The 59719-nt window shown below is 41.7% G+C and overlaps 2 protein-coding genes across 5 annotated transcripts; one reads left to right on the top strand and one right to left on the bottom strand.

Moving 5' to 3' along the window:
• Window positions 1-2331: 2331 nt before the first annotated feature.
• On the bottom strand, window positions 2332-8824 carry LOC121626260. Its single transcript, XM_041964651.1, has 10 exons — window positions 8515-8824; window positions 7601-7897; window positions 6310-6606; window positions 5460-5567; window positions 5299-5352; window positions 3909-3944; window positions 3775-3813; window positions 3646-3678; window positions 3495-3542; window positions 2332-2710 (listed from the first exon to the last, which is right to left on the bottom strand). The coding sequence occupies exons 1-10, from the start codon at window positions 8600-8602 to the stop codon at window positions 2649-2651; spliced, it is 1062 nt and encodes a 353-aa protein (XP_041820585.1). The 5' UTR covers window positions 8603-8824; the 3' UTR covers window positions 2332-2648.
• Window positions 8807-58027, top strand: klhl5 (kelch-like family member 5). Of its 4 annotated transcripts, XM_041964609.1 has the most exons (15): window positions 8896-8929; window positions 19592-19617; window positions 30446-31174; window positions 35545-35733; window positions 41463-41599; window positions 43012-43208; window positions 44551-44763; window positions 48824-49010; window positions 49693-49917; window positions 50601-50676; window positions 51090-51176; window positions 52458-52532; window positions 52810-52947; window positions 53734-53905; window positions 55649-58027. In XM_041964609.1, the coding sequence occupies exons 3-15, from the start codon at window positions 30567-30569 to the stop codon at window positions 55703-55705; spliced, it is 2361 nt and encodes a 786-aa protein (XP_041820543.1). In that variant the 5' UTR covers window positions 8896-8929; window positions 19592-19617; window positions 30446-30566; the 3' UTR covers window positions 55706-58027. The 4 variants fall into 4 exon arrangements, with proteins under 4 accessions (XP_041820561.1, XP_041820543.1, XP_041820571.1 ...); XM_041964627.1 differs by lacking the exons at window positions 19592-19617; window positions 30446-31174 and having other exon boundaries at window positions 8807-8929; XM_041964637.1 differs by lacking the exons at window positions 8896-8929; window positions 19592-19617; window positions 30446-31174 and adding an exon at window positions 27929-28107.
• The last annotated feature ends 1692 nt before the right edge of the window (window positions 58028-59719 follow it).

The raw sequence follows: 59719 nt of genomic DNA, 5'->3' as shown, positions 1-59719 counted from the left end.
CTATTTTTATTTACATTTTACACAGCATCACAACTTTTTTGAATCGGGTTGTAGATTATGAAATCTACATTAAGTGCCATAGCAACAGGAAGATGTTTATACATAATATAATCTCAAAGATAACCATTTAACAAGTACTTTCATGTAGAAGTGATCCACATGCAGGGTGTATGAGCGTATCTTCTACGTTGTGTCTCTGAGTGTTGTTTTGACTCGGTTTAGCAGTCGAAATTTTGCTTCAAAGGAACCAATGGTGTTGAGAGCTGATTCGAGCTCAGCTGTGACTCTTATTCTGTCTGAGAAGATGTTTCTCTGTGGTCTACAAAAGCTGAACCAAAAACAGAAAATTACTGATTGTGTTGAAGGGACTCTACATTAATGTATATTAAGCTTTCTTTGCACTCCTTATGGTCCATTGTTATTTCAACAGAAAGAGCATCGACTAACACTAGTGAAGCGTCTGCTCCACTGACATGTTTTAATTTGGTTTGAGAGAAAATGCAAAATGTCAGTATTAGTGATTATACACAACACTTTTTGCTAGTTTTTTATGTTAAATTATATGAAGCAACACTACCTTATATTTCACTCTTACCTAGTTCGATTTAAAAAGAAAAATCTGATCTTCATGCTTTAAATTAGAATATATTTAGTTCTCCTTCTCCCTGCTTGTGTACATTGAAGATGTAATGTAGCTTAATTCATCTCTAATCATCTCTTGCTGTGCTGCTACACTTAAAGGACCAGTGTGCAGGGTTTAGTAGCATCTAGTGGGGACATTGCAGATTGCAACCAACTGAATACCCCTCCACACACCCTTTCCTTCTAAGCATGTAGGTGATGCAAAAGCCCATCTCTAGAGCCAGTGTTTGGTTTGTCCATTCTGGGCTACTGTAGAAACATGGTGATGTAACAGGGTGGACACCATTGATAGGATCTGCTCCTCTGTAGACATAAAGAGCTCATTCTAAACCTAATTTTTGGTGATTATACACTGATGAAAACATTCACCTGAATATTATATTTTATTTCTGCAAATAGATCACATGAAATCCTACACACTGGACCTTTCAAAGGTATAGTTAGACATTGTGGGAGATTTGCTGAATCCCTTTCATGCCAAGAGTTAGATGAGAAGACTGATATCACTCTCATTTGTAATGAATATGAAGGTACAGCCGGCAGCCGCTTAACTTAGCTCAGCACAGAGACTAGAAACAGGGGAAACAGCTGGCCTGGCTTTTTCCAAAGAAAATATGAGTTTGTCATCATGGCCGTCACCATCTTGGTTTTTGGAGCCAGAGGTGACCAGATTTGGACAAGAGGGTGGAGCTGTGGAGGATATCGCTATGACTCTATACTGATTGGATCTGACTTAGAACCTGTGTACATGCCGTGGTAGCTGCTTGTCATCATTAAGTAGCCCGCCCTAAAGCTTAGCCTGCTTTATCATCTCCTTTACTCTAAATGGGAGCATAATTTACAAAATGAGCATCATGCTGTATTGAAGAAGACTTGAAACTAGCAATTGAGACCATAAATTCATGAGGAATATGTTTACTTCTTTATATGATTGGAATTCATTTTTCAACCAGTGGAGTTGCACCCTGCTGGCTATAAGAAAGAATGCATGCATAATATATACCTGTAATGTGTTGATGAGCGACCTTTACAGGTGCTGTTAGGTGGATTTTGTTACCTTTGAACACAACCAGGCTAGCTGTCTACCCATTTCCAGTCTTAATGCTAAGCTAAGCTAACCAGCTGCTGGTGTCAGCTACATATTTAAGACACAGATACATTAAATAGCGTCTTCTCATCGAACTCATGGAAAGAAAGAAAATGAGAGACATTTCCCAAAATGTTGAACTATTTCTTCTATGACAAAATGATGTATCATGCCCTCTGTCAGACTCTCATCAAGGTGAAGAAGGCATTAGCCAAAACTTGAAGGTGTTTTTTTTGGTCTTTTGTCTTGCCCTCCTGAAGAAAGGCTTTTAATGCTGCTTTGCCAGGATCTAAATTTATACACGTCTTGCTCACCAAAGGAATACATCTCAATCATTTCCCATTGGTTCCCATTTCTTCCCCTTTTCTTCAACCACCTGTGGAGTTTCAGCAGCAATCCCAAGGTGCTCTCAGTGCATCTGTTTTTTTAACATCCAGTGTTAAATTGGCTCTTCCGGGCTGCAGTTACATACTGTAGATCTCCGGAAGAGATCAAGCACTCTCTTCCCCTTCTTTACATCTGCTTCTTCTCTCTTAGAGATACACTGACACAGGCAAGAGACATATTTAGCGCCCTCTCAGCTATAGCCATCTGGGGTAAGGCTGGTTATCAGCCGTGCTTCTGCCTTAGACTACAAAATGATTTGTAATGCGAAATGAAAAATGTTTGTTAGCCAACTCATTTATTAAGGTTTGGAGACTTTGCTAATATATTAAGATCCCCTCTCTTCTAATAACATGCCCTATGACTGTTTGAGGATGAGATGTTGAAAATAAACAATATAAACAATTTATCGGACTTCATGTGTCTCAGATGTTTTTATTTTCACCTTAAAGGTGGCTGGTAATTGAAATAGTCATTTTTGTTTTCCTCTGCTGCACTTTGAGCCCATTTCTGTCCTCCTCTGGCTGCTCATCTGTCACCAGGCCTGCTCCTCTGGGAGGGAGGAGGTGGAGGGGTGGCTGCGATGATGCAGATTTGCTAAATATAGACAAGATAGAAAAAGGGAAAAAAAATTAAATAAACAGACTGGAGTTCAATGACAGTGAGGATAGTCAGAGTGGGGTGATGTTCACTCTTAGCAGAGATACATTGGATTGCCTGTTACAGTAAATTCATTCAGGTTTGAGAGGATGGAAGCATTGTATGAACAGTATCAGTTGTAGAAAGTACATTCACTCAGTACTGCACCAAAGTACATATTATTTTCTTTTAGTTTTAATTTCTACAGCGTTATACTTCTACTCCACTACATTTATTTGACAGTGTTAGTTACTGGTTACTTTGCAGGTTCAGATTATCCATACAAAATACAATCAACGCATGGATTCTGAGGCATTTTTATAGATGAAGATGCCCAGGAGAACATGTAATGCACTTAAAGTTGTCCCCACCTTGACCTGCTGCAACATGAAGCTGATCCATGCACAGTGATGCATCAATAATTACAGTATAATCCAGCAATCTAATGCATATTCTGAAATGTACCAGTGTGCAAAATGAGTACTTTTACTTTTTGGTAATTTGGTAAATATGCTGATGCAAGTATTTAGTATTTTTACTGAAGTAAAAATTTCAACCTGTGTCACAGAGTATTTCTATTTTGTGGAATTGCTACTTTTACTTAAGTAAAAGTTGTGAGTGCTTCTTTGTGCACTGTTCATTTTTATCATAATGGTCGTCGATGGAAACAAATTTAAGAACAAAAGTGAAAACTAAAAGTAGCCTCTTTCAGCTTCTATGACTGTTCTAATGGTGAGTTTACCTGTATAACACTGGTCGACATTTCCATCCAGCAGAGTTTCTACATCATCTGAAAAATGTTCGTGAAGACTATCAGCACACAAAGTCACAGAGAGAACTGTATGAGCATGTGATCTGATTCTGTTCAAGAGTCTGGGTGTATGATTCCCTACCGTGACTATCAACTTCTTGAATGGGTGAGAGTTCTGTTCATTAAGAAAAAAAAGTGGTCAAAGGACTGAAGAAACAGATTAAATTAAATGATTTTCATCCAAACTCTGTGCATGCATTTAGGCACTGACCTGGCCAAGACCTGGACCCATTGGACTGGAGGATCATCCCTATTGGACAGTAAGAAGCCATTAGAATTTAAACTTAGAGAATAAAAAGAAATCATGTCAAAAAGAAGATTGCAGTAGAGTTTATGAAGTGTTACCTTTGGAAACAATGATCTCTGTGTGCTTCTCACCATCTAGTTGAAGTGGAAACATACAGCAGATCAGGCCTTTTTATGATTATTCATTCATCAAGAAATGAGTAAACTGTAAAAAGGAAATTTGATTTTATTGTACAGTCATGATTCCAAAGAAGCTGGGATGTTGTGCAAAGGTAAACAGAAACAGAATGTGATGATTTGCAAAACACTGAAAAATCATATTTAACTGAAAATAGCACAAAGACAACATATAAAATGTTGAAACTGAGAAATTTCATTGTTTTTGAAAATTACATCCTCATTTAGAATTTGATGCCAGCAACAAAAAAGTTGGGACAGTGGCAACAAAAGACTGGAAAAGCTGTGAAATGCTAAAAGAAAACAGCTGGTGGAACACCTCACAATGAATCAGGTTAACTAGGAAAAGGTGAGTAACATGACTGGGTATAAAAGGAGCCTCCCAGAGAGGCTGAGTCTTTCTGAAGTAAAGTTGTGGACGGCTTCACCACTCTGTGACACACAACAGTGCAACAATTTCAAAATAATGTTTCTCAAAGTAAAAATTGGGCGATTTCATTGTCTACTGTTCATAAAGTACAAAAAACATTGTCTGCAAACACAGTTAGTGCACATGACATGGATAACCTGCATATTTGTAAAAGCTCCACTGATACTGAATGATATATTCAGGTTTTGGAGCAACATATGCTGCCAAGCAGACAACGTCTTTTTCTGGGAATGCTTTGCTTAGTTCAGCAAGTCAATGCCAAACCACATTCTGCATGTATTCCAACAGCACGGCTCTGTTGTAAAAGAGTCCAGCTGCTAAACTGACCTGTCTGCAGTCCCGACCTGTCACCCATTGAAAATGCTTGGCGCATTATGAAATGTAAAATATGACAAAGGAGACCCTGAACTGAGCAGCTGAACTAGTACATCAAGCAGGAATGGAAAAATATTCCACTTTGCAAATGACAGCAGTTTGTCTCCTCAGTTCACAAACACAGTGTTGTTAAAAGAAGAGGTGATGCAACAGAGTGGTAAACACGACCCTGGCATCAAATTCTAAATGAGGATATAATTTTCAAAAACAATGAAATTTCTCAGTTTCACCATTTCATGTGTGAAACCGTGTGCTATTTTCAATTAAATATGGGCTTTCAGTGTTTTGCAAATCATCCCATTCTGTTTCTAATTACGTTTTACAGAGCATCCAACTTTTTTGGGAAATGGGGTTGTACTTAGTGGTGTTGGATTGAGCACTGCCATTGAACCCTGTGCATTTTAACTCTTTTCTTGACATTGAGACATTGAGAGAGAGAAGTGTGTATCTGGCTTTACCACCCAAACACAACAGAACACAAAACAGAAGACATTATTCTAAATTTACCGTTCAGCTGGTGGCCAGTGAAGTCATAACCAACAGGGTGCACCTTGGGCTTTTCTGATGGGAATAAGAGACTTTTTTGAGTTAACTTCAAAAGCTGAAACAGTGTGTGTGTGTGTGTGTGTGTGTGTGTGTGTGTGTGTGTGTGTGTGTGTGTGTCTTACTGCACAACCGTCCCCAGTAGACTTGTCCAAGCACAGTTGTGACTACAGTCAGCAGCACCACACACAAAAGAACCAGCCAGAGCACCCTGAACATACACCGCCACTCATCTGGAGGACAGAGACAGATTTAGGTACGACACACATTTGAGATGCTGGAAACAGCAAATGTTTTATGTTAATGCTTGACTTCACCAATGAATTGATTGCATATTAAACTAGTTCATATCTAAAAAGAAGAGATACAGACATGTGGATATAAAGACAGAAATGAGGAGAAATAGGGGGAGAAATAATAGCAGGAGGTAAAGATACAGCAACAAACACAAGCAGAAAAGGAACAGAAAGAGAGGGGATGGAAAAGGTTGGTGGAAATTGGGCAAAAAAATTAAAGTTCAATGGATTTCCAGCTTTCAACACACACACTCACACACACACACACACAGAAACACTGGAAAATATGACTTAGTCGTAGCTTTAAGCTTGGGGGAGTGTTGGAGAGCTGAATACAGAGACAAAAAGCCAAAATCAATGCAGCCTTGGAGATACAGTAGATTAAGATGAACTGTAACTCTCAGATCATACAGTGCAGAGAGAGGAAGGAAAAAAAAGTCACAGAGCCGAGGCTGCAGTCAAGAGAAGAAGAACTGAGGGAAATTCGCTTTATTAAAAAAAATGACCCCACTGTGAACTGAGAGAGAAGAGCGGTTTGAATGAGATTTAACCTCAAATGAGAACTGATTGGACAGTTTCTTCGTCTCTTATTGCCTCCTCTCCCCTCTGACCTTAAAGTAAAGCCACACCGACCATGCGGGGAACAAAAGAAGCACCGCTCTCTCATCCTGACACCAACCTTTTGGGATCTGTTTCCATGGCAGCTTCTCCTTTGCTGTTGCACTCAAAACTGTTTGATTGGGGAGCCAAAGGAGACAGTGGTGTTGATTGGCTGACTCCGTGGTGGACAGGGCGGGGAGACAGCAGTAAAATGCCTTCATCTGTCCTTCATCATCCTTCTTCTTGCCCTCCTCTTCCTCCTCAGGTGGGTGGAGGTGTAAGGAGCTGTGGTTACTGTGACTGTACAAGGTGAGGTTCAGGGTCTCTGCATCTCTGAGCTGAAGCTCCACTGAAACCTCGAAATGTACCTTTAAAGCTGCAAACAGATGGATAGATTAAATACTAATGTTCGAACACAACAACAAGACAAGCGTTTACAGCGCTAGCTACAGTTGCTTAGAAAGTTAGCAAGTAGACCTTTGAAGCAAGTCTTTTAGGCTTAGGAAGGTAATGAAGTAGTATTTTTCATCGGGTTGTTCATGTTTATATTAACTGTGCGAACAGGTAAGTACACATAAGGCCAAGTATCTAAGATGCAGTTCTAGTAGTCACGTTAGCATGCTGATGTTAGCGTTAGCTCTAAGCACCACTCTAGCATGGCTGTAGATGGCTGAAAACCCTGAAATGATCATGATAATTGCAACTGCAAATTGTATTTAGGCACATTAAAATGAGTGCTTAGCAGTGAATGTTAATGTCAGCATGTAATGCTAACAAGCTGATGTTACCATCTTAATTTGGTGTGTTAGTTGTGTATGTTAATATTTGCTAATTAGCTCAAGGGATGTTGTTCGGCAACATTGTAATCCAGTATAGAATCCACTTACTGACTCTTATTTGGTTTATCTATTAACATTTATATCTTAAATAACTAAAGGCTAAAATAACTACCACTCAAAGCTTTATATTAATCGCCCTTTGTTAGCTGAGAAACACTACTGACGGGGGCAGCTTAATTAACCTGTAGCTATAACCTGAACATTGAAATAAACAGAATAACATATGTTATTAAATGCACAGCCTCCTGTACTTCAGCTTCTTCGTCCAAATAATGAAGGTCTTCATTTAGGTCTTCAAAGGCCTTCCAAACTATTAACTTGACCAGATCAAAATGTTGACATGATCGGACAGGATCACCAAAGTCATAATGATTCATCCTCTGTGGACCATAAATATCTGAATACATTTTCATAGCAATCCATCCAATAGTTGTTGACATATTTCAGTCTATTAAACCGACTGACATCCTTAGAGTCACATCGCTAGCATGGCTAAAAGCAGCAGAAGCTTATCTTTAAAAACTGCAATACCTGAAGATGAGATGTTCCTGTGTAATTCTGTCATGTCCATATCTGTTTCACAGATGAACCAGCTCTTTTCTGGGTCTTCACTGTCTCTCCTGGAGTCTGATCCCGGATCTGTCATGTTGCTGTGGTCCTTTTGCGTGCAGGCCTGCTCCCACTTTTCACGTTCTGCAGTCTGTGACGGGTCGCACATGTCCTTCCTCCTAATTTCAGCATCCCCGATCTTCCCATCTCCTCCAGACTTCACCTGATTCCCTCGCTCACACGGTCGGTAGGGCAGACAGAGGAAGTTAACTTTTGATGCTGAAAGGAGAGAGAGAGTGAACAACAGAAAATTCAAAGTGATTTCTCAGCAGGAGCAGGCTTAGAGTGGAAAAAAAGCAAAATGTTCCAAAGTCAGAAATCAGAGCAAGATCTCAAAATGGAGGCTGTTGCCTCCAGTTTATATCTGACAGACAAAGACAGACAGGAGAGACACAGACAAAGAGTGACGCCATTGAAGGCAACACGTGCACCAGTACAAAGCCTAAAGCAAGCTGCTCCCAAAAATTGAAGCTTTCAAGGCAACACAATACAGAAGCATTTTCAAAGCAGCTGTCAGTCAGTGTTGTATAGAGCTATATTTGGGAGTGACTTTTAACTCAGAAAGACAGAAAGAGAGAGAGGTGAATCAGAGTGAGTCTACATGAAGAGGAAGAAACAGGACAAAGTGACTCAACAACATAAAGTTTACTTCTATCAAAGGGTGTCCTTTGATATAAAGTTTGAACAAAACTGAGCCAAAGCACAGCCACAGTTCTTCCTTTTTAATGCTTCAAAAGGTTGTGAACTGATAGTGAACATCTGAAAAAACACACACAGAACGACACACACTCACAGAGTGGATAAACCTCCATCTAAACCAAAGCTGGATGACCCACCTCTGTACAATGTGAAGAATTCTGGGATGCAGACGATGAAGGCGAGGATCACGAGGATGAGAAGCTTAGTGAGTGCTGCTCTTGTCATGTTTGCGCCATAAGATCACACACACCGTCACATACACACAGTTCTTCAGGCTGACACAGGCATGACTTGTGGCGTGTGGTATCCGCTTCCTTTTCTTGAAACAAACCCATTCATTCACGCCCTGTCTCTGGCCGTCGGACCAGCCTTCGGTAGGGGCTACGATGCCCTTACCGTGTTTCTCATGATTCTCGCAGGGGCAGGCAGCAACTAAACACGACACGTGCACAATACAAAGCAACTTCACTTCCTATTACACTTCCTGTCATGTCCTCAGAACGAGTGAGAAATGGAGAGTTGCAGAAGCGACAGAGTTTGCATCCGTAGAGAGTAAGTAGAAATGTGTGTCTCTGTGGGTGTGGTGTTACGATGCCAACTCTCCTCTCTAAAGAACAGAAAAATAGACTTTGTTAGACTTTTGAATTGAGAAACAACACAGAGGCAGCTGATCAGTCATGTGCCGTACTTGTATGTATTTGTACAGATCAGCTTATGGTGGTCAGAGACAGAAACAAGCGTTAAGAAGAGAGAAACCAGGATCAACCATGGTGGACTGTACCCACTGTTTCAGTGTATATATACTGTTTATATATATATATGTGTGTGTGTGTGTGTGTGTGTTTGTGTAGGTCATGATTATGAGAACACTTTCATAATTTAATTAAAAAATGCAAAGTTATGATTACTTCGTAATAATTATTTAGATCATAAACATCAGATACTACATTATAATTGCGTGATACTAAGTCAGAATGATGACTTACTATCAGATAATTATTAGCCATTATGTCATTTTTAAGAAGGTTTTTCATAATTCTGATGTATTAAATCATAGATCAGATAGTAAATCACAATTATTAGATCCTTACACATAACTAATTTTTTTATTTTTTAGAGCTGATAGGTGTTTCTATTACTGCTGCAGAGGAAATTACCTTTCTATTTATTTTTCTATTGTTTTCATTTTATTTTATTCTACTTGATCTCTGTTGGGTGTTTAGTGTGGCTCAGATTTTATGGTTGGGTTTCTGAGAGCCACTTATCTTGGCATGCCTGGGACAGGAGCAGACACACACACACACACACACACACACACACACACACACACACACACACACACACGGGATCAGACAAACACACATACTCAAACACACAAACACAGTGATGAGCATGGCTGGCAGGTGGAGCCTTATCTCCACTCCGCAGTGGCTTGCTTCTCTCAGGGCTCAGTCGGCAGCTTAGAACCAGATGGAAGCAGCCAAAACTAAGAAAAAAATCACTTTCGGCCCTTTTATGTTCAATCGAAGCTGCTTGACACTTGAAGCATTTCCAAATATTTTGTGTGTATGGCTGAAATGTGTTTACCACCATACTACCTGGGATTGCTGACAGAGTTGTGCCATATACAGTAGCTGTGTGTGTGTGTGTGTGTGTGTGTGTGTGTGTGTGTGTGTGTGTGTGTGTGATATTTCCATGTGCAAGACACTACCTTCTCACCTAATGTGGCTCAGTGGAAGCTGTTCAGAATTCGGATCTTGTATACAAAAACACTCTCATCAATAATGTTAATAAAAACTGTACAACCAGTACATTTCAAATTAATCAATTCCCATTAATTGCTCGAGAGTCTTCAGTGAGTTTACAGCAAGTCAGCTCAACAATGTGAAATATAAGCAGGAAAAGGCCTACAAAACAGAGACAGCCTGTAAAGAGGCAAGCAAAATATTCAACGTACAGTATAAGGTGAATAAAGTACATTTTTCAAGCAAAAGCCTCATAGAATGATTTATATCAATGTGTATCTTTAAATTTTGGACTGTTGATTGAGCAACTTCAGGTCTAGGTCATTTTGATGGAGAGTCCTTTCGCTGTATTTGACATTTCATGTACTAAATTATTAAACATTTAATTGGGAAAATAATCAGATCAGAAGAAAATCATCTTTAGCTGCAGCCCTAGTTGCCTGAAAACTTCAGTTTAAATATATAAAAAGATACAAAAGCAGGAGTTTTACCCCTCTTCCATCTATTTAATGCTCAGTATGTTATCTCACAACTCCACACAGACGACACAAGCTGAGAGTTAGAAGATAACAGAGGGGGGTGAAACACTGATCAAAACACGTTTTATTGGCTCTAGTGGCAGAGTGAAATTGAGCGTTCCACATTTTTTTAGTTGAGCAGCTGGAAACACCTCCAGGATCCTCAAGTCTCTTTGAAACCTAGTTAGAAAACCACAGGTAAGGACTTGCTCTGCTTTACGGTCGTGTGTGCGATTAGTAAACTGCTGCGATTCTGTGTTCACTGACAAACCAGCATAAAGATGAAAATAAAACCTTGTATTTCCTCATAGCGTGAGCAGAACGTTTAACCTGCCAAAGATCTATCACAACTGTTGTTGATCGGGTGGAAAGTCCAGCAGATGGAAGATGTAAATCTGAGATCTGACTGAAGATGCCTGGAGAGAGTTGAGCCCTCAGCGGATCTGACAGGTGTTCAAATGCTCTGGACTCAGGATGTTATACCCTTCTCCACCACTTTACTGCTTTTCCAGCAGGAGTGCCAAAGTGTAGGGATGTGAGTAGGTTTGCCAGAGTCTGCTGCTCCACTCAGAGCAAGGCATCTTGACAAGTGGCCAGATTACTCATGAATTCAGTATGGATAATGACCCACACCGAAGAGATTTTGGTTACCCCCCCATCCTTCATCTAGCACCACCATCAAGATCAAAATTCACACTTGAATCACACTTTTTATTCATTTTGGCCTATTTGGCTTCTTGCAGAGATTGAGGAAAGAAGGTTGCTGTAATTTTCATATCTGTACGCTAAATGAAGCTCGAGGCCGGAGACGATTATCTTGAGAAATAACCCTGCACAGAAAACCAACAAATTGCTTTCACACTTCTGTATGGAGTAAATACAAAACATTAACAATTACTGGGCTTTAGAGGAGCTGGGAGGCAGATTTTGTCACGTTTGGACAGAGCCAGTCAAACGGATTCCCCTTGCTTTCAGTATTTACTATATGCTAAGCTAGGCCAGCTGTCTCCTTGCCCCAAGCTTCATGTTTAACAGACTTACCAGCATGAGTGAGAGAGTGAGTCTCATCTAACTCCTGGCATGAAAGTAAATAGGGGTGTTTTCCAAACTGTCAAACTATTCCTTTAAATTTTCTTGCATACAGATTTTCTTTCCATGCCCCCTCCCGGTGCTGAATCCTAATGTTTTGCTAGCCCAGTGACCTTTCCTCCAGTGTTACTACACTTACATTTTCATTGTGCACAAGAGAAATAAAAATTCATAGCAGATTGCCATTAAATTAAAGCTCCCAAGATAAATCTTTTGATTTTAATGACCCTAAAGTTCTCACTCTGGCACTGTCCTCAGGACAAGCTTAATGTTTTTAGTTCTTTTGCAAGAATGACATTATTTTTTTCATTTAGTCCAAAACTTTTATGGGCTGCAACAAACTCTGCAGCCTCCAAAGATCACTGGCAGAATTTTAGATGTTTAGTCTCGTTTATAGCACATTCCCAGTTGTGGCGTGCATTCAGAACATTTCCACCATTTGACTCAAACAGGTGATTTGTTCAGAATTAAGCGGTTCTGTAGCACACTCAGCTAACAGTACACATCAGTCACTTTCAATGCTGCAGTCACCAGCATGTGCTCCAGTAATTTGCTGAATATGAGGAACATGAACTATGCAGGGTCACCTCGGACAGATATCACTCGAGAGACACTGTGGGGTGTTTTTGGAGCTCTGCGTTACTGCAGAATCTGATGTTGAGAGTTTAGAGATTGAATGTAACAGCATGATGAGATTAGGGATTTAGGTACAAGAGAGGATATTCAACAGGAGGCTACGCTTCGCAGGCGCAGCGCAGGTTGTGGTTGTATTTCAGGCATTAGATGTTGTACATTTGATCCCTTCTCATCACATCCTCGCCGGGATGTCTGAACTTAATCCCTGGATCTGCTTTAAATGCTTTACACAATGATGTTCTCGGATAGGCTAAGGCATCAATAGCTACAATGACTTGAAATTCTCTTTCATTCTTTTTTCACCTTTACTGTGTGGAGACATCGACAGAGAAAAAGAGGTCAAGCAGGTTGCTTTTGTATTTTTAATGCGGTTCATGTTTTTTGTGTGTGATCGAAGCATCATGTTTTGTCTGCTGGTTCAGTAGAAAAGCTTTTAGAGCAAAGAACCAGGCAGGAAGCTCAAACCACACTTCAGTTTAAAGGCCATCCTGTTTTTGTTTTTTTGAGGGGGGGTTGTAGTCTAGTGCTGAGTGACTGGTTACAGATGCTAAGGGGTCTTTTTGCCCACAGCTGTGAAACTTTCCAATAAGTGTGATACTGGCTTGTTTTCCGAGATATGGGTTATATTTATGACATAACTGTAATGGTTTTAGTTCATATTTATTTTTTGCCCCCATTTTCAGCCACACGTGTTATGGTCCACCTTTTACAGTGTAGTGATCAGCTGTAATGCATTTTGTGGCTTGGCCTCTCCTGGACTACACTGAATATGTGTTAGTTTCTGTGTTAGTGTTACTGCTTTTGCATCATCTCTTTCATCCGTTGTCTGCTGTGACCGAGTATAAACCCACCGCGATGTCACCCACTGTTTTTGGACCACCGTTTTGAAGCCTCAAGTTTGGCATCATAGTCTGGCTCATATTTTTGGAGCCAGAGATGACCACATTAGTACAAGATAACCATTGCAGTGACATTTTATACATTTATATTGCAGAAAAGATGAAACTTTCCAACTTTAGTAATTCCTCTAATTTGTCATCTAGTGCCATCATTGGGCCAAACTTCTAATTCGTCCAATACTTTGGTTTATTAAACACTTAAAAAAACGATATTCAGCCTCACTTTGTGTTTAGGCCTAATTAGCAAATATTAGCATGCTTACACGCTTAACTAAGATGGTGAACATAATAACATTTCCTGCTCAGCATGGTTGCATGGTTAATTTTGATCATGCTGACTTTAGCATTTGGTTCACAGAGCTGCTGGCATGGCTGTAGGCTGCTAAAAAAAAAAACCCTGACATGATCATGCAGGTTGAGTCAGGCCAGGCTGAGAGCTTGGAAGTTCATTCTTGACATTTGGGAACCTTATAAATACTAAATAATACAAACTCAAAGATCCACTTACTGGCTGGAACGGCCTCTTATCCTCAAGCTCATCACAGCTTTCCTCAGTGAATAGAGCTGGCTTAGTATCATCATGTGATATGGTTGTGTACAGGAGTGAGATCGTAGCGCCTGTCTCTGCTCAGATGTCTTAAGTGGGTTGTGAATGCCTCTGAGGTCTTTCTCTGGACATCAATCTCCTGTTGGATGACTTTGACCTTTTGCCAGTCGATGCTGTGACAGCCGACATTCTGTTTTCTGTGTTCATTTAGTCTCTCTTTCAGGGTCCTTGCAATTTCAGTTTCCGGCAGTTGTGGCATGTCACAAACCACTCCAGTTTTCCACTTGGAGCTCTTTCTGGACCTCTTGTCTGTGTTGGCAAAGGATTCGAAGCCAAACGCCAGCATAAACAGATATTAGACCATTTGTAAAGCCTTATCTCACATGAAATGGTTTTTATGGACCATTATAGCAGGGGTTTAAAACTGAATTGCATCACACATGTAAAGATTTTTCCAATTTAGCGACATATAAAACCTTCGTAGTTTGATTTGCAGCAATGTTTGGATACAAGTGAGCCTTTATTTTTGCCTTTTGATTTTCTATGACATACATGTACAATAAGAAAGAAAATACTTTAAGTAGTAATTGATATTTTTATAATAACAATGTCTTAAACGAGAATGTGAAAGGGGTCGCCCGTGGTGATGAACCTCCAGAGATTTATCTCCTGAATGTGCAGCTTCTCTTAACTTCACGAAGCTCATTGTTTAGTTGCCGCTTCACTTTCTTGGTTGCCTCATACTGCTCTCATAGTGTTGATTTATCCCATAACAGGCTTCTGTTTCCAGTGAAAAACCCCTAAAAACCCCACTGTACACTACCTGCTCAGCACCAACCTGCAGAAAGACACAGTTCACAACTAGCCGGTGCATATAGTGGAGCATTTAGTAGCTAAAGAGACAGAAATTTCCTTCAGAAGTTGGAGGAGACCAAACACAGAGCTACGTCAGTGAATATCGGATTTAAAATACATCCATTGGCCAGAAACGTACAGCTCCAAATGAATGATAAATGAATAATGTTGCTGCATAAGTGGATGTGTAAATTGTTTGCTAACAAGGTGATGAAACATATGTCAGTGTTGTGCTCACAATATGTTTCCGCTGTGCCTAACTGGCCTTTCTCAACCTTTCGGTTTAAATCAAATGCTGTGCTTATTGACAGTGACTATGTCGATGGTATTTTGTAATGATAAGCAGTGTGAAAGCAAGTTAAAGGAGAGACAAATAGGGGAGAAAAAGTGGGAAGTGAGGTGCGAGGTGTGAGCATGTTTTTCCACTAAAAACAGACCTGGAGGAGGAGGAGGAGGAGGGAGAGCATGGTGATTTAGTGCTGTGTCAGCAGTAAGGCGTCGTCTGGCTCTCCAGAGACGAGGCCACTGTGAAGCTTTATGACTTTTTATGGAGAAATTACGATGTTTCACAAAGAGATTATCATTATGAGCGAACATTTAGAGGCGATGAAGGTTTCCAGACTTATCTTCCTCGTGGCTCTAATATGTCTGTCTGTCTGTCTCACTGTCTGTCCTTAATGCTGTGCTTTATATTAGTCATATGTGATCTGAATACAGTTTGTCCTTGATGCTTTCCTTGCTTCCCCACCGTTCTGTTTGGCAAAGAAATACAAAGTGTTCTCTTACACTGTCTCAGAGTTTCAAGGTTGTAGTTTCAGTCGGGGGGGTGGGGGGCGGGGCGGTAATACTTCAAACAGTAGCACACACGAAAGTGGGCTAAAGTGAGGTGAATTTATTGGAAGCTCAGAGCCATCATGGTGTTGCATCTCTTTTGTATCCCTTTATGTTTCACCTTCTCTCTTTTCTCCTCTGCTGTAACCTTTACTTGGTGAGAAAATGCCACGTCAATAGAAGCTTTTTAACATGAGGAAAAATCAATGCACTCCGATTGCACCCTTTTTCAAACCTGCCTTCTGAACAAATGCATGGTCCTGCACAGGAGGTGGTTGCTGGGTAAAAATGTTCTTTTCTTCAGGAGAATTTCAGTAGTTTTACACACTTTGCATTGCTATGGAAATGAAAATCCACAGGCTGTTTAAGGCTCTCAAACCCCTGTTTATGTTGACATGACTTAACACAAACACTTCATACATTAAAGCGCTTTATTGGTCGCAACTCACGGCATCAACTTTTATTGTCCGGAAAGGGAAAGCAGACTTGTGGCAGGGTTGCAGTAAAAATGTAACATAAAAACAATAAAAACACACACACATACACATTTGCATAAAAGCTCAATAAAATGCTTGATAAATAGATACATCATACACCCATGCTCAAACATCTTTGTTGACACTCAAGAGTGATATTTTGTAATATTTTTATTTCATCCAACAGTTTGGAGAAAAATGCAGCCCCTTTATTCTAAACATGCAAAAGTCAGAAGTGCTATATTTGTTGCATATGTATTTATTCAGAGGACTTAATTTTTTATGAAAAACACTTAATGATACTCTTATATTAAAACTGAATAAATGACTATTTATAATGTGATTGTTGTGGCTCATAATAACAAGCCCACTGAGAATTACCACCCAACTCAGCAGCTCCCCTCAGCTCTACACTGCTCTCCACTTGGCTCTCAGCTCATTGTTTTGGTTCTTACAGCTCAAGAGATCAAATTAGAGCGACAGAACAGAGACTACAGATTTTTAGATTCATCAATTGGACACAAACATGACTTTGAAATAATCCTAATGTTGCTACATGTCTGCTGGACATATAAATAGGCAACTGTTGAAAATTTAAGAAAAAAGATATGAGACTGAACACATGCAATGTGAATGAAACTTTCTTTCATTGTCTCGTCCGTTAACATTTCTGCCTGAATCTCATCAGATGGATTTTCATCGGCAACGGTAGTTGTTCAACAGTAGCTCTCATGATCCCAAAGTCATCAAACTACGTCTGTTTTGTTGTTTTCATTGTTTTGACTGAGAGACCTCTAGTGGCCAAAATTACATACTGTGTGTTTAAGTGGCTCATTGAGTTGAGATTATTTTGTCACACAGTTTGTACTTTTCCCGGCCCGTTCTCATTCCCAGAGCATCATTTACCACCAGTTTGTCACGCTCCTCTGGGTTTACAGATACAGACAGTAAAGGGTACCATGTGCATCCAGGCTTTCAACTAACTCAGCTGTAAGCCCAACTGCGGTATTATCAGAAGCTCAGAGCAACTCATCCGGCCATCCAACGCGTTCTCATCCTGGCAATGCACAAAGCCTTCCTGCCAGAAAGCCTTTCTCACACGTGCTTAATGTTGGTTAAATAAGGGAAAAGATCATTCACCTTTGTTTTCTCTTGGGACAAGAATCCTGACACTGAAGTCATGCGTTTGTTTGACCCCACGTTCCTCCAGTTGCAGACTTTCTTGCTCTTTATACTACGTGGCCTTGCTCCGGGCATCTAATATGGTTTACAGTGGAGTTTACTGAAAGCAAAGTTCCCTTTAGCATGAGATGCCGAAGTGCATTTCAAAGCAGTGAGAGGCGATGAGACCAGGCTCAAACAAACATGTCAGTATTTTGCACTTCAGAGTATTTTGTTAGCGTCATAGAGTGACTTCTGCTAAAATAAAAGCACTACAGTCTGAAAGGAGTCATTGTTGGTGGGTTAAGTGGGTGAAGATGATCTACTGCTGTTGGTCCTGGGGAGGAATTTACAGGCTTGTATGCAGTGTTTGTGCTACGATGACCCTGCTATGTATAGAGCTATAGAGCTCGATAAAAGATCTCTCTCCCTTTCCCTCCCTGGTTTTTTAAAGTGTGCAGTGTTTCCAGGCCTGACTATTCTTGTCACATCATGTAGCACAGCTTGTACAATAAGAAGAAAATTAGCCTTCTATGTACCGTTATAATGGAAAGCAGCACACACAAACATTAGACACACGCATACACGCTTTCTCATGCATGAGAGGTAATTTTATTTTAGGATAATGTTATTCATGAGTTTTCCAGATAGAGGAGCGAGCAGATGTTTCGGGAGAATGCCGGCTGGTAGACTTGACATTCCGGTGACAATGGCTTTCCTTGCATGTTTGTTGAAATTCTGTGTTGTGCTTGAGATAAAGGACACATCCTATCATTCACAGGAAGCAGCTTCATTCTGCGTTGCTTATTATAATGGGTTTTGGCATGCATAAATTTACTCATACATCAATGAGAACATCCAAGCCATTATGGTTTGATTAACATTTTATCACTGATCTCCCGACTCTCTTTTGAAACACATGCATCCTAAATTTCATTCTCATTCATTCTCTCACTCTCTCAATAAACCAGATGCACGCTAAAAGCTCCCTTGTGCTGAAATAGGAAGTACTGAGGGCCAGTTATGAGTTGATAAGCTGCAGTGTCAGCGTCCTCTAAATGCCCCCCCTCCAGTAATTATCTACCGACAAGGCCTCCTGCCTGTTCCTCCTCTCCTTCTTATCATTAACACGCCCTCAACCCACTAATTCTTATTCAAAACCTGTTTCATCCTGCCATGTTCCTTTTATCCTGCACTTAGTCACAAGCTCACTTTTGGATGTTCGAAGGCAGATGGCTCACAGCTTTAGAGGTTTTTAATTGAAAGTCCCCTATAAGCAGAGGAATTTCTTAAAATTGCGTGTTACGAACCACCGCTAAATGCTCTTAATAGGAACATTTGAACAGGACTGTCTGCTGCCATTTGCTTCGTCTATCTCCTCAGTGTATGGTCTGATTCAAATAAATAGTCAGCCATCAAAGTGGGATGACACACAATTGTTCTCGTAATAGTTCACGCAATAACCAGTCATTGCACTTATGCTTTTGAATGTCCTTAGAAAACAAACCTTATCTGGTTTGCTGCTGCTTAGCATGCAGACATGCTACATTCACAGCCTCACACATGTAAACAAACCGGTGTGTTCAAGTTAACAGGCAGCTGTTTAAATCGTGCCAAGCTGCCGTGGTAGATCGCTGTACAGTTAGCTGCAACAGGCTCATTTCTGAGTCTTATTTCAAGTTTATGAGGGAACTGTAGATTCCCATGGCTTGTCCTAATATCCATTGTTGTGCTGGATGGGAATGAAGCAAGTGGGAAGTAAACATGACCCAGTATTGTCAAAATAGGCACAATTATGTGAGTAAGACAGTTTGAAAAACACCACTTTTTTTACCTTTAACTGATTTCCCATGCTTTCCAGGAGTTATTTTGCTTGATTTAATTGGTCGGTGCTGCTTCTTTGGATGTGATTGCAAAAACAATGATCTGTAATCTGAACTGTCTAGAAGTATTTTAGAGACAGTTTGGCCTTAGATAATGAATTTTCAGGTCTACATTTGGCTGTGCAGGTGTAACAGCACTGACAGCAGTAACAGGACGAGACGTAATGGAGGACACACTCGTCTCTGATGCTGAAAGTGTGAAGGGGAGGGCCACCTCATGCTTGCTGCGTCTTTTCTCGTCCATCTCTACCTTTGTCTTTTCTTCAGAACGGCCAAAATAAAACACTGAGGCATCACTTCCAGACACTCACCCTAAGTGAGGAATTGATCTCAAATTGATCAGGTGTCGGCTGGCTGACTAACTACTTTAAGACTGTGACTTGTGGACCGTGATAGTTTCGAGATTGGTTGAACATTCAGGTTCAGAAGCAGCCAGCCAATTATACTACGTCTTTAACCGCCACTGTCATATTCATTGATCGCCTTTTCATTTTCTTCTTTCACCTCTATAATTTGGTTTCTCTCTCTGTTCATTCCTGCTCTCTTCCCTCTGTGTCTCTCTGTTGTCTCATAGGTTTATGGATCAATGATCGGTAGGGGGTAAGGTGACCTTCCGCGGACCCACCAATCCAAGAGCTCGCTGCATAAGGCGCTGCCTCATCCAAAGCTTGAAAATGCTTCTCAGGCACTATCTATTTCTTTCACACCAGGAACAGAATGGGCCAGAGAACACAGTAGAATCTGTGTGTGCGTGCGTGTGTGTGTGTGTGTGTGTGTGTGTGTGTGGGGGGGGGGGGTAAATTGGGGATAAATTGTGGCATTATACCAGCTGATTGAGGATGACTTGTCAAATTGGGGAAAAATTTGGGCTTAATGCATTCATTATGGTTAAGGATAGCGCATACCTACAGGGAATTAATGTAAATAAATAGTGACATCAATCTGTTATGGTGGCTGAGGGAGCTCAACACAACAGAAAGCTGCATTAATTCATATTGATTGACTATGCATGGTTAAAAAGGTGTTTCTCAATGATGAACCCACAGAAAATTATCTCCCAACTTTGCAGGTCGCCTCAGCTCTACAGCTTTGTAACGTCTTTCAGCTCATTGCTTTGTTTTTACTTGCTTTGACTTCAAGCTTTACGATTTATAATTGTGCATTAAGGGGTTATGGCTTAGCTGTGGAGCCTATGCGCTCACCTGCCAAATCTATGCCTTAGCTAACATATCCCTCCTCATAAATGTAACAATTCATCAGAGCTATGGGGGCTGAAGAGGATGGTAAGAACTGTGAATGACTGCATGTGTTGTCTGCTACAAGTTTCTGACAGCAGTAGATGTTGTTGACAGTGAGGACAAAGGCTTAATAATCTGCTGCTTTTAGTCATCTGCACTGCAAACCTCTCGCTCACTGCGTTCTCTGCAACGTAACCACAGTCTTTGCACCACAGTAGATTCTTTTTCAAACTGGCAATAGACAAGTTTTTTGCTTTAACGTACCATTACGAAGTAAATGCTGATTGCACAATATAATGGCTATAGAATAATGACACTGTCTGCATTTATATTGGTTCCCTACAAGCCTCGCTTTCATTATGCAATTCTGACTGCCACCGGGGTTTGATCGTCCGAGAAAAAGTAGACTTGATTTGCAACACAAAGTCAGACTGATTGGATTGAACTACTTGCTCACATAAAAATTATCATACAGAAAATATGTTATCACCATTTAACTTAAAACAATTTCACTTCAGTGGGCATGTTTCTTTGTTCTCTCTTATTTCCAAAGTGGTGTTGGATTGTTTCTTCATGGAATTTGTTAACCACTGTAGTGTATCCTGTGTTTTTGGTAGTTGCTGAGCTCTGAGGAAAAAGGAAAGAGATCAGCTTCTCTTTGTGACAGTGGCTCCAACAATAATACTTGGGAGGGTGACAAACCTTATAATGTTATTTTCCAAGGCAAAATAGCATTATAAGGTATGTCACTGTGGCTCCAGTTCCAATCCACTGTCACTCTGTATCACAAAGTGAATGAAATACGTGGGGAATGTAGATGTACAATACTATGCGCCTAGCGTGTTGGTGGTGATATTAATTAGTGAAACCTGTCATTGTCACCAATTGTTCAACTATAAAACCTTACACACACTTGTACACCTTAGGTACCTACACCTACCTCAGCAGTTTTGGTTCACTCTGCTGCTCTCATCTTCAGCGAATTTTTCAGCGAATGACCTCTAAAAATCAGCTGTACATTATCTGTCAAGTGAACAAACAGCAGGAAACGCAAAAGCCACAAAAGACTCAGATATTTTCCCCAGGAGTTGGTGGAGACCAAAACAGGGCTTAAAGGAGAGTGAATGTTGGATTTACATTCATCATTTGCCAAGAAACACAAGTCTTAATCAACGCTTGATGTGTAAATAGACAACAGTTTGTGAACAAGTTCAATACAAGAACTTTTAAAGGTGATCAGATGTCAGTGTTGTGTTTATAGCTTCTTCTGCAGCTCCAAACTGGCCCAAAAAATCAATTAATGCAGGTTTAAGTTGCAGTGCGTTGAGCTCTCCCTGCCACAGTACAAAATGACTTCCTAAACAAGATATGCTGGCACAGTCTCTGACCTCAAATCATCAAATTATAAATATTTCACTTTGTTTGGAGAAACTCTCACATGTAGCTGAAAAAAAAAAAAATCCCAATAAGATCTTACAACCCAAACACTGGTTTGGTACAGAGCCCTGCTGTGTGTCTTTAAATTTAACCATTAAAATTCTTGTTCCTTTCCTATTTTTTTAAATGGATGCCTCAGTTTCGCTTTTCCTGACATTTGACAGTGAATGTTTCAAGGCTTTTAGACCAGCGTATCGCCTCAAACAATTTATCACAGTATCAAGGGACTGTCAGTAGCAACATAGCAGCTTCTCTCTCTCTCTCTCTCTCTCTCTCTCTCTCTCTCTCTCTCTTTCATTTCTAGAGGAGTGATTGGCTTGTGGCTGCAGGTCAGAGTAAATTATTAAGGCCTGCTCTGTATTTGGCCATAAATGCTCCCTCTCTGTCTCTCTCTCTCTCTCTCTCCCTCTCTCTCTTGCTCTTTCCATCTCTCTCTCCCTCATGTTTTCTGCTTCCTGTCCTCCCTTAGCACTCAGCCCATTTAGGAAGAGAGCGAACAGGATAAGAAGGCACTGCAGCACGGGGGGAAAAAGCAGAAAGGGAAAATAGCACAGAGACAAATGTGGTTTGTAGAGATGGACAGAAATGGAGAGAGGATGTCAGCAGGGAAATGGGAAAAAAGAGCTATGGAACATTAAAGAGGAAGAGGGAGGACTGACAGAGGTAGAGTGCTGATGAATTGCACAGCAGGCCATCTTCCACCTGCAACCTGCCCTCAAGGAGACCTGAGTGCATCACGCAAGAGCAAACACACACACCTGCTTTTTACCTAAGAATAGAGACTATGTGCTGTGTGTGCTCGCGTGTGTATGTACACAGTATGTGAATGTGCTTGCAAACTAAACCAAAGAGGGACCAGATGAGTGCTGCTGCTATTAGTGAGCTGTTAAACTGCCAAATGGGCGAGGGCGGAGAAAAGGGAGAGAGAGAGGAGGGGAGACGGTTACTGAAAGAGAAAGAGAGCAGAAAGGAAAAATAGAGTTGTTTTCATTTCCATCAATAATTCAGGATGTGTATTATCTCCTGTTGTGTGTAGCTGCAGACTTCATGCCTCAGCGATTTTAATAGCAGCAAATGACCCTGCACGTGCACGTGTGCACACACAAACAGGAGGATTAGTGGCCGTTTGTGTCATTTTGCACACAGACATTTAATCTATGTAAAGATGGAATACTTGCTGTGAGAAATTCTGACTACAGAAAAGAAGTGGGCTGGTTATTAGTGTACTTTTTTAATCTGTTGCTGTTTGCTTTGAATGTATCAACCAGCACCAACTTAACATAATCTTAAACTGCACCAAAATAATTGCACTCTTAATCTTCTGACTCGCTTCTCCTGTATATGCCTTTGGTCTTCAAAGCTGCTTTAATTAATATTTTTTATAAACATGAACAAAAAAATCTGTTAAATCAGGTTTAAGGTTGTGTTTTATAAAGTATTATACAAATAAAAAAAAACATGCTCTATGCTTCATTTTAGATGGGCAGTAATTGCGACAAGGATGTATATTCTTCAGCACTATAACATCCATTCAGTGTCATATTTTTTATTTTGGGTATCAGTGAGAACCATCAGAGCGTGGGTTTCGTGCTGCATGGATATCACTGGATGGATGCTGCTGCTGGAGGGCGCTGTGTGATTTGTCAGGGGTCATATAATCTCATAACATCTGCTCATAAACTGGTTTGTCCTGCGGCGGCAGAGTTTAATGTCAGAGTTGAACAGGTACACACACCAAGGCCAAATGTCGGGCCCTGTCAGGTCGATGGCAGATCGATTGCTGCCTCTACTCCAAAAAGATGTAAATGTGGGTGCATGTTTGGGCAGGAACTGATATAAAAAGGAGCTTGATTAGACTGGATGACAGCCAGAAACCATTGCTTTTCAGCTGCGACTGCTCCCATCATCATCATCATCATCATCATCCTCCTCCTCGTGCTCTGGGGTTGCTAAACAGATGCACAGCTCAACAAATGTGGTTAGATTTGGCAGTTTGCGCCCTCCATTCTCCCTCATATCAAGCAATTAGAGGAACCAGAGCTAGCAAGCCAGACCTTAGCCATTATGTTGTGTGTGTGTATGTGTACCCAGGTGATGTGTTTTAAAGCAAAAAGGGAGAAACAACTTCCTCTTCCCACGGCAATAGACATGGATCAAAGTAATTGGACAGTTTGGTTCACACTCCAAAGCCCTGTGCGCATATGCGAGTGTGTGTTTGTTTTGTGTGTATTCTCTGCCTTGCAGACCTGATAGTAAAATGCTTCCACACAGCACATGTCTTCTTAACTACACACACACACGCACACACGCGCACACACACACAGACACACACACACAGACACACACACACACTCCATAACATACTTTTCTCTCTACATTTGTGTTTAATAAAACATGGCAGTAAAAGTGTGTCAAAGTCTTGCTCAGTGCAGAGGGAGCAGGAGGGAAGGTTTCGGCTCCAATATAAGATCAGATAGAACGTGTGCATGTGCCTCCCCCTGTCAGTGCAAGGCGTAGATGTAATTGTGGGCAGTTTGGGTGTTTTGATCCTTGCCCGCTGTGTTGCTCTCTCAGATCACAGGCTTTCTTTTTCCTTCTCTCTGCCTCCGTCTCTGTCTGTCTGTCTTTTTCGCCTTTTCCTCCCACTTCTCTGCACTCTAAACCATCTTCTAGTCGCGCACACAAGACACACCTGATTAACACTTCCTCATACAATAGATCCATCACTCGAAGGGGGGAGGATAGCAAAGAAATGAGAGAACAAGGGTAATGGATAGGAGAGAAGTGGAGAAAGACATTGCTAAATGGACAGCCGAGGTTATTACAGGAGGTGATCAAAGGAAGAATAGAAAAAAAAGGAGACATTAAAGAAATGGACGAGCTCCTCCACTGATCACGAGCTGAGGCATCGTTCGCTGCGACTGATGCAAGATTGAATCCCGCTCACAAACTTTACTGCATGTTGTTTTGTGTGATAAAACACAAATGTGATGGAAAAAATAGAAAAAGAGAGGCTGAGGAAGGAGCGGTGAAGTGAGGAATCTAAAATTTGCTGATAGACTGATGTTGAGTTTCTTTTATTCTTTCATCTCTCCTATTAGTTACTTCTCGGGAAACTGGGACAACACAGTCCATCTGGAGCTAAAACACACACTCCCTGAATGCAGATAGAGCCCAGTGCACACACACATCAGCACACGCATATGCACAGACCACAGAGAATGCCATCATAGATCTGTACGCTTCTGCTATCAACTGATGTGATAGAGGATAAGAGGGAAATTACCAGCTGAAGGTGGTCTGCATTTTATTAAGATTAGCCACACACACATTGGTACATCTGTGCTTGTGAGGACCCTCACTGATATAATGCAACTTTCAACTTTATTTTGTCCCAGGAGGACAATTAGTTTCACAGCAAGGCATTGTACAATAAAAAAAGAACATAGATGTACAGTACAGTGAAAGGGAGGGAAGACTCTCTGATTACAGTGGGCTAGAAGTCCAACAATACTGGTGTCCAACCTTCACAGTGTACAAACCATAGCAACAATAACAACTAAAAATTATAAGGCAAATTAAATAAATAGGGGGATCTTCATTAATTTTACACACAAACATTGGCGTGCAGGTCTTGAGGAAGTGTTTGTGGCTCCATAAACCGCCTCTAGTGATTGGTTAGGTCTGAAGACTACAAGTTTGAAAATTAAGAAAATCTGGTGGAGTACACTTTTAACCATTAAATTCAGTTTAAGGATTTGGATTAGGCATTTAGTTGTAAACATAATTCCTAATTCAACCTTAATAACAGGTCTCAACCAAAGCGCCCTTTGAAGGTGCAGTGTGAGGTGATGTCCACATTCTCAAGATCTAAAACTGAAATTGGTCCTCACAAAAATAGACATACAAGTAAACACACACATGCTCAAACCGCCCTGCAAGTCTTCGTGTGAAATAAATTTTCTAGTCAATAACATTGAATATTGTGCCACCGGATCAACTTAATTGCGCGCTCACACACACACACACACACTCTTTCTCCCTCCATCTCATTCATATGTTGGGAGGAGCTGGTGTGACAGCGTGGAGAGGTAATTATTTGCTTGGCCAGTCTGAGCCTGCTCTGAGTCTCAAGGACGGACTCGCCTGCAGCTACAGTACCAACCAACACTCTGATTACACAACGGAAACAGACAGTGAGAGTGTGTGTAAGCATGTGTGTGTTTGTGATGTATGGGCCGTGACTTGAATGAAAGTCTGTCCTTGTATTTTTATGTGTATGCATGCTGAATTTATAGTGGGTATATGTTTCTTCAGACCTGTGTGTGTGTGTGTGTGTGTATGTGTGTGTATGTGTGTGTTTCATGATGCGTCTATGGCTGTGAGCCTACACAGAACAATGGCTCCTGCAGAGTCGTCCCTGCAGGTCTTCACCTCAGGGAATCATAGCCACAGTCCCACCATTACACACACATACACATACACACACACACACACACACACACACATACACACAATCCCTTGGTGTCACAGTATAAAAGCAGGGATGGGGAGCAGGAAATTGAGGTTGGGGAGGAGATTGGAGGGAATAGGGGAGAGTGCGGGTGGGGAGGAAAGGAGGGGAGGTTCAAACTGAACATAGTGTAGGGAAGCGAAAACAGACAGACAGGAAGGAGAGAGAGGAAATAAAGAAAGAAAGGTGGAGAGAGGGAGGGAGGAAGAAAGCCATTGGAGGATGAACATCAGTCATGAGAGATGAGCTGATCATCACAGACAGGCCAGACAGATAATGTTTCACTTTCTGGCCCCATAAAATGCTTTACGACAGCTCTCCCCAGATGACTGCTACCTGTTTTTATTTGGCTCTGCATTTGTATTTGTGTGTATACACTGTGTGTACGTGTGTGTGTGTGTGTGTGTGCAGTTGAATGCTTATAGAGTACAAAGTGTGCGCAAATGAGATCCCATGCTGCCATTTGCATGTGTGCACTTGCATGCACGCATGCTTGCATGTGTGAATGCACATAAACAGGATGATTATGGAGTGTGAAGAGTGTGTGAATGGGATTTCATGGTGTCATTTTATCACGGGTGTGTCTGTGTTTATGTTTGCGTGTGTGTGTGTGTGTGTGTGTGTCCAGAGCGCCGTAGAGCTGTAAAGCTGTGCCAGAGAGTTTTGAGTGATAGCCTTGGACTACCACAGCCAGGAGACCAATAACAGTAGGCGGCTCAAGGAGGCTCCTGCCAAGTGACCAATGATTAGATGCAACTGAAGGAGGCCGGAGCTGAATGGCCCGTCATTCCTCAGCTTCATTTGCCCTCAGAGCCCCATTCCCAGCCTCCCCCAGTAACAGGACGGCATTTCCATCGTGAGTGTTGCAGAAATGCATTGGTTTACTCTCTCTCTGGCTTTCTTTTAGAGCTCTGTAGGAGGGAGAAAAACTGACTGGATATTTAAAAGGTAGCATTATGAAGTAACACAATAACCCTTTAATAGTGGGGCTTTTAAACTCAAACAGCACGAAACAGCATGTGAAATAGATTCTCTTTTCCCAAATCACCGGCTGATGTAGACGTGTAACCATTCTTACTACTACAACTATGTCAACAGGGCCAAACACGTCTCCTGATTAAGTTCATGGTTCGGGTAGAATTAAGAGAGTCAAACAATATTCAAGGCAGGTGCACAAATGCATAATTGAATATGAGTTTTGACCAAGAAGGAGAACTGCCTCACATGAGAGCCTGTGCAGCCTGTTTAATAAATTCATAAGCTTTCAATCATAGAGCTTCTGCAGGCACTTTAAGGCTTGGAGGAGGTAGGATGTGACAAAACAAGCTATTAGCTATTTGGTTGGCGCTTTAACCAAAATATCCAAATCATCTCAAACGACAGTGAGATGTGTATCCAGTCTGGTTCACCGTGACATCTTGTTCCTCTGCTCTGACCCTTTGTTATTTTCTTTGCCTTAATGATTCTGCTTCTGCTTGTTTTCATGCCTCCTTGCAGACTCGGCTTGTGTGTGTGTGTGTATATTGACTTTGTAGTATTGATCAGATAGAGCAGCGGGGTGGTCCTGAAAGGAAAAGCAATGTGTTTCTCAGAATCTGGCAAACAAAAGTGGTACAAGTTAAATCAGCTGTATTTCTGTGCTCTGTTCAGTCATTTATTTATGGAAAAAATGAGTCTGCGGGCCTGGCTGTTATAGTCTGTGCGGCCAATTTATGAGTAACACATCTCCCGTCTGTGTAATTCACAAAACTGACCTCGGCTGTTTGACTTATTGATTTTCACTAGACTGGGGCTCCTAAAGCATCCCTCCCATCCTGTTGGTGGGACTCCATCCAGAACACACTGTGTTCCGGCTCGGTGGCTCCGGCTCATCCTGTGGTTGTCCTGGGGTTACTGCAGAAGGTGAGGAAGGCTCTGGCTGGCTGGCCTGCAGCTGGACTGCCTGGTGCTCCGGGCGCCTGGATGGGATGGTTCCCACAGGACCTGCTCCCACTGATCATTATTGTCTATGAATAGCTGCTGCATTGCAGATGGAGGGAAGAGAGGGCGGTGGTGGAGAGGTAGATGGGGAAGGAAGTGTTGTGATGGGTGGAAAGGAGCAATGGTTTGTGGAGAAACAGGGAATTGGGAATATGGAGGTGTGTGTGTTTGTGTGCACACATGGGGCGGGACAAGTGAAATTTCATTTTCAAGGACACTCAGGTCCCCCACTGTGCTGATTCAAAGTAATGCTGGCTATTTTTCTGTTCTCAATATCTGCTCAAACAACAAATTGACACATCAGCTTATTGGAGCCAGGCTTCTAAACAAAGAATGATTGCTAGGAGGCAATAAGACTCACAGAGAGACAGGAGCTGAAAGGAGTGAATGGAGACAGCCAGACAGGGAAATTAAGACAGTGAAGAGGATGTGTCCACTTGTTACATTTCAGAGTCTTTGATTACCATGTAATGATTGCTGTAGGCTGGTCACACTCTCTAGCATACATGCATGTACACACAGTCACAAAGACATGTTTTTATAGGAGGACATTGCATTTATGTATGTTCCAGAGTTGCCCAAAGTGAGGTCCGCAGGCCAAATATGGCCTGCCATAAAGCTTGATTTGGCCCACCAGTTAATTGACTCAAAGTGCCAATTAATTAAAAATATATATAATACAATAATATAAATAGTATAATATAAATAGCTGTTTTAATTTTTGTGAGGTAAAAACACTCTTTATATATAATTGTTGTATAATCTGAGCACGCCTGGCAGCATGACACTTTATACAGGAAGTCAGTAAATGAGGAAACTTGGGATTCTAGTACCATTTCTCGTCTTAACGCTGGTGTTGGTAACACTAGAGAAACAAGCACATGCACTGCCCGGCGACTGCTGGCTGACTCACTGCCCCATAGCTCCAGCTGGGAGATGTGTGTGAGCGGCAAGTTGGCTACGTTTCAGAAGCTCACCTCTTTTTTGGTCTAATAAATACATTTATCAACTCTGTTATATGCCACAATCATATAAACACTATCAGAACAGCAGTAAGGATGGTACCTCAGTCTAAAAAGGCAACCTGGCCCGGTGGTTACCTTTCACTGCTGTGGCTGTGTACTGTGCTACTGGCTTAGCTGCTGAACTGGTTGTTTGTCACCACACAGCAGCTATCTCATTCAGGGGTTGTGGACTGTGCTACAACTGCAGCACATCATTGTCAGTGCTAATCATAGACAACTTCTTCATGTCTCCTTCACATGTAAGAAAATACCTCACATGATCATATTTATTCCATGGAAAATGTCTCCTCACCAACCCGGACACTAAGCAAAAAACTTGTCATAACCCCAAAATGTAAAGGTTAACCTAATGAGAATGTACTCTGTAAGAACAATTTATATTCCCTCTATGTGAGTAATACACTAGGACTTGTGTATTTATTTATTTAATTTTATATTTATCTGATTCTTGATTAAGCGTGCAAGGTGACACCTTCACTGTCTTGTTTTGCCCCGCCAACGATCCAAACAATACAAAATCCTTAGATACTCAATTTGCAATGGTATGAACCAGTAAGAAGCAACAAACCTTCCCACTGGAGAAGCTGGAAGTAGAGATTGTTTGCATTAATTGATTTGAATTAAAATCAAATTAATCTGTAATCATTTTGATAGTCGATCAGTTGATCACGCGGAGCATGTTCCATTCTCAAGTGTGAGAATTTGCTCCTTTGTTTTACGTGATAAATATCTTACACTATATAGATTTAGGGAAGACTGGGCATCCCTGCTTAGACTGCTGCCCCCGCGACCCGGCCCTGGTTAAGCGGAAGAAAATGGATGGATGGATGCATATATAGATTTATTGTTTCGGCTGCAGTCTGTTACACAAAAAAAAGAAATCTCTTCCCCTGCAGGCTGTATACTGGGGCCAAACAAATTGACAGGTATTAGGCCTATAGATTGATTGTCTGGCAAGCTGAATGATGATGATGATGATGATAATAACAATAATGATCATTCCTCTCTGCTACAGCATGCCTGTGGCCTGCATTGCATTATTTGGCAGACATGTGACATTAATTTGTCCTTGTGGCAAATGCTTGTGGTTTGGTTTGTGCATGAAAAGGCTTTGGCACTGATGTTAAAACTCTGTGTAGACCTCCCTCTCTCTCTCTCTCTCTCCCTCTCTCTATCTGTGTCTCTCTCTCTCACTCCCTCTCTGTTCATATACTTCGCTATATTCCGCTCAATAGCTTCAGTCGCGGTTAACGAGCGTGCGGTTGTCAGGAGAGACGCGCGTGCAGCACAGCGAACAGCTTTAACGGCAGAGCGGCACGGGCTCTCCCCCGCCATTTCCTCGTGCCGAGCCCTGGAATGTCGAGTAGCGGCTCGGGCTCTTCCTCGCGGAAGGAGTTCGATGTGAAGCAGATCCTCAGGATCCGATGGAGGTGGTTCGGTCACCCCGCGGTCCCTCCGCCTCACTCCCCGCCGCTGGGAGACTACTTCGCTGGGAGGAGAACGGGCGGCAGCTCCGGGGACGGACCTTCAGTTAGCGGCTGTAGCAACTCGACTTCAGCCGGCGTAAACCCCAGCTCGGGGGGTCACGGCGGTCTGGTGGCCAGCGGCAGCGCTGGGTCTAACCTGTGTAACGGCAGCGGCAGCAACAGAAAGTTTGCTGATCCGGCGGGGAGTCGGGGCGGTGCGGGGGGAGCGGCGGTTGGAGCAACGGGGAGCTCCTGTCCCCGCTCCTTCAGCCAGCCAGAGTGCAGGAGCTCCGCCGCGGCGCTGTCGTGGGTCTCCCCGCCGCCTCTCCGTCGCTCTCGGCCGGTGACGAGCATGGAGCCCCCCGGCGAGGCTCCGGTGCCCCAGCTGGTAACCGAGCCCTCCGCTCATGTCGGGGTTGAGGAGGAGGTGGCGGCGGCACCGGGAGCGTCGGGCACCGAGGAGAATATCCACCCGGAAACAGACTCCAGCTCCTGCAGGTAGGAGGAGGCTCGAGTTTATGTCTGTTTTGGGACAGACACTAAACTTAACAGGGCAATTCACAAAATACACACACTCCTAAAAAGTTAGAGCAAGTGAAGAGCTCCTTCGCTCGTTGAGTCAGCTTTTACAGTCACAGGAAAGCAAACGATGAATCATTCTGCTTTATCAGCTTTAACCACCGTCTTCCAGGTAACTCGAATTGTGTGACCTCAAGGTTATTGTACTCATCATTACCAGAACACTGGAAACTCAGTGTGCTCCCACTGAATCTATAGAAAAAGTAGATGGGGTATTTACAAAGCAAGATACTGCTCAGACAGTATGCAGTAGTAGAGGGCCACTCATTACATGCAGATAGACAGAAAGAGGGAGAGAGAAAATGATGGCTGAGTACCTTTGGGACAGCATGTGGTCCACTGATTTCTCCCCTCCACCACCTAATGAGGCTTCACCAACCAGGCTCAACCAAGACACACAGACGTAAAAATTCACACTCCTCTGAATATGGGATTTTCAGAGTCAAATTAGCAATATGACTCCAGGGCTGAGCTCCGCATGTAGCTACATATTGCACTTGACATTTATATTGTTTTGTTTTCAGTGACTGATGCTCCAGCTATAACTCACAATCCTCAACACCCTGCATGTTTGTGTGCACATGCATGATGGAGTGTGTTGCATTGGTGTGACAAGGAATTTAATTAATAGTTGCCATGGAGACAGTGAAACAAAGCAATTAGGGCATCATAAGTCCTCTTTGAGCGCATCTGCACAGGCTCCCAGATTTATGTTTTTATTATGATGCAGCAGTAATGTGATGAAGTAAAGGGAGAAATACAGACAGCGTGTGTGTGTGCGTGTTGATGTGTGCGTTTACTATGCTGGCATAATGATGCATCTGAAAGCCTCCCATTACACTCGATGTTCCCAAGACACACATCAGAAAAAATAAATGATTCAGTTGACACACACATGCACTCTCACACTTCTAAAACAGCTCTCAGTGGGCGCAGATGTGGGTGTAATTCTTAAAATCGATTTTATTCATTCTACATCCCATTTGTTTTTGCCGCAAATGTGTATGATTTTATGTAAGAGAGGGAAAGAAGGAGAGAATTATGGTTTTAAAAATAGCTGTCTATTATTATGCAAGGCTCGATGTCATTTCTACAGTGATGATAGGAGTCTGGCAGCTCCCACACAGGAAATTACTTCTGTTTAATAGTAAATGCAGACATACACACACACCACTTCATTATCATAGACAAAGAATCTATGAATCTGAGCAGATTTTGAGTACACATGTGCTTTGATTTAGCCATGTCGTTGCACACGTTATAGTTTTCATATCAGCACAGATATTAGTTTCTGCGACATACATGTGCAGCCTCATGCATGTATGTTTTGTGATTTGAGTCTTTCTATACGCCATACATCCCCTCCTCTGAGAGCTCCTGGGTACAGTATGATACTCCAAGAACACGAGTGGCAGAATCCCAAATGGGATCATGGGAAGGGACGCGTACAGAATCCCAGAGTGGCTGAAGGCTCGCCTAGACTCCACTGATCTCCTCCTCTCCCTTTTTACTTTTTCACCCCACCCAGCTTCCCCCCTTTAATCCTGGTGTGCCTCCCTTACTCTCTCTCTCCCCTTCTGTCCCGTGTTCATGTCTGCCCACCCTTGTCCATTCATTTGCCCTTTCTTTTTTCCCCTGCTAATGTGTTGGGGAAACAAAAGCGTTTGTATGTGTGTCACGGAGGCTGTAACATGTGACCAGGCAGGCATCATGGCTCTATGATCCAGTCGTATGTCAGCTAACAGAAATAAGTTTCATTTGCATTAGCTATTAGCCTACAGGCTAATCAGGCTAGATAGGTAATCACAAGGGAGTGTGCCTGTGTGCAAATGTGTGTGTAAGAGAGAGAGAGAGGCAGGGAGAGAGACACTGAATGGCAGTTGTGTGAGTGTCCTTGCCTGGTGCAGGGGTTTAAAAAATCTGGCTGCATGGTGTTGATTTGCTCCAGACACACTCTCTCTTTCTCCTCTCTCTCCACCTCTCTCTCTGTTTCTCTCTCTGTCCATGTTGAGTGCCTGCCGGGCTCAATTAAGAGGACTGGAAGGCAGCGTTCCCCCACTTCAAAGCCATCTCCTCTGGCAGTATTTAGCCACACCATTCGTCTACATACGCACTTGCACGCACACATGCATGCACGCTCACACAAGCGGACAGGAAAGCTAGCCAAAAAGCCTTCTTGGAGGGTTGGAGTGGGATAGGGAAGAGTGAAAACTGAGGCAAAGATTGATGTTGGGATGATAGGATGAGGTGGAATGAAGGGAGTGATGGATTAGCTGAAGATATATAAGTTAGGACGGAAGGCAGATATAGAGGTGTAGAGGACAGAGGCAGAGGGAAGATGACACATCAGCATCAGCACACACAAAAACCTGAATGTGTGCATGAAAACACATCCTGTGAACGCCACTTACACCATTCATAAAACTTTTCCAATCGCGTCTGACATTATTTTTAAGTTCAACCTATTAATGTCACTTTTTATTTCTAAAGCCCAAAATCGCACATTTTCCTTTGAGTGTTTTAAACCTACATCTGTTTTTTTTTTTTTTTTGGCTATTTGTGGGCAGCGGAAAGAGTGTGTAAACAACACTGACATTTTATTACCTTTGAAGCTGATATAGTGAATTCATTAGCATAGAGTAGACATGGATCAACATTAGCATATATTTGGGGTCGTATTTCTGCATGGCTGTCTCATGCGTGTTTGTCTAATATTGACTCTCTTTTAGCTGTTTTTGGTCTTTGCCAACTGTTGAAAGAAATATCAGGTTGTTTAGCTTCTAAATGCTCCCTTGCGTTCATTAGCTAGTTGTCAGCCTTGTCTGTCTACCATTTGGTGCTGAGCAGGTAGTGTACAGTATATTTATCAGAAGGTTTAATGCCTGAAACAACAAAAAAGATACAGATGAGAGTGAACCAAAACAGTGAAGTTGTGGAACAGAAAATAAAAACAATGACCTTAAAGACGCTTGAATGCTCCATAGAGCTGAGACGAAGCGCTGAGGCTGGTGTTAATTCTCTGTGGGTTAATGTAATCATGTGATCATTGGCATACAAATAATGATTATACTTGCTTTAAAATCAGTTAATCGGCTACGGAAAAATTCCACAATACACAAAGAGGTCGGATCTATTCTAGAGAACAGAATGACAACATAAGTAACCTGCAAACAACAGAGAAGATGGTGAGTGTAAGTCTAAGTGCGATCTGGTTCAGAAAGAGGACATACTACAGATATACACAAAAATGATTTCAGATTTAGAATCCTGTTTTAAATCATTTAGTCTTCACATTTAAGATCATGTTATATACACGGAGCACATTTTCCAGTGCCTTTCCAGAATTTCTGTCTAGCTTTCTCTCTGTTTATTCCTTAGAGAATATGCGTGTGGAAAATTGCAATTTAGGACAGTTTGCAACAAACCCACACACACTCGCTTCCACATCCCTAAAAGAGTGTGATTTCTCGATACAGTAAAGTCGAAGTGATTCATCCTTGGAGTATCAGTTCATTTCTTATCTCTTTGTGCTGTAGGGCCAGTCCTGCCACTTCTGCTGTTAAATTAAAAATGGAAGCTGAGCTCTTGCTCTCATAAATTAAATGCTGGTTTGGGAGCTATGATGGTTGATGATTCACAGGGTAGCCATACTTCAGTGCTTATCTTTGATGAACACAAATGAACACACTAACTCATCAGCTCAGACTGGAAGAATAAGACATAACAGCCCTGGGCTTTAACACATCCACCAGTGGATAGTGAATGCTGAAGCCATCCTGGCCCGAAATCCTGCTTCATTTCCCATTGTTGGTATAGATACAAGGAAACTGGTTGCCATTAGGGAGCAGAGTAAATTACTGCATATCCTATGGGCTCAGCTCCCACAGCTATTTAATTGGCAGCTTCTCTTTTAAGTGGGCTAAATTTATCTGGCCATTTACTCCTAGTAATTGGACCATTAAAGAGCTTTTGTCTGCTTCTGGCGACATACAGTAACCCTGTTGAAAAGTGAAGGAGAGAGCGAATACGTGTGAGGGAATGGTACAAAGAAAAAGATGGCACATGGAAGACACAGAGCAGCTGGTGTAGCTACTTCCACACATCTGTCTCTTTGTCTTGAGTAATAGAGAATCAGCATCAACACATGCACTCTGCCTCTGTCTCCTTCTCTTTGTGTCTATTTGTACGTGTGCATGTGTGTGTGTGTGTGTGTGTGTGTGTGTGTGTGTGTGTGTGTGTGTTTTTGTGTGAATACCTGCCTTTGTCTGCGTGTCCCTGTGTTGGCACAGGACGTCTAACAGCAGCGCCACACTGTCCTCGTGCGTGTCAATGGAGCCATGTGCATGTCCAGAGGAGTGCATGTTCACCGCTCTGTCCCACGCCGACGTCACTTTCCGCAAGATGGAGGGCTACCTGAGGTCCCGACAGCTGTGTGATGTCATACTGGTGGCTGGAGACAAGCGGATACCTGCTCACAGGTAGGAGCAAAGAGACACTAGAATGTTACACAAATATACATTGCAGAGAAGATGTGGAAGAGACTTAAGTCAATAAAGCTGCAACTAATGGTTATTCTCATAATCGATTAATTGATCAGTTGTTGGTGCCAAAAAGAGTCAAAAATTTTGAAATATTGACGATTTCCCTGAGCCAGGGTTACGTGTCTAGATTACATGTTTTGCCTGACCCACAGTCCAAAACCCATAGATCTTCAAATGACAAAGATAAAAGATGGAGTAAAGTGTTTTTCTGCTTCTGGTTGCTAAATGACTTAACGCATTAATCAATTTATCAAAAATTATCTCAATTATTCAGCTACTAATAGCACTGTACATGATAAATGTTCTTTGCCAGTGTAACAACAACTGTGTAATACCAGTGTTATAGTGACATTTTTACATTATTGTAAAAATTGTGTGTTGAGACTGAGCTTTATTTTGGTCGCTTCTTGCCCAAAACGTGCTGGTCACTCTGTAAAGCAGAGACACTATAAATGTTAACGCACACACTTATACTCACTCTGTCTATATACAAGATACTGTCAAAAACACAAACACACCCGGGAATATACACACACTCACAAAACACACAGGTGCATAAATCCATCTAGAGCTGAAAGGATGAACTGATTTCGATCAGTCAACAGAAAATCTATCTGCAGCTTTTTTGATTAACAATCCTTTTGGTCACTTTTCAAGCAAAAATGCTTTGCTTCCTTTGTCTGATTCATATCATTGTAAATTGTATATCTTTGTGCTGTGAACTGTTGGAAAAGCAATTGGCAGATTAATCGATACAGAAACAATCATTAGTTGCAACCCTAAATCCAACATGTACATCAAACTTTTTACTATGCACACACGCACAAGCATTACCATTAACTCTTGCATGCAATGATGACACATTCTTCTCTGAGCATGTGTCTGTGTACACACAGACACATGTTGACACATACTGCACACACAGGACACTGTTTGGAAAGAATCCTTCACACACACAGCAGAACCACAGTCACGCTCATAAAAGTCCCTTTTATTTTTGTAGTCTCTTTGTGCTTCACATAGTCATCTGAGTGCCTCTGAATCATGTATCTATCTCTATCTCTCACTCTCTCTCTCTCTCACACACACACACACACACACACACACACACACACACACGTGCCTGTCACCCACCTCACAGTCCCTACTACACTGCTCTGTCCCTGTTGCTCTCTGGGCATGTGGCCATTGGTGCAGCAGCAGGGTCCATCTGCACAAGGATGAGACTGAAGAGTGGTCCTCCACCAGCAGAAAGACTCCTTTTCTCTCACTGCCGTCCTCTTCTGCCTCATTTCATTTAGTCCTCCAGGCACAGATGGTGACAAACAAAAGACCCTGCTGTATGAGAATCCTAATGGTGTATGTGAAAGAGTGTGTCAGCATCAGAAGTTGTGTGTGTGTGAATGTGTCTGCCAGCAAGGGGGTGGGAGTAAGACATCTTTGTTTGAAAGTGGTTGTTTTGTTTGCAATTGATTTATTGTTTGTGTAGGATAAAAGCGCTTTTCTGGGAACAAAACATACACCTTTTTTCTCTCCCTCTCTCTGTGTCTTACATGTACACACAGGCAAATGCACTGCACATGCTGAATAGGCCACTTGTACTGTATATAGCTGCATATTTCTTGTGGAGTATGTTGCAAGTGCCACACTTTGAGCAAAACCTAAGCTCTTCTGTATACTTGCTTTCTACAGTTCTACTTTTTTTCTGGGGCTGTACCCTACAGAAATACATTACCTTGCAAATCTATTTTTGTACCCCCATATAGACACTTCTGTAAGAGTGCTACCTTAATATTGAAGAATACCTTTAATTCAGAAACTTTTAGTGAGATATTATTATATATCATTAGATATGCATCGGGGGCCCAATATGTGCATGATATGGTTCTTGTCTGTTTTTAGTACAGACAATAAGACTGATAGTGTTATACTCTCTGTGAGGCTACACTTAGCTTTGAGCTTAATGTTAGGTATACATTTGCATGCAAGCACTAAACAAAAAGCACAGCTGAGGAAAATTTCATGAGTTTTGCAGGAATGTGGTCACAAAGTGCTGGACAAATTAAAAATTTTGGACAAATTTCATGGTAATCCATCCAAAACCACAAATGCAAACCTTGTGGTGAGGGGGATCAGTTAGGGGATCACTAAAGTCAGTAGGATTCATCATCTGGGAACTATGAATGTCTTCTATTATGACTATCCATGGTGTCTAAACTTTGTCTTGCGTGTGTCTGTACTAAATTGTATGGAAATTCATCCAATGGTTGAAATATTTCAGGCAAAAGTGGTGAGCAACCGACTGAAAAAATGTATGTCTCCTATACCTTCATGTGAGTATGTGTAGAGAAGATTTTTTATACCGGTGGTTGAGTAAGTCTCTCCTACCAGCCCTGCTGTTGTTTTCCCCTCTCTGTTTTTCCATTACTGTATCTCTGCACCAAGCAGTCCATCCACATTCGAACACAAACAGACACACGGTGTTCATTTTCCAGCTCTTGCCTCCTTTCCTGAGTCCAACTCGTCTGTTTCCTGCTCTTTTCACTCTGGCATTTTGTCTACTCGGTGCTCTTTCCATTACAATGTGACACACTGCCTGCCATGTCTCTGTTTTCAGCAAGGTGCATTTGTGTGTAAATAACCCAGTGCTGTATATAGTCTGTGTCGATCACTGCAAGTCAGACAGAGATCCACATGAAAAATTAAGGAGTGAAAATGATGTGTGTGTGTGTGTGTGTGTGTGTGTGTGTGTGCGTGTGTGTGTCAGAGAGAGAGAGAGATAAGAAAGAGGTACCCGACTGGAATACTTGGCAGAACAACTTCCTGCTGACTAGAGTGTATTTTGACATCTTTATCTGTAAAACACACACTTGCACTGCTCTTCTCTGCTTCAGGCTATCTGTCAAGGTCCCAGTGTCACACACAGTAATGAAATTATATACATGTGCATAACACACAGTCGTGTCGTGTCAACCATAAAGTCAAAAACACACACAAGGACACACAGACAACAATGCAAGCAGAAAATCAGCAGCAAATTGTGCACACACACAAAGTCATTTTTAACCAGTGGAGATGTATTCATATGTCTGTCAAACAGAGCTCAAACGTGAGCTTTATCACGATTCACTTACTTATCGTCAACCACATTTCTGATCAGGATATTAAAAGGACAGAACCCTGCAGTGATCTTGAGACTACTATATATGTCACTGTCGTTTTGCATCTATTAAACACTCACAAACTCATTGACCAAATCATCTCCAAGAGCAAAGAGCGGAACTACTGTTTGTGAAATGTTAAATAACGAGTACTTCCTGGTACTGTTTAATCACAGTAGCATGAAAGGGTCATGGATTGTTGCAGTAGGGAATTAATTAACATTTTTGTCAGTGTCCTTAGGATAATTCCTTTCTGTCCTTCATCTGGCTTGCTCTCCATTATGCCATTTATCTTTTTCTCAGACTCTCTCGCCTCTAAGTTTTATATTGACATTTCATTAAGCATATTCCTCTCTTTTTCTCTTTCTGTTTCTTTCCCTCTCGTCCATGAGCCCAGCAGCTGTGATTGATACACGCATTCTGAATAATCTCCTCTCTGACTGCATGGATTGATTGGCATGTCTTTTCTAAAGCATGCCAGGACTTGATCTGGCTGGGATTGTGTCTGCTTTTAAATTGTTTTGTGTGGACACATTTGTATAAAAAAGATGAAGCCATGTGTAAATAAAGAATTGAAAAATGCCTTTTTTAACAGGGTTGACACAAACACATGTGTAGAATGTTACAGCATGAAATGAGGAAACAAAGACTGTAAGTGGAATTATAGTACAGTGCTGACCTTCGAGTAGCGTGGCCTTCTGTTATTTTTTTCTCATTTGTTTGCATTGTAAAATCTATGACTTTTCAGAGAATATCACTATGTTATGCCAGGAGATGTGTTACCGTCTTGTTAAAGTGTGTGAATGTGAGAAAAGCTTCCGTCCCTTATGGCATCTCTGTGTACACTGTGCCACTTCTTCCACCATCTTTTCCAAATATCAGTTTAATTCCACATTTTTCAGAGATCTTCTAATGCGGCATTGATTTCAAAGATAAATAACCCTAAACAAAGAACTGAGTTTAGGTAAGTCTCCCTTGTGTCACAAGTCATTAAAATCTGTGTTCAATATTAAAAACATGCTTCTATTGAGGGAAAACTTGCTCCACTGCAGCTTGACTATCAGGATTTAAATGTCTGAGGACGTCAAGCTCTTTATCCTCAATATGCTCACTATGCACAGACATCTGGAGAAGCCTCAGGCCCATGCCTGGCTTTTGTTTACACAGTTTTGCTCCATGTCTAACAACATCTATTCGGAGTGCGGAGTATAGCCTCCAAGATGGGTCCCATTTGGACGGGAAATCAGGCAATTTAATATTTAATATTACACGCACTAATGAGTGATTTTTATTATGTCTGGAGTGCATACATTGAGGATTTTTTCCCCTCTACCACAGTAATAATTATGGTCCATTTATTTACTGTTTTTCAGCCCACTTGGTTGTCCTCCTGTAGCCATTTGGAACAATAAAAGGCATTCAATTCAGACTTGTGCTATGTTGAAAGTGTAAAAGTAATCAGGGTATACATTCAGACATGAGACCCACTTGTTAAATTGCCATCAGATTAACGCAACGGGTCTGAAAGGGGTTTAAATCTAAACTGATCAAGCAATGAGTAGATTAATGGAATATAGCAGTCAGATGAGAAACAAATAAATATTCAGGTCTTTAATCAGTCTTGTGTAAATGAGTGGAAAATGTCAATGTGTCCCTGATTACTTATTTTAGATTTAGCTTTAGCTAATTCTGACTCTTGACCTAATACTTTCCAGTTCAAAAGACTCATAATGCCCCAGTCCCACCTCATGAGCCTACTATCCCCTGTTGGTATTACACTCTTGCAGATGCTGGTGACTAGGTCATAGCAGCAAAAAGATATCTGTTTTGATTGTCAGTTATGCAACTGAAGAATATACACATGATTCTCAATTCAGCTTCTGCATACCAGCAGGTCTGCATTGGAACACATTAGACATAGTAGTTTCCATCGCCATACTATATACTTTTTTGGCTGTTGTTTTTTGTGTATGACAGTGGAAATTTGCAGACCAGTAGCCTTCAAAGGCAGAGTGAAAAGCAGACATGATGATCGTTTCAATGTGCTCTACAGCCTTCAAAGGACTTCATAGTGTTGCACTTGTTTGTTCACAAGGAAAGTGACAGAAATAGTTTTGGAAAAGCTTGAGAGAGAGGTTCAAACTCTGCTTCCTTTCTCACCTCCACACAGTTGGCCAATCATTGTGTGAAGTGGGTGTGAATGTTGCATTGCTGCTTTCAGAAAGATCTGTTGGACGCAATTGTGAGAGGCGTCAGGGAAGGGGGTTTCAGACACCGATCGATCATGTGACAAGCTCTACCCTTGGAGCATACTGATGCTTTCAGTGTGACTTGCATGTGTGTCTACTCTGTGTTATACTTTCAGGATAATATTGTCTCATTTCCTGGCAGCATCTTTTCCCTGCCAGTCCAGACTTGTCCTGTTAGCAAGGTCAAAGTATTCTGTTCCTCCATTACAGCTGCCCATCCTCTCTAACTGATGTCTGAAACTCTCTTTCCTTTCAGACTTGTCCTCTCATCCGTGTCAGACTACTTTGCTGCCATGTTCACCAGTGACGTTAGGGAAGCTAAGCAGGACGAGGTGAAGATGGAAGGAGTAGACCCTGATGCATTGTGGGTCCTGGTGCAATATGCATACACAGGTACACAGGCTCCTCAAATTCCTCTAGAGAAAGTCACATACTGGTAGTTATCAGACCTGGTTAAATTGTTATGCAAGTAGTAAATTAGTGAAGTTCAAGTTTAACTATTTATTATTTTTCAAGATGTTGGATTTTATAAGAACGAAGATGTTCTTACGTTGTGTTTACATGGGAGGAGTAGCATGAGCAGCACCTTAGCAGAGCAGCAGCTTCTGTGCTCCGTCTTTGTCTAAACAAGATGTGTTGAGGCACAGTAGGTCACCCACGGTTTGGCAGCACTCAGAGCTCAACACACAATCACTGTAGTTACACACATAAAACAGGAGAAAATAGACCTGAAGTGTAAAAATACGCTAGAGGTGAGTAAAAAGCAAGCTGTCACATGGTCTATGTAGACAGTTGTATTTCTAAAAGAGTGTATTTTTACCAATAGACGTGCGTGAGACAGACGACTAAAAAACATCTTAAATACATCCTGTACTGACACGCTGTTAAAGACCAAAACAAATGTATTTATCTCATATATACAAGAATTGTCTGTTTAGCCAAATCCTGATATAACTTACTCTGTCACAAACCTCCAAAATGTTCCAAAAACTATTAAAAACGCATCAGTGTTGCACAGGGTGGCATGGCCTTCATCACCATGCACATGGGCACTGTAGCACTGTAGTCAATCCCACACATACTGTCCTGCTGCAGTAAATACTCACTTGCACAGCAAATGTATATTAATGCAGTGCTGAAAATTTACTCTGGTTTGAGTACCATTTACTGAAAATGAGGCTGTTTAAAAATAACCAGATTTGCGATCAATTTTTAAAAATCTAAATCTTTAGTCGGGACAAATGGGCCATGGACAGACAGACTACCACATTGTTCCCATCTACCTAACAGTAACCATTATTGTTAATAGTAAATGAATGATTCATATTCCAATATGAGGACCACATGCAGTAGCCATGCACATCTTAGCCTCAGCTAAGTGATGGCTCTTTTTACACCACAGCATCAATGTGGGTCACACAGTTTTATGTATTTTTTTGCCAGGAAAGACACTTCAAAACCCCTGCAGCTATTGTTTTTAGCATGTGTAAACTCTTGTAATCCTTCCAACAGAAATTGAAAAGATGTACTTAACTTCTAGTGGTTTTGGTTTGGGATTTAAGGTGAAAAAAAATCTCCAACTAGGCGTCTTCAGCAGCCATCATGTCTTCCATGGTAACTAAATAGATTCATTTTGGTCTCACTTATATAAAAAAAATTAAGCACATTCACCAGTTGGTTGAGTTGATGGTGCTGTTCATCTTGAACTCTGAACCTTTTAAATGATAAATCTTAGACACTGAATAAATATGCATGTCTTTCTTGCCATCTGTCTGTCTTCTTCATCTCCTCTCTTTGTCTTCTAGGCCGTCTCGAGTTGAGGGAGGACACCATTGAGTCTCTGCTGTCAGCCTCCTGCCTGCTGCAGTTGTCATCGGTGGTTCAGGCTTGCTGTTCGTTCCTCATGAAGCAGCTCCACCCCTCCAACTGTCTGGGTATCCGCTCCTACGCCGATGCTCAGGGCTGCCATGACCTGCAGAGGGCTGCTCACGCCTACACCATGGTGGGTACACCTCCAGCGATCGTAGAGCTGCCACGAGAAAATGAATGAAATGGCTGCTTGGGAAAATATGGATCTGAAAATGAAAATGTAGATTCAAGTAGACCACAGGTGATATTTAAGTTTTAACAATTCATGTGAGAAGAATAAATAGCCTCCCTGTCACAATTATCCTTCTCTTTTCATCTATCAGGCTTTGGTCATTTTCCCAGCCTTGATGTTATTCTTGGTAACAAACTGGTTTCTAGTTCTCAACGCACCACACACCATTATCGCCACAATGGCAGTTATCAGCACATGGTTGCTATGGTGACTGTGAAATAGCTCTTCCATCGACTTGATTATTCTTTTTCTTTTCTTGTTCTCTCTTGTCTTGATGTGCCTTTTTTTCACCCTGCCTCCTCCTGTGAGTCTGTCAGTGTCAGTGTGCCTCTCTTCTGCGCTCTATCTGTTTCTCTCTAAGTGGATTATTGTTAAACTTTAATCTGGGGTAATTATGTCATAGAGGTGGCTTTATCTGGGTGTGACTGTCTGCCTGTGTCTGTAATTCCCTCACACACATACACAGCTCACAGGATTGTTGCAGCCCATGTGTAGGAGCTATACAATAGACTGGCCAGAGACAAGTCTAGATTGGTTTCTTTTTTTATTTTATTTCTATTAATGTGGAAATTAGATCTCTATTTCTTCCCCTTTTCTGATTTCAGCAGACAATATTTCCCTCAAAATAAATAGATAATTTAAAAAATCACAATTGAAACATGTCTATATTCATTGTCACTACTATCTTCACCCTCCTTATTGACGCATTTACTAAGAATAATGTGGGCTAGCACTCAGGTAATGTACCACAAATGTTATTTGTATACTGGCCTTTGTGTTCATGTATCTAGTTTCTATCCTGTCCGAATCTGCTTTCTACTAGAGCTAAAATGATTAGTTAATTAGCTGATTGTCAGAAAATTGACCTGCAACCTATTTTGATAATCCATTAATTGTTAAAGAAAATCTCTGGTAGGATTGTTAGTTGCAGCCCTACACTCCATTTCTCAAGCAACCTCTAAATCATTCTAACCTTTTCTCATCCAGACCCTTTTTTTTCTTCAGTTTTTCATCCATCTTCCACTGACCTTTCTCAAGCCTTCCTTTCCTTCCTTTCCCCCACCTCTCCTACCAGCCTTCGATCCCTTTCCTCTCACCACTCATATCTTCCTATTGTTTTTTTTTTCTGTTTTCATTCCTTTTTTCATCTGCAATTCATTATTCATTCGTCATTACTCTTGTGAGACTAATCTGACTCTTCCCTCCTCTATTCTTACAACCATTTCATCTCTCTGTCCACCAGGAACACTTTTTAGAGGTGGTGGGAGGCCAGGAGTTCCTGTTGCTCCCAGTGGAGGAGATGGAGAGGCTCCTCACGTCTGATGACGTTAACGTGCCGGACGAGGAAACCGTGGTAACCTCTTTGCTAACATGGGTCGGTCATGACGCCGCCTCACGGGAACGTCACCTACCCTTGCTGCTGGCTCACATCCGACTGCCGCTGTTGCAGCCACAGGTGAGAGCCGCAATGGACTCTGTCACATATTGTACTGCTCTACCTGCCTTATTCAAAGTGGCTATAATCTCTATTTTTTCATTCTGTATATTCTAATGTGATAGAATTATCATCGGAATCTGCAGCTCCCCTTATCTTGACACAGCTTTGTAGCAAGTTTGTTTAGCTATCTGGGCCCCATCAGACAGCTGTTTTCTGGGAAAAGGCTCTAGATTAACTGTACCTGCTCAGCACCGAACAACTACAAACAGAGTTAGTGACGTATTGTGAACATACTGGAGCATTTAGCAGCTAAAGACCAAACACAGGCTACAAACAACAGCCTAGAAAGATGACTCCAAATAAAAGATGTTCTGAATACATGCATACTTTATGCACACGTAAGGTTAGTTTCTATGCTGACCCTGATGTGTGATTGGTGGGTCAGTTCGGTGCATCCTTAGTATTGATAATAGTAATAAAATAGTAAAAGCTCATAAAGCAGTTTTGTGTCTGTCAGTGGTGCCTCCCTCTTTGTCTCTATTTTTTCCCCATCATCTCTTTCTCTCTCTCACGCTCTTAAATCAGTTAAATGGGCAATAATGAATTTGCATATTGCTGAAAAGTAAAAAAAAATTAATTACACTACCAATAACACTAACAAGAGCACATTAGTTAACTTCTGTGTTTGCGAGGCTGTTGTTCATTTTTCTTGGTGCTTGCCATCAATCAAGACATTTTGAAGCTAAAGCTTTACCGGATGAATTTTGTAGGGGCTTTGTTGTTGTTGTTTATGTCTTATTATCTCTCACAGTGAAGTGTGCAGAGTTTATATCAGTCTTCCGCCTGATTATCTGCTGGTCAATTTCCACTCAGTATCCTCTTTAGGCAATTAGAGGGACTATTGCCATTGCACTAAACATACTGTAGATCACAACCATTACAGGTGTGTGCTTGTGGTTGTATTGGTTGTGTATTTGAGTGTGTGTGTGTGTGTGTGTGTGTGTGTGTGTGTGTGTGTGTGTGTGTGTGTGTGTGTGGTGGTGGGGGGGGGGTGCACTTCTGTACATGTGTCTCCACACTCTTTCTCCACCTCTCTCCTCTTCTTAGCTTGTGTAGCAATATCTTGACTGGTAATGTGATGCTGAGTTTATATGCTAGGCAGAACCTCAGTTACTGCCTAGGGCGTTGGATGCACTCACACACACAAACACGTGCACACACACACACACATTTTAAGCCTTGATTAAGTGTGATATCTCCCTTAACTGCAGCTAAATTATCTGTTCTCTCCATCTCCCTCATCAGTCATTTCCCTAGCTATATATAAAGAAACTGTAGAGATAAAACCCCCCTTGTGCCCCTCCCTCTCCTCTTTCCATCTTCTCTGCCAGTGTCTATACATCTCCCCGGTTTTGCACTTGTGTGGTATAGAGTATGAATATCTCAGATATGTGGCTTTGCCCTGGTCAGCTGAACTCACAAGTAGCTCTAACATGTAATCAGGGGAGAAGATGGATGGCAGAGAGGTAAAGCAGTGGAATAGCACTAGAGCAGGGAGAAGAATAGCAAGACAGACATAGAACTAAGGGGTTTGATTCAACCTTTAACAGTGTATACCATCACCACCAGCACCATGCTAAACTGCCAAATGAATTAACATTCAGCAACCTCATGAGCTGTGAAATGCCAATAAAACGAAGTATAAACCTCACACAGACAACCGATCAATATTCATCAACCAATTAGTCAGCTCTCTAGGCCGCCATGCAATTACTCATCAAGAGGATGTCAATGCATCAAATTAATACCTTTAATCCCTTCTCCCTACTGTCATACACACACGCACTAACAGAGACACTCTTGCTTGGTCTAATCTTCTCAGAGGAGCATCTGTGGGCTGTTAATCAGACAGATTTACAGGGTGTGTGGGCGTCTTCATCAACAATCAGTAATTAATCTGCTGATTGTTTTCTCGATTAATCAGTCTTAAAAATTGCAGAGAATTGTTTTTTTTTTTAAATACCCATCACAGCTTGTTTTTGTTTTTGTTTTAATTTCTTTAACTTTAAACCCAAAATATATTCAGTTTCTTAACATAGAGGACAAAGAAAGGAGCAAAATTTACCATTTGAGAAGCTGGAACCAATTCATGTTTGGCATTTTTCCTTAACAAAACTAAGTCTATGGCTGTGCCAACATGATTACAATGACAATGCATGCATGCTGCTACTTACCAAGTATAATGCTTACCATGTTCAGCATTTTTGTTTAGAATTTTAGCATGCCAACATTTGCAAATTAGCACTGAGCACAACATAAAATGATGCTGATGGGAAGGTCGTTTGCAGCTGTTTGATCTTCAAGTATTACAAGTATTGAGGTAAAATTTTGTCATGATGATGGCACTAGAGAAAAGGTCACGGGAATCAAAAAAGATGAGCGTGCTTCATCCTCTGGGGACAATGAATATGAGCAACTGGCAGACTGACTTTGCCATTTATCTAAAACAACTTATGATTAACTCACTAGTAGTTTCAGCTCTTGAATATGTGTGTGTGTCTGCGCGTGGAGATGGTGCAAAGGCAGGGTGTTCTTAAAAAGTCAAGTTGGAGACCGGTAGATGCTGGTAAGAGCGTGTCTTGCAAGTGGAATGAGAGGGGAGTAAAGCATGAAAAATATACATAGCTGGGAGATGTGTGTGTGTTTCTGTTCATATGGGAGTGTGTGTATGTGTCTGTCTGAAGTGTCCATGCTGTCTGTTTTAAGTGTGAGCTGAAACAGAGAGGAGATAGCTCTACTTTCTCACTGCCCACTGTGCAGTAAAGAGAGGACAGAGGAGAGAAGGTGGGACGCCTGCAGGATTCAGTCTTATCTCGCCCTCCACATTCGATCCTTCACAGTGTGATGGATAAATAGCACGGGAGAGGACAAACACGGTTTTCTATCTCTGTCCTTCTTTATCACGCACACACACACAAACGAATGCTGAAATAGAGTTCACCCTAATTTGTCCCTCTGTGATTGTATGCAGTGGAAGCGTGGGTTCACCCTGGCGTGTAAGCAGCTTATCCATTTACCATGCTTGCTTTACGCTCTCCACGTCTGGCTGGGAAAATTGATTTTATATTCAGTGACCAAATTGAATTATTTAGGCCAAATCTTCGTGGTGGTTCGTGGGAATTATGGCTGAGCATGGAGGAAAAAGAGGGTGTAAAAATAATTTGGCATTTTCTTCTCTTAACAAATATCTTCTATTATACTTGTTACTCTGTGATTGAATGTTAGCAGCCATTTCTGAATGTCTCCCCACAGGCTTCTCTTCTGCCAACACACACATATGTGCAGGTATACACACTGTCTTGAAACTTCAAATGACTTTGATAGAAAAAACTCTCCTCTAGAACCTCTACTGCTTTCCATCTATTAACACACACACGTACACAAACACACACCTATCTAAATGTAAATCATGTAATTCATGCCTTCTTGGCCTCAGGGAAAACTTGCTTCTCATCACCCTGCCTCTCGCACAGGCAGTGATTTCCTGTGGATGAATTTTAAGGAACAGACTGGTGGATTGAAGTGCTTCATGCAGCCCCTGGCTTTCTGTGTGTGTGTGTGTGTGTGTGTGTGTGTGTGTGTGTGTGTGTGTGTGTGTGTGTGTGTGTGTGTGTGTGTGTGTGCGCGTGCGCGTGCATGTGTGCGTGCGTCTGTGTGTGTGTGTGTGTGTGAGAGATCATAGATGAGGTTAGAGGGTATGGACTAGAGAGCTGATGAGATATTGAGGACAGATTAGTCCTCTAGTGTCTCAGATGATCAGTGTGTGCGTGCTCCTGTGTACGTGTGTGTGTGTGTGTAAGCACTAATGGCTTTGGGTCTGATCTGATCTAATCTCTCAATCAATGAGAGAACAGCTTTCTTTCGACCCTCAGACCTCCACAATCAGTGATAACATTATAACCTACACCTGCAGTACACACACCCTGCTTTTGTTTCAACTGCATTTGTCACATGTCCCTGTCTGTTTGTGTGTGTGTGTGTGTGTGTGTGTGTGTTTTGTTTTTTTATGTGTCTGTAGTTCTTGGCAGATCTGGAGTCCAACCCTCTGCTCCGGGACAGTATGGAGTGCCAACGGCTGCTGATGGAGGGGATGAAGTATCACCTCTTGCCTCAGCGCCGGCCCCTGCTTCAGAGTCCCCGCACCCGGCCCCGCAAGGCCACAGTTGGGGCCATGTTCGCTGTCGGGGGCATGGATGCTACGAAGGGTACAAAAGTCCCTTGCACACAACCACACACAACCAGACATTACATATATACTAAGTAGTGTGTATGCTCTATATTATTGTAGTTAGGGTTGTATAGGTTTAGTATTTTCTGGTCATTTTCGCCTTTATTCAGTAGTACACAGTAGAGAGCTGACAAGATATTAAAGTCTTTTACAGCCCTGATGTAGGCAGTAGGATGTATAATTAAAGAATGCAAAATTCACATTTTAACTTAACTATGGCTTAAAGGAATTACCGTCTCATAGTTATTAGACTTTTACATTGTAATCATGAGAAAACTAATCTTTAGCGGAGATCGTCATAAACAGAGCTCATTGATTCATGTGTGCTTACAGGCTCCATATCCCTACACATAAATATACAGTCTAATGTTAGGCAGTAAATGAAAGTGGTACAGTCCTACCTTGACCTGACATCTCGAAATTGGGAATCCTTGATCAGGTTGGTCAGTCTTCTACACATTGTGTTGATAATGGGAAGCAAAAACAAAACCAAAAAGGAAAAGGTCCTTCTGGGAAGGTGCAGATGAAGGTACCGGAGCAGGATGTAGCCGCAGGCACTACATTCAATCTAGCTGGACAGTTCAGATCTGAAGAAGAGCAAAATTAGAGCACAAGGGGCCACAGTTCTCCTTGACATGTCTTCCTGTTGTTTTTTCCAGGTGCTACCAGCATCGAGCAGTACTGTCTGCGTCGGGACACGTGGAGGCAGGTAGCCACCATGAGTGGACGGAGACTACAGTTCGGTGTTGCTGTCCTGGACGGCCGTCTGTATGTGGTGGGCGGGCGAGATGGACTCAAGACCCTCAACACTGTGGAGTGTTACAACCCGCACAGCAAGACCTGGAGCGTCATGCCCCCCATGTCCACACACAGGCACGGCTTAGGTGAATAGAAATGTGATGTATGTATAGTACCAGCTGAAAAGGGCTTGCAAAGGATGACTAGTCATAAGGACAATGCATAATGTTTTATTTGGATGATGAGTATGACATTACAGAAGTACACATATTTTAAAGAAAAATGCTACAATACTTATTGTTTAATTACATTTTTATGTTTTGGTTAAAATTGTCTTTTCACTCCAAACACAGTGAGGTCAAAGATCAGTTTCAGCTCCAGAGCAGCACCTCTCCAGTAAGTTATTCAGCGTCATGCTCAAGAGCACTTCAGAAGGCTGTACTGAACCTGTGTTATCTTGTTTGGAGGGCAGTCTCCCCACTCACTGTCCAAGCCTACTATTAGAATGACAAATTTTGATAAGGCGTGCTGTGCTGGTGCTTCATTGTTTTTATAAATGTGTGCATGTGTGCGTAAAGGGAGATGGGGATTGAAACACACATCTGGCACCACAGATGTTCTGGCAGATAAATCCCTTGCGTATAGAGGTGTCAACATGCTGCTAACTCTGCACGCCTAATGCCCTTGCTGTGGTTGCACACACACACACACAAACAAAAAAATTCACACTCTTGTCCTAAATGTGTGTGGTTTTGTGATCTTGTCCGAGCTGATAGTGTTTTGGCTGGTTGCCACAATTTAACCATACGTGTGTGATTGTGTATCGCAGGGGTAGCTGTCCTAGAGGGGCCCATGTACGCAGTCGGAGGACATGACGGCTGGAGCTACCTCAGCACAGTGGAAAGGTCAGAGGATACTTCACACAGCTGTTTTATTCTGTGTTATTTACTCTGCCCAAAAGGTCAGTACAGCTACTTTACAATATGTGTATATGTATATTTATGTTTTTTCACTTACCAGTTTGGTATCTAGCCTTGTTTTGTTTTTGTTTTTTTACAAGATTTTGAGATATTTGCCTCTGAAATCTCTGTCTCCACCCCAATACAATGAGGTGACAGTTAAGGGGAGTAGCAGTATAGGAGTATTTTTTCAAGCTGTTTATTGAATGACACGTCGCTGCTGAAAGATGCAGTGATGTGAAAATGATCTCTGAACTGCACTGCATATTTCATCTCTTGTTGGAGCATTTTTGGAAGGTCAGATTAGCCGTGTTTCATCATGTGCAGGACTGAGAAGTTGTTTACATCATTTTTATTAGGTGGGACCCTCAAGCTCGCCAGTGGAGCTTTGTTGCAAGTATGGCTACACCCAGAAGCACAGTGGGTGTAGCTGTACTCAATGGCAAGTAAGTGAGCTCACACATTGCTTCACACATCTACACTATATCCAAGTGAAAGATTCAAAATTAGCACATGCACTGTAGCACTGAACATGTTTTTGGTTGTTTGAGGCATCTGTTTGTTGACATCTTGCTGTTGTTGCAAGTTGCTTTGGACAGAACCATCGGCCAAATAATGTAATTTTCTAGACTGTTAGCATTTTTACCTGAAAATACACAAAAACAGCATCACTATACTTAGTCAAAAGATGGAGTGTCATTTATTTATTTATTTGTTGCTCATTATAATACATAGCCTCCATATGCCAAAAAAATAGTCAACTTCTAAGATAAATCCAGTGCTCATGGTTTGGAGAGCAGAGACCAGTGGAAAACAATTTTCATCGGCTTGAAACCAAACCATATCGATCCTGCAGGAAGCACCTCAGATTTTTATCCAGAGTAGGAAAAAATATGAATTTGTCATGTGTCTGTTTGTTTGGAAGATGAAAGTAACAGAGATAAGGTCATGTTACTCTAACTGCTGTGCGAAAATGCCTCCTGTCCTGCACAGACAAAACTGCATATCAAACAGTAATGAAAATGGTGACAATACTCACAGTCACACTGCAAACACACACATACATTTATACATATAATTAGTGGAATTTGATAATTTCAGGACTTGAATCTCCTCACTTGCCCCAGAATTCTCCAGCAGCCGACAGTAGAATTTATTAGAGTTGCAATATTTCACCGTTGCTTTTATTATTCAGTGGCTCAGAGAGACGCTTCAGAGAAAGGCTTTATAGATGCTAATTAATACAGAAACAACTGATTCAGCTAAGCATTCCCAATGTGTGTGTGTGTGTATGTATGTATGTGTGTGTGTGTGTGTGTGTGTGTGTGTGTGCGTGCGTGCATGCAACGCTGGGTGCATCTGTGAGTGCATGTATGCGTTGTGTATTCGCTGGGCTCTTTTCCTGATGGAGCTCATTACTTGCTTGACTGGTTCTGATGCACTTCTTTCTTCACCCTCCCGACTCTACATTCATGGATGTGTGTACATCACGCACACACACACACACACACACACACACACACTGAGTGACTTCTCAGGACTGTGATGCCCCAAGAGTGTTAGATGATTGATTTTGCTCACCTCACTTTGTCCCCAAATCCTGCCCACCCTTATACCATCTGTTTCAGTGTCACTAAATTGAAAAGGGATATATGAAGTCCAGAAATGTGGGCAATGTTTTGTGAGTGTGTGTCCAGAGGGATAACACCACCTTCTGTCTTCCTCAGGTTGTATGCAGTAGGAGGTCGTGACGGCTCATCCTGCCTGCGCTCAGTGGAGTGTTTCGACCCTCATACCAACAGGTCAGAGACAAGGGACCTCATTTGACCAGAATTAATTGCCATCTCCTGCTTTATTTCATGTCTGCTGTTCTTTCTTGCGAAGCACTTTCAAGGTTATTTACTCACTGATCAAAGGAGACAGCTAACCCTCTCGGGACATTAGAATAGACCACATTCAAACAGCTTCTGTTTATCAAGTACATTCAGCCTGGAAAGGCTAAGACAAGGCTGTTATTGGTCCCAGGCAAATAATCTCTTTAAAAAAATATTTACTGATATTTACAACCTCCATCTGCAGGTGGAGTGGTTGTGCTCCTATGGCTAAAAGGCGTGGAGGAGTGGGCGTGGCCACATGGCATGGCTTTCTATATGCCATCGGAGGTCATGATGCTCCAGCTTCATCCCTTGCATCTCGGCTAAGTGACTGTGTGGAGAGGTGAGTATGTGCTTACTGTGTGTGTGTGCGTGGCCGTGAGTGCGCACGTGCATGTGTGCGTTTGTCGCCACGTATTGCTCATGTTGTGGAGAAATTAATGTGTTTACACAGTCACATTGTGAGAACTTACCTTACTTGTGAGGACAAAATGCAAGTCCCTGTAATGTAAATCATTACATTGTAGTGTGAATACTTGGGTTAAGGTTTGGTGAAGGGTTAGTGTTAGGCAAGCAGTGGTTATAGTTATGGTTAGGGTAAGTCCACAGGAAATGAATGTAAGTCTATTTAATTTCCCCAAAATTGATAGAAACCTAACTTGTGTGTGTGTGTGTGTGTGTGTTTGTGTGTTTGTGTGTGTGTGTGTGTGTGTGTGTGTTGCACATCACCATCAGTCACTTGGACATAGAAACATGGGAAAATAGGGTCCATCAACACAGATAATATTTGACCTAATACTTGAATTTCTCATTGAAATCTTCCAGGACTTTTGGACTGGCAGCAATTTTGGACTCATCCACAAATTGTCATTTATACGTCTCTGTTTGTGAATGGATTAAACAAATGAGATATAACTACCTTCTTAAGAAGAGCCAGACTAGCTGTTTCTCCCTGCTTCCAGTCTTATGCTAAGCAAAGCTAATTGCCTCCTTGCTCCCAGTTCTTTACTTTATGCACATACATGCGATTTACCATGATCTGGAATTAAACTAACTTATTTTACTTTCTTTTCTCACTCTGTATGTTGTGTTAACCTGTTTGTATCACATGTGTGGTGTCTGTGTACAGGTATGACCCTCAGACAGATGTGTGGACAGCAGTCGCCCCCATGAGCATCAGTAGAGATGCCGTTGGTGTTTGTCTCCTTGGCGACCGTCTCTATGCTGTCGGGGGTTATGATGGGCAGGTGTATCTCAATACTGTAGAGGCTTACGACCCTCAGACAAATGAGTGGACACAGGTACGCACCCAAACACATGCAAATGCACACAAAACACACACACACAAGCTAGCTACACTAATAAGCTAACTAATATGCATGCAATTGCTCATATGACTGTTGTTCAGTAAAAATAATGAATAAATCATGATCTACGCCACTTAAGTTGTTTTATATACACACACAATCACAGTTTGACCTTCTTCCAGCTCCTCTCCCATGTATCTTGGCATGTTTTCATTGTTATGTAAATGTGTATTTTCCTCATGCTAATATTGTCCTTGCCGCTGCAGCAGTAGGGGAAAGAGGGGACTGTCTCAAAGTTGAACGATTTCATACACTAAAAGTATATCGCACTTCAGTTTATACCTCATCTCCTGCATAGCTTCAGAGGCTTTCCAACCAAAGTCACTGGAAATCTGCTATTTTTGAAGCGCCATGCTGAGAACAAGAGGGGGTGTAGGTGGGCAGACACAGAGACCACTCAAAGTAACACAGGGGATGAGGAGATGTGAGGGGACCGTTAAATGTGTCCTCTGTTCATTGTCAAGAACTGAAATGAACAAACCAGTAGATGGCTTGTCTGTCCTGTCCTAGTAACAACACTTCCCCAGCTTGCTTTAGCACAAATCTGTCAATCTTTTTATTTCTCAGACAGAAAACGTGGGTGTTAAGTTCATGTTTAAAATTAGGTGACTGACAGACAGCTTTGACTATCTGTGTCTACAAAAACTAACAGGACTAGACAACCACAAAAGGCACAAAGCTTCCCTTAGAGCCAAAGGATTATTGTCACTCCCCACTCCCTGCTGTGCCAAAGTCAGTGTTTCCTTGGCGGGGAGAGATGAGGTCAGATCCAGGACGTCAAATATCAGTGTTGTGCATATCCTATTCCCGTAATAATCCTTTCCCTTCAGCTGGCTGTCTGATTTTCAAAGTTCATTCTTGACCTTAGAAACAACTAATGGCAAAGCAGTCTCACCCCAAGGTCCATTTAGTTGTTGATCTGAAGCTTTTCATCATATCAGTTGATCTTTATCAGCAGATAGAGCTGGCCTGTGGTCACGGAAATGTCAAATTTCCATTTCATCTGAGCACTTTAAACCTGCAACAATTAGTTTCTATGGCCAATTGAGGGCAACTGAAGCAAACTGTCAACACAACACTGACATATTTGAAATAGATGTGACGAACGTGTTAGTAAATAGTTGCATATTTACACACCAGGCAGAGTCAGAGAAACATTTGGAGTCGTGTTTGTGTCCAGCTTATGTTTGTAAGTCCAACGTTCAGTCTCTTTTAGCTCTAATTTTGGTCTCCACCGACCCCTAGATAAAAAATATCTGGCTCCTTCGCTGCTAAGTGCTCCACTATTTTCACCAGCTGGTCATTAACTGTGTCTGTCTGCAGTTTGGTGCTGAGCAGGTAGTTTATAACGAGTCCTTAATACCCTTCCATTCAATGCTGATGATGAGATCAGTGAGAGTGAACCGACACAGTGAAGCTGCAGCCGGAAAACCAAAGAAATACAACAGCTATGAAGCTGCGTAGAGCCGACTGTCTGTTTATCACTAGTGACCTGTGAAATGTTACACATGGTTTTTTGAGATTTTCCTGTGGTAAAAATATCAATTAGACACTTTAAGGACTTCTCAAGAATATAATAGAATTTTCCCCCCTCAAAACCGGTGTGTCTAATCTCTCAACTCAACTGAAAACATGAAAATGACAGTTGGTTGTAATTCATTTTTTTTGTCTTTCCAGGTAGCACCACTGTGTGTGGGCAGAGCAGGAGCATGTGTGGTGGCCGTCAGACTGTGAAAACACAAGCACCAACGTTCAGAAGGACTGTGCATGATGTGGCTCAGAGACCCTCTGTTTCACCAAGAAACCCGTCCACCTGCCAGCATGTGATCGCCGAGTTGGAGGCTGATTACGAACACTCTGTCAGGTTTTACACTTCAACAAAGTCAGATTTCACTCTCCTTAACAACTGCCTGCCATTCATTTGAATGTTTAGGATTAGGTTCGAGTTATGTCATGTGTCAGGTTTCTGAGTTTCATATTTGAACATATCTTCTGCCACAGAAGTGAGCCACCACCGCCACCACTGATGAGGAATCTGCAGTGTTTATCTGAGCATGACAGAACAGCTGTCTCGCAGCTTTTTTTTTCCTTGCCTATTATTCTGTTCCTGTAGACAAGTTGGGACACACACACACACATACACACACACACACACACACACACACACAGGTAAACTTACATGTCTGCTTTCAGCTTCTATTTCTGCTGACAGAAAGGTGAGAGAGACAGAGAGAGCTTGTCAAGACAGTTGAGATGCCTCATCAGTTTATGCTCTCAGTTTTCCTAACAATATCCGATCGTGTGTATTGATGCTATTTTTATATATTCCCTATTATTTTATGCTGCAGTTGGCAAGTGCTCTCTTCCTCTTTCTTTCCCTTTCTTGCCTGCTGACTGATGAAAGAAAGACTTTTGACATAATCAGCACAACCTTATGAACAGCCATGCTGTAAGAAACTGTGACGCCCTTTATTCTTTTCAGTCAAAAACATATCATCTGGCTTTATCTAATGTTTCTGTGTGTATGTCTTCCATGTTGCATCAGCTCACATCTGAAGCATAGAGTACACTGTGATATGCATGTTATTGTAGCTTTTTTACAAGCTGCACTGGAAAATTATCCAACTTTTTTTTCTGTCTTCTTTTTAACTGTATAATCCCGACATTGTTCACATAATTGAGGTCCACGAAGTAGTGTTATTGGGTTTACAGCCTGAGTAATAATAAGAGTAACTGTGGCCCTTTGTTGATCCCTGTAGGGAAATTTTATTTTCAATTTCCCACAGGGCAAAGGGTCAGCTCTTTTCAGGCTTGGTTTTACATAGAGTCAGTTGAGCTTTTCTGTCCTACCCCTCTTTCTTTCTAACTCCTGTCGATGTTTCCTTTGTGTATGGGTGTGTGTGTGTGTCTGTGTGTTTGGGTGCTCAGAGATTGCAAGAAGTATATTTTTATCTCAAATGAGAACCTTCCCGCTTCCCCTCTCCACATCTTCGATTCCCTGCTGCTTTCGCTTCATCTTCATTTTCCCATTTCATCACCACACACAAACACACACACACACACACACACACACACAAGTACATGCACCACTACACTTTAGTGCAGAATTGGATACCCAGACAAAATGAACAACAGACCATATAATGAGACCATGAATTTAATAACGCTGGTTCAGCCGGTGCGACGTTTTGTTTGATGTCGAGTTCAAAGCATTATTAGATTTGATGCTGCTGTAGACAAAATATCAGACATTAGTGAAAAATGAAATGACCTCATGTGTTCATATTCGGGGGCTTGTTTCTGTAAACCTACACGTCAAGAAACTTCAAGAATACGAAGATGACTGCTGACTGCAGGTTTAATACTTAAATGCCAAATTCCTTTGTGTGGCTCAATCTGCTCCTCTGGTGGGTGTGTGCATGCATGTGTGTGTCTTGTGCACAGAGAGCAAACTCCAGACAGTGAGAGGCAAAGCAGGCATCCTGTCTGAACTGACAGATCTACAGCTAATGTAGCCCCCAGGATGCACTTCATAAACACACATGGACATATCACATTTACACACACACACAAACACACACTTAACCACACAGCTGAAAGCCAAGTGCCCCAGGAGCCAGCGTAGATTGAAAAGCCTCCCATCTTTGCCAGCATGACATCTAAAAAGCTGAGACAGGCCGGCTAGCGATTCCCTACAGCTGAGCTGATGTTTATTCAAGCCTAACGCACAGCTGCATTATTCTATTTTCTTCCCCCTCATACCTGCCCACTGTTTATTTAGAGAGTAATTCTCTTTAGATCAGAGCAGAAGAAGTGTGTCACCTCCACTGTGTAGATGTAGTCAGAGAGTTTGATTTCAGTCAGAGGTTAAAAATAAAGACAGACATTCCAAAAGAGTCTACATATTCAGTGTATATTATGTACATAATAAATCTGTATGTAGTCTTATTGCATTATGCTGTATATTATATAGTGTGCACTAAATATATCGTGTTATTGTGTTTCTTTTTGTACCACCAAGAAGTAATAAAATGATGGTTGGTGAGAAAAGTTAAAGCTATTCATCTCCTCTTTTTGTACCAGAATACTACACCCCCTCTTTTACAATATGAATTATGTATGTACGATATACATCCTGCTGTAATATGCTGTTATTGGACTTTTATACATTAAAGTCAAGATGTGATTTAACACTTGTTTCTGTTTTTCCCCCTGTGTAAAATACTCATGTTCAGCAGTTTAACACTAACAACTAAATCATGTTTATGGTACAGATGTTTCCACGGGCAGTTTCCATTTGTCACAAAAGCACTATAAATGCCATTATGGTGTAAGTTTGTATGTTTATATGTGGCTGTTATCTCTAACAGCATGCCCATCGAAGCAGCCCTAGCAATGGCCTTTGCAGTTCAAACGTTTCTTTATGCGGGTTTTTCTGCTTAAGTATGGCTCCGAATTAATTCTCTGGGCCTGGAGGTTAATATGGACCCTCATTACTCTAAAGTGTGGATGCTCAAACTTAAAAGCTGCAGCCTGAGCCAGAGACGCAACACCAGGTTCAAGTGTTCTAACAGTGAAACATGTGTATGAGGGAGAGGAATGCTCACAATTTACAGATACTTTAACCCCGGGACAGCCGCCAGTAGCCAACTGGTTCACTCTGTTATTTATTGCAGGGGAAGCTTTTAATCATAACCAGCTCTGACAAACGGCTCCCGGTGGCGCTGAGAAATGACACCAGTGACCTTGTCTTGCCGCCTTAACAGCACCTGAGTCCATTATGGCTGACAGGAACAAGAAGGAGGCAGAAAGTGCTGGACTGTCTGGCTCCACAATAGACATCCAAATCTCAGAGTAACTTGCAAATGGCTCAGACATGCAGCTGCACATTTTACCGCAGGTACACGCATCTGCATTTACCAGGCAGCTTAGTTACCCAACAGCCCCCACCCGCTTGTGCTGTGCAGCCAAACATCGTTCAAGCCCACACAACTTTAGATAAAGTTCTCTTGGAGATCCAAAGTTTCCAAAAAAGATCTGAAACTTTCAGGCTGGATTTGGGTAAATGTGTATAAAATGATGCACAAAACTTATATTTCCGTTTGATTTAATGCTGCAGCCATAAGACACATGGGGTCTTGGGGATTGATATGTCACTTGATATACTAGTTGATGGTGTTATTATAGTGTACATATCTCTAAAACTACCCCTCATCCACCAGTCTGGCGAGGTCCGTTGTTGTTGCTGTTATGAGCTAGGAGCATGTCACATGCACATTTCTCAGCAGGTGGAGTTGAAATTTGACCAAACCCCATCGACTGTGTGATAAAATGCAAAAGCTCTCGAGCAGCTACTAAATGGACCTTGCATTGATACTATTTATTTACTGTTACAATAATCATCGCAGATACATGTATCAGAGAGATGTTTGTGTTTTCTGGTTCTGCACTGTCATGATGACTTACTGTACAGTTTGGGCTGATTTAGTGTTGCTGTACAGTATTAAAGACTAGTAATAGACTGATTAGTTGATCTTCACATGGCTGCAATAAACTATAATTCATGCAGCAATAATTAAATATATATGTGGCACATACATAACGTCTTGTTTAATTAGTCAAGCATGAAAGTTTGGAATTTGCTGATTAACTGCATCCTGCAAAAATGAGATTGTCCTGCAGGTCTAGTGAGCAGTCCAGCGGGAATTAAGCAGCCTACTGTAGAATCTTACAGGAAATGTTACGACC

This window comes from Chelmon rostratus, chromosome 3 (assembly GCF_017976325.1).
Source record: "Chelmon rostratus isolate fCheRos1 chromosome 3, fCheRos1.pri, whole genome shotgun sequence".
NCBI classification, from domain to species: domain Eukaryota; kingdom Metazoa; phylum Chordata; class Actinopteri; order Chaetodontiformes; family Chaetodontidae; genus Chelmon; species Chelmon rostratus.
This window is presented reverse-complemented; position numbering and strand designations above follow the sequence as displayed.

Excerpts from the sequence above, each read along its gene's own strand:
- LOC121626260 (XM_041964651.1), bottom strand. The coding sequence starts at position 8,602 with ATGACAAGAGCAGCACTCACTAAGCTTCTCATCCTCGTGATCCTCGCC. Across the intron at positions 3,945-5,298 it reads CACTGGCCACCAGCTGAACG|ATGGTGAGAAGCACACAGAG; the intron begins GTAAATTTAGAA and ends CACTTCAACTAG. Across the intron at positions 2,711-3,494 it reads TGTCGACCAGTGTTATACAG|CAAATCTGCATCATCGCAGC; the intron begins GTAAACTCACCA and ends GTCTATATTTAG.
- klhl5 (XM_041964609.1), top strand. The coding sequence starts at position 30,567 with ATGTCGAGTAGCGGCTCGGGCTCTTCCTCGCGGAAGGAGTTCGATGTG. Across the intron at positions 43,209-44,550 it reads CTGCTCACGCCTACACCATG|GAACACTTTTTAGAGGTGGT; the intron begins GTGGGTACACCT and ends TCTGTCCACCAG. Across the intron at positions 49,918-50,600 it reads CACACACAGGCACGGCTTAG|GGGTAGCTGTCCTAGAGGGG; the intron begins GTGAATAGAAAT and ends TGTGTATCGCAG.